General features: G+C 38.3%; 1 long non-coding RNA gene across 2 annotated transcripts; it reads left to right on the forward strand.

Moving 5' to 3' along the window:
* The first annotated feature begins 28043 nt into the window (after positions 1-28043).
* On the forward strand, positions 28044-40640 carry LOC113688969 (uncharacterized). Of its 2 annotated transcripts, XR_003448153.2 has the most exons (3): positions 28044-28424; positions 30759-30819; positions 40490-40640. It is a non-coding gene; the product is annotated as an uncharacterized lncRNA (long non-coding RNA). The 2 variants fall into 2 exon arrangements; XR_011816146.1 differs by lacking the exon at positions 30759-30819.
* Positions 40641-72089: the final 31449 nt, after the last annotated feature.

Raw genomic sequence — 72089 nt, forward strand, 5'->3', positions numbered from 1 at the left:
TCGAGCAATTGCTAACCTGATGTTCAGCACTTCCACAACGGAAACACTTCTGTTCCTTAACCCAACAATTACCCTCTGTATGGTTTGTCCTTCCACAATAACCACAGGCCGCATGAGAAGCTGTCACTTGACCTCCTTGCAAAGTTTCCTTTGGTGGTCCTCTTCCTAAATGAACTCCTTTGATTACCCCTTCTTCTGATTTCGCCATCACAAGTGGAGGAGGAAGTGGAAGCCGTGCTGCACCAGCTCCTTTCCAAACTTTAGAAGGAGGTACATCTTCTCCAGGTACCTCAGAACCACTACTTCGAGTCGCTTCCCTCTTCCGTGCTTGAAAGTTTCTCAGTTGAATTTTTGTGATTTCAACCCTTTGAGCTCTCTCGAGTGCATCGCTACATGTATGAATCTGAGCTGCTGCGAGGGCATCTTGAATTTCTAAGTTTAAACCTTGGATAAATCGTCCTTTCCTCCTTTCTTTGGTAGCAACTAATTCGGGAGCAAATTTTGATAATTTGGTGAATTGAGCTTCGTATTCCGCAACACTCAGCATCCCCTGCTGGAGTTTTATAAAGTTGTCCTCCCTTTTCTCTTGAATAATAGGTGGAAAGTACTTTTCATTAAATTCCCGAGTAAAATTCACCCAATTCCAGGGTACTTGGTCCCTTTCCCACTTAGTCCTTACTACATTCCACCATGAGCGTGCAGCTCCTTCAAACAGGAACACAGCAAATGCTACCTACCATTCCTCGGGATGTCCTAAAGCTGCAAAGATATTGATCATAGTCTCTATCCAGTTTTCGGCCACATCGGGATCAGGACCTCCCAAAAACTTAGGTGGGGCAAACTTTTGAAATCTTTCTAGAGCCCTATCCTCACCCAGCGCCTGGTTCCCAAGTTGATTCGCCTGTCCAACTCCATAGCCCTATTGAGGTATTAAACGTTCCAGTTGATCAGTCATACGATTTAGAGCTAGCGCCATTTGGTCTCCAGCTCCCACCCTAGATTCGGCGTTTTGATCGGCGGCAGTTGTTCTATTTTCCCCTTGAGCTTGGGGTTGTCTAGGTTGAAGTCCTCGTCGTTGCATCTTACCAACCAGTCTCTATGCGTGTGCATAAAAGTCATACTAAACTATAAGTAACTACAATCACATGCAATCATCAATGATCAAAACACCATCTAATTCACAAAGGACATTAACTACAAGCCAAACCCAATCATAGTACGAGCCAGTACAAAGTCAACCATAACTCAAGTCACAGTCAAATTCAATAAGTACACAACGTAAGGTCATGAAACAAGTGGCAAACAAGTCATCATGAAAAGCACACTAATTTTCACAATAGGAATTTCTACGTTCTTGATAACAATTAATCCAAAGAGTAACCGCGGGCGGATTCTCTGGGGTTCCTTCCGTGGTTTGGCAATAGAGAGCTAACCAGTGGGCATTCGGTAAGTAACCGCGGGTGGTTACTTGGCGGTTACTGTCGCGGTTTTCAGGCAGAGAGGGTTTTCTGTATTTCTTCAACTAAGTCCAAACTAAACTCTTGATGTAATCTCATTCAACCATTTACAAGTCGTTTCCCCCGCTCTATGATGTGTTTGTATTCAAGCACCAAAACAAGAATAAAGTTAATCCACACTAAGGTTGGCCGCCCTAAAGTGTAAATCAACTCAATCCTCATTCCTGCCCGACATACCAAATAGATTCTTCCCAAACTACTACAAACCTTCATCCCTATAACATATACTTAACTTCCAAATGTATCCCACAGTCCAGCATCCTAAACAATTAAGTCTAAGATACGCTACAGAGATCGATAGCCTAAGCTCTGATACCAATTGTAACAGCCCCACCTCCCCCTAAGACGAACCAAAGAGTTCGGCGGACCGCCTGCCCCGCTCTCGCTGGAACTCACTACAGACCTCAGATAAATTACATCTCAAACTCCAAAAGGATATTAATAAACCAAATAACATTCCAAACTTAACGGTTAAGTCAAAAAATAAACTTACATAAACAAAGTACTTGCATTACAACCAAACTTCCCACTTACAATCCCAAAGGACAAAATTCTAATTTACAATCACCTTAGTATATACCGTCAAAATTTACGTTCATGTTAACTAGCCAACCTTGAGTGTAACAAAAACTAAAGCTACAAAATGCTCTCGAAAGCCATTTACACAAAAGTATCGAAAGTTTAGGACCTGCAACTTGCTCCTCAGGGTCCTCCGCCGCCTGTTAAGGAAAACAGACTAAAGGAGTGAGCTAAAGCTCAGTGAGGCCCCTAACAGTCACGCAAATATCACAATTTAGAGAAAGAAGTAAGCAACGGTTAAACAATTTCAGTTACAACGAGAACCAGTTGCATAATATAATCAGTTGAACAAGGACAAAATAAGTCAATTTATGTCAAAGGATACTCTTGAAGCTACTCCAATCCATCATGACCGCCAGTTCCAAACACTTAAAATTAATAAGAGATCATTGGATGAAATGAACACACAGACGTTGTAACACATAATTTAATCACATGCGCAGTGGCACTTTCAACTAGGAAATGGTGTTCTCGAGAAAAACACTACTCGAGCCTCTCAACTGAACAGTGTCTCGAGTGTCCAGAAGATAGGTGCTCATTTGGAGGACCTGCTCGAGTGTCTCGGACTAGAAGGACAGTGCAGTAGGTCAGTAGTAGTCAGTGCAGTAGGTCAGTAGCAGTCAGTATCAGTGAAAACACAGAAATTTAGTTTTGAGTAGGTCGAGTGCGATAAAATACACACCCGCTTCACAATTGTATGACAGCTATCCAGTATTATACAAGAAAGTCACATAGCATACACGCATGCAAGGAACACTCACCACTAGCGAAGGTAATCGGAGCTAATCACCGAATCGTTCCTCGGCTCGCCCGTGAACTCTGTGGTTATAGTACATAGTTATTATACCAAGAATTTATCAAATTCAAATCACAATACTCGTATAAGAAGATAGCCATAGCCATCAAGCTCAACTTAAACACTAAGGACGAAAACGTCCACATTTAAGGGTTTAGTCAATCAAATTAAAAGTCATATGCAAGAGCACTTGATTCAAAATCCCAGACATATGTGAGATACCTAAACACATTCTAAGAACATACAAGCCACTTTGGATCAAAACAAAAAGAACTTTTAGGAAAAAAAAAATATAGCGTAACTAGTTTTCTAGTTTTTTTTTTTTTTGTCACTATTTGAAAGTCAATAGGTGCAACTAGTAATCATGTTTTGAACACTTAGTTAGGTCATAAGAAACCAGGGTTATGATACTTATCAGGTACATGCAAAGTCGGACCAAGGAAACGGGAGTAAAAGAAAGGTAATCGAGACGTAAAAACAATGGCAGTTTCGACACCCTACAGTGTTTTGAACACTACTGTGGCTACGCATCTCGGATTCAGGCAAATTTTATGCCGTTTCGAAGCTAAGACATAGACCTACATTTCTTATGAAAACATAAACACCCAGTTCTCACGTTTTTAGGGTCGAACAGTCATGGTCAGAGGCTTCTGCAAAAATCATGACCAGAAATAAGGCTTTACGCGGACACTAGGATTCTGGCCGTAACTCAGGCTACAATGATCCGATTCATCTGAAATTTTTCACGTAGAAAGATAACTCAATTGTCTACCACTTTTATGTTTTGGACAAAAGCTGTTTCGATCTACAACATGAAGCAAGTTTAGAAGGTTTTAGGCACAAAACAGGGCAGAATTAAACTGTTAAAGAAACTTACCCAAACCTTCACACCGGCAACATTCTTGACAAAATTTGAAACAGGGGTTACATTGGTCCAAACTTCACCAAATTTTGACACCAAAAACTACATTCAAAGATCTACATATGTTTAGAAGGTCACTTTAAGAGCTTCTGTGAGAGCCCGTAAAATTTTTTCTTAATTTATACCATTTAATTCTATTCCTTTTCATGCATTTTCCTTATTTTATTTTACTAGATTAATTTTCTGGACACTTTATAAGTGAATATAGTTTTTCCAACCATTTTTCTAGTATAAGTTAGTTCGGGTTAAATTTGGAGTGCGTTATGGACGTGGGACCCGCTAGTGCGATAAAATTTTGTTGGTTAAGTGATTTTTGTACTAAGTATTATTATTTTACAAGGTGCTAGGAGACAATTGGAAATTAGCTGGATAAATTACCCTTGTTAGACAAAAGGATAAGCTTAAAACCCTAAGAGGGGCCAAGTGTCACTATGCTATTAGAAGTTGGACTTTTGACCAAGATTGGTAACTTTACTAAAATCAGATTTTTGACCAAAATTCATTCATTTTCTTGTCTCCTTTGGCTGAAATTAATGAGAGAGAAACCAAGAGAGTTCTTCATCTTCCACTTCAATTTCTTGTCCAAATCTTGAGTTTCAATCAACCAAATCACAAACTACACCATACAAGTGATCATTAGGGAAGGTTAAAGGTGTTGGTGGAGTTGTTTTGGAGGAGGAAAGATTAAGCTCCTACCTTTCTTGTGGTTTTAAGGTATTTTGCCAAGAACATCCTCTTTACTTCAATTAATTGCTTATTAGTGGTTTTTAGTTGTTTTAGATGTTGTTTTGTGGAAGATTAGCACTTGAATGCATGAATTCCAGATTAGGGTTTCTTTTTTTTCCAATTCTGCCCGGTACTGTTACACCTAGTTAGAGGCCGAATTGGCCTTAGCACAAAACATGAAAGTTGTATAGGATGATGTTTTATAGTTGTCTACAAAATTTCAGCCCAATCAAAGCAACGTATCCTGTGAAAAGACTGAAATACCCCTGCTGTCCTGTTTCTGTCCGAAACTGAAATTCAGCTTTGGTAATTGGTTAATTTGACTGGGAATACTACTGATTTAGTTGTTGATGTCTTCTTAACATTTATATCTGGGTATCATAGCATTCAGATGGCTTTTGAATCACTTGAATTGGAGTTGTATGTGCTGAGATATGATTGAATAAATGAGGACTGCTAGTTGAACTGCGAACTGGAAAATCTGGGGTTGTTTTGGTAAATTTGACCAAGATACATTACAAACTGGACTAAGTGGCCTTCTTCAACATTGTATACCTTTCTCTTAGCTTCGAAACAGTGTAAATTACACCTCAATCCGACAAGGATAGCTTCGGTTGTGTTAATTCCGCTAAGCAACAGCAAATCTGCCTTTTGTTTCCCAACCCAAACTTCCTTTCCGCATATGTCCTAGTTTGATTTTGCCCTTATACGTTCCATATGATTTTACTCTAGTGATATGTAGATTCGGTTTATGACTCGTATTCGAGCCTTATTGTAGCTCTAATTAAAGGTGTTTGATAGCTTGTGATTTGTGGGTGTTGAGGTTTGGTTGGAAAGTAAAGAAAGACAAGGGAAATGCTGTCAAAATTTTCGCGGTGCTTCTGCACAGTCTCGGGAAATTTGCTATATCTTGATGTAGGAATGTCGGAATTGAATTCTGTTTGTTGCATTTTAAACTAGATTCATAGGGCTATAAACCATGTAAATTTCAGACCCTTTTTATGTCTGTACCATTTATGGTGACTTTTCAAAGTTGACTGAAATATTGTACCTGTTCTGTCTTTCACTGGATAAAGCAGCAACTTGAGGCTTGAATTTGACTGACTTGCGTTCTGAATCTTATGAGGGTGTTTTCTGGAAAGTTATAGCCCTTTGAATATATTGGAGTCCAACGGTATAACTTTTATTAATTTTGGACTTACAAAACTTGAGATATGATTTTTCATATAGGGTTGCGCGAAAGTGGAAAATCCTGTTTTCCTAGTATCGATCTTACTTTCATTTTCTACTTCAAATTTGAAGTTTGTCAGTCATTGTAGGTAGGGTTTTGAGGTTGTTCATGCCTTTAGGACTAATCGTTATCTTTTCACTCCAAAGTCACCTCTTCGCTTTACATTAATGGTTCATTTGGATAGGCACCTGACTTGTAATCGAGTTTTACTTGCGAATTCCACTTATTAGGTTTTGGAGTCCAGTCTTAAGTGTTTGCCTTGATTGTTCTAGGAGGTGCCGGCGAGTAAAGCCACACTTGGGAAGAAAACTTTTGAAATTATCCTTGTTTGATTAGGTGAGTGTACCACTCCCCTGAATTATTGTTAAACTGGTTTCCTGTACTTGCAAATTGCTAGTTGAATGTCTTTCCTGACTGTTTATCTTGTATGAGACGAGGGTGTACTTTATCACACTCGTTCTCTTGCCTATACTGAACAAACTGGAATCTATTACTTGTACTTGTTATGTACTTGAACTTGTTACTTGCACTTGTTATGATGTCGTTTGGAAGAGTATCCAACGACCTTCCTGTTAAAGCTGAGCTCAACCTCATGGGGAGTTAATTAAATCGAGCCAGCGAGGGCTTGGTCGAGATAATTGACAATCCATGGGTGCCTGTTCCTGGGGGAATCTTTGGGTATTGAAATTCTTGATTCCGGTATACTCGAGTATTACCATTCCTGTTCCTGTTTGGCGTTCGGGCCCGGTAAGGGGTATGTTTGGTGAACGGGATCTTGGCGTTAAAGTGGTGATCTACTGGACTGGTTCCTTTATTTGAACGTTGACGGAGGGTCAACAAGGCTGGATCAAGTATTGCAACGGGGATTTGGCTCCTGAGAGCCACCTGTATCCTTGAAATTGTGATGTTCGTTCATTTCTTTTACTTGATACGGATATGTGTCCTATAAATGTTTTCTCATGATTTCTACTGTTATATTTTTGGTACCTCATTGAGCTTCTAGCTCACCCCGTTTCGTTATCCTTGTTTTCCTTACAGGAAATCACCTTTTGAAGACTATGATGTTTGAAGCATGAGTTGAGCTAGTTTTAGTATTCTTTTGTATAGCTCCTCGATGGTTGGAAAACTTTAAATGTATTTTAACCAAACAATTCCCTTTTGAATTGTAAATTTGCAACCATGTGTATCTAAAAGTGTTTAACCATGTTCCTAAGTTGATTTGGTTTGGAAATGTTCTTTTCTAGGGTTATCTAAAGTTGTTATGCTTGTTTGGGTTTCGGACAGTGAATGTTATCTTCTCGAAGTTCTTTTGAGCGGTTGGTAGGGTTTACGCTCGTTCCGGATCCGTAGTCCCGGCGAGAGCTGGGCTGGCGGTCCGCCGAACCCTTTGGTTCGCCTTAGGGAGAGGTGGGGCTGTCACAGCTTCGGATCACAACCAAGTCAAATTTTAGCTATACAGTCCAGCAGCTATAAAATTAAAGTAGAACAGTCTCGAAAATCAGCAAACTTTGGAAATTTTAAGGGTATAATTTTTCACACATCATTTTGTGTGTCGATCAAAACAGGCGATCCATTCGGACTTTGTCCTCATTTTTGGGACAAATGTCCCTTTTTCATTCCAATTGGACAATTTTTATTTTTTTCAAATTATTTTTCACTCAATAAGTTGATCGGATCCATCAGGTATTGTATAGTGCCTGCTCTGGAGGATTGCATTTTCATTTTAGGCCTACCTTTGGCACAAAAAGGGTTCCCCCATAAGACACGCATACCGATTTTACAATTTTGCTTACTAACTCTGGGTATTTTCTTCTTTTATTTTTCCCCCTTCCCTGCATTTGTAAAAGAGATTTCAATGAGGTCAAAATATTCTTTCTATATTTAATAACGATTTTGTCTAATAAATCCTGAAAATTACAAGTATTACTTGATTTTTGGGCAGGCCCTACAATGTAAATTTGAAAATTCATCTGAAAGCGCTCGTGTAAAACATTTAAGAGATTTCATTGCTCAAAGGGAAAAATGGGCTATTAAGAGAGAAAAGGGTGTATACAAGTGTAAAGGAGTTCTTTAGAATTTTTCTCATATGTATTGCTTTTAAAATTTTTCAAACATTGGCAATAATGAAGCTTTTATTCAGACAATTATTTGTTTTGTATATACTCGTCTACATTTCATTCTTTATTGAGCTCATTAAGAGATTTCATGATGAATTTTAAGAAGTAAGCTCAAATTGAGATTTTTCAACCTCTTGCCTGAAAATTCACACTAGATTGGTGATCTGAGCTATACAATAAGAGTGTTCGAGATTAAAAGAGGTCACTCAAACTGATTGGTCTGTCTCGAAAAATCCAATACCTTTTTCTCCTTCACTGGACAATTCATATTTTTGCCCATTGCTATTAGCCCTCCAAAAATCAGTCACATTGATTGACAAGTTGCAAATTGGGATAATCTTTGCTTGGAAAAATGCCCACTGGTCTAATCAGATTCAATCCACATCTAAGTGAAAGCAAAAATGTATATTATTCTTATTTGTTTTGAAAATTTGGAATGATACTTCAAGCGTTCGTTTCTCTATCTGTACAGATTTCATCATTTGCTCTCCCACTTGAGCCTTAAAAGAATAATTTCGTTTCAAATAAGGGCCTTAATGATCACTACCCTACATTGGGAAAATTTTCAAAAGGGAATGGGTTTTCAATGAGCTATTTTTTACTTTGGTTGTCATGAGGCGTAAGAATAATGCTTTGGCCATCGTTTCTACAACCAAAACACTGATTACCCCTTGCATCCTCATTTGAGCTAAAATGGGTGGTTCTTTTCAAACGCACTTATGATCGCACCCCACAATAGGGAAGGAGATTGGAGAATTTGGAAAAGGGGGAAGAAAAGTATGAATGCTAAAATTAATTTGGGAAAATCTGATTCCACCATTAGTAATTTGAGCTTCAATTTTGAGAAAAGAAAAGAGAGAAAGCGAAAAGAAGAAGGAAAGAGTGTCCGGCAAATCACCTATGCTTCACAGATGTGGATGAACGGCAGTCTTCCTCAGTCAATTAATTCAGATACATGCAAGAAATTTCGCATTAATGAAAGTTTCCTTTCAGGGTCAAAGTGAGGAATGAAACGAAAGTCAAGCCGTCTTCCTTTCCAATCAAATATTTTATATCTAGTTATCCCTTTTGAACCTTCAGAATAAACTATTTCGTTTGGCAACCCCTGAGAATCGCAAACCCCACATTGGGGTAAATTGAGTTTTGAAAAAAGGGAAAAAAGAAAACCCCAAACTGGGGCAAATTTAATTTTTGAAGGAAGTCCGAAAGAAACGAAAATGAAAGAAAAGAAAACCTCGATGAATGAAACGACCGAAGGCTCGAAAAGAGAAGAAAGAAAAGAAAAGAAAAAGGAGGAAAATGAAAGAAAAAGCCTCAATGGAGAATGAACTGGGGCAAGTTTTGATTTAACCCTAAAATAGGGTTGGCGCAACAATGCGACCTCAGATTACTTAAACCATTTTTGAAATCTGCCTTCAAGCCTTAACTTTTCTAAACACCCCACCAGACCCTATTACAAAAGTCGAAAGTCCTGACTTCTGTTCTTTGCAATGGCCCTGTTAAGAAAATTTCTGATGCCAGAAAATTTTAGCTGTATTTCTGAATTGCTTGGGTATGGGGTTGACACTGCTCACCATGTGAAAACCCACCAGGTCAAGAAAGAGGAAAAAGAAGCAAAAAGCAAAGCAAGAAGAGTAAATGCAAGAAAAAATTCCACGCTGAAGTCCCTGGTGAATGATGAGAAAAATGCAAACAAAGTCCGAGATCTTTGAGTATGAAATGAGAGCAATTTTGAGAAAAATGCGATCTTCGGTGCAATACCCTCGAAAATATTTTCTTTAACTATCGTTTTCCAGCTGCATTACAAGCTCATAAAGTCCATCGTTGACTTATCTCTCATGACAACTCGAAGCAAGGGTTACGCTCCTAAGAAATCTACCTGTCACTCATGATCATAAAATTATAACCTGTTTCCGCATGTTTTGGTATCGTTTCTACCCCTCTGTTACAAGCTTACAAAGCTTATTTGTTGACTAAATTTTCTTAAGAAATAAGGGTGACAAACTATTTTGCTTTCACTAAGATGTGATATCGAATGGGCACAAAAATAAGACAAATCTTGACCTCCCATTTCCTTCAGCCATTTCCAAATCAGAAATAACGCCCATTTGATTGGTCCTGAAAGATGAGCCAACAAGAAATGGTGACCCGTTACCCTGAGCACCGATGCTAAAAGTGAGGAAGAAATCTTCTTGAATTTGGTGTTACTCTAAGGGATTCATCATGAAATTTCTGCATGAGTTCAAACTCGACGTTTAAATTTCTTCACATTGTATATATGATTATTTTCTAAATTTTAGAAAGTGCAGTTTCTCGTTGTTCAAATAAATGGGGAATCATCTGAACAAATTTTTACAATCAAAGGAGCCCACAGTGGGGGAAATTTTTATTTGTGAGATTTCGCGAAGTAAGCCCACACTGGGGCAAATTTTTGTAACACATTTGGGGATTTCGCCCAAGAGTCAAGTAATATACTTATGATTTTAATAACACTGCATTTTCATAAGGAAGTTAAGTGCATGTTGTATTTTGGTAAGCCCCCTGTGCAGGTATTCATGGCTGAAATCAATGAAAAAACACCTAGCCATGTGGAAGGCCGATGCCGGGAAAAAGAGAAGAAAGAAGAAAGAAAAGGGAGCAACACTAGGGCAAATTATTTTTGAAAAGATTCTTTCAATCAAAAAAATCAAAAATCAAACATCACAAACGTCACGTTGGGCCTGGACTTTGTGCCGCCAACATCACGTTGGGCCTGGATTTCGTGCCGCCAACATCACAAAAATCACGTTGGGCCTGGATTTCATGCCGCCAACATCACAAAGATCACGTTGGGCCTAGATTTCATGCCGCCAACATCACAAAAATCACGTTGGGCCTGGATTTTGTGCCGCCAACATCACAAGAATCACGTTGGGCTTGGATTTCGTGCCACCAACTTCACAAACATAACATTGGGTTTGGATTTTGTACCATCAAATAAGGCAGGCTCGGGTTTAATCCCACTGACCAATTCATCACTGGGGCAAATCTTTGGATAGTTTTCCAAGCAAGTCTTATACAGTTTCTTCATACATACCAGCATTTCATTTACACTGCCACTAGCCGTTGGGTCAGTCCCACTAGCGAGCATTTCATTTGCACCGCCACTAGCTGTTGGGTCAGTCCCACTAATGAGCATTTCTTTTGCACTGCCACTAGCCGTTGGGTCAGTCCCACTAGTGAGCATTTCTTTTGCACCGCCATTTCATGTTCGGGTCAGTCCCATGATTTAATTTTTGTTCAGGTCAGTCCCATGATTTAAAAGTTTGTTCGGGTCAGTCCCATGATTTAAGATTTTGTTCGGGTCAGTCCCATGATTTTAAAGTTTGTTCGGGTCAGTCCCATGATTTTAAAATTTGTTCGGGCCACTCCCATGATTTTAAAAGTTTGTTCGGGTCAGTCCCATGATTTAAAAGTTTGTTCAGGTCAGTCCCATGATTTAAATTTTGTTCGGGTCAGTCCCATGATTTAAAAGTTTAAGATTTTGTTCGGGTCAGTCCCATGATTTAAAAGTTTGTTCGGGCCAGTCCCATGATTTAAAAATTTGTTCGGGCCAATCCCATGATTTTAAAAGTTTGTTCGGGTCAGTCCCATGATTTAAATTTTGTTCGGGTCAGTCCCATGATTTAATTTTTGTTCGGGTCAGTCCCATGATTTAAAAGTTTGTTCGGGTCAGTCCCATGATTTAAGATTTAGTTCGAGTTAGTCCCATGATTTAAATTTTCTGTTCAGGTCAGTCCTGATTTAAATTTCTTGTTCGGGTCAGTCCCAATCTAAATTCCCTGTTGGGGTCAGTCCCCTTTTAAATTTCTGGTTATGGTCAGTTCCGTTTTAAATTTCTTGTTGTGGTCAGTCCCCTTTTAAATTTCTTGTTCGGGTCAGTCCCATGATTTTAAATTTTCGTTCGGGTCAGTCCCACGATTAAATTCCTCATTCGAGTCAGTCTCATGATTAAATTCTCATTCGGGTCAGTCCCATGGTTTAAATTTTTGTATGGGTCAGTCCCATGGTTTAAATTTTTGTACGGGTCAGTCCCGTTTTAAAATTCTCGTCTGGGTCAGTCCCATTTTAAAGTTTTGTTAAAGAGGTCAGTCCTCATTTCAAAAACGTCAGTCGTTCGAGTCGTTCGCAGCCGAATAACACAGGTAAGTATTTGGTGTCTACTTCTTTGTCTCAAGTTTTTCCAAAACTCAGACAAAGAGGGGCAAACTGTAGACACCAAATTTTTTATTTTTTAACTTTATTGGTTTAATTAATTTAATTTTGCTTTATTTGTTTCAATTCTAGGGTTTTTATTTTATTTTGTTTAGTTCATTTTATTTTATTATTTATTTATTTTTGTCTTCATACTAAATTTCAAAAAAAGGGAAAAATGAAAAATACAAAAATATAAAATAATGTGTGAAATAGGTGGAAGTTTGCATGCTAGACAAATGGAGAATATGCAATAGGGACAAGTGTCCCTTTTTGTGTTGGACAACACATTATCTAGATGGTGAGGTGTCTAGACACTTGTAGGATAGGGATTTTTGAAAGAAAACAAAAAAATCCTAGAAAAAGGAAATAGGAAATAAGCAAGGGGGTAGGGCTGAAAAATGGAAAAGAGGGCGGAGAGCTTGAGAGGAAAAAAAAGAAAAGGAGGCTTCGGTGGAGAAAAACGGGGAAGGCCGAGAGAGGTTTCGGCTAAAAAAAAGCAACGACAAAAAAGAAAGAAAAGGGGGAAGAGTGATTGAGAGATTGGAAGAGTTCATCGGGAGAATAGGGAAGAAAGTGGGGAACCTGGAAAAATTGGAGAGGAGAACTACGGAGGGGAAACGAATAAAAGAACAGAAAAAAAGAAAACAGGGGCGGCGAACGGAGGGTTGGAAGAAAACAGAGGAAGAAAAGGGAAATCTGAAAATTGGGAGAGGGCTTCAGACAGCTTAGAGAAATTTAGGAAAAGCAAGAAATCAAACAAAGAAAAGCAATGGAAACCTCGGGCAGATTGAGAGTGAAGCAAGCAAGGAAAAGAAGGAACCTACGGGCAAGAAAAACAGGGGACAAAAGGAAAAAACAAAGGAGAAAGGCAACGGAAAAATCAGAGAAAACAAAGGAGAAAAGAACCGCGGACCAAAAAGAGAAGGGTGACGGTTAAGGCTGATGATCTAGGCAGCGAAAGAGCTGGAAAAAGCTGAGAAGGAAACCGAGAGAGCTCTCGGATGGAGGGGCTGAAAACGCAGATAGCAAAAGACTAAGAAAGAAATGGCAGCAGCAGCGCCTCCACCGCCTCCGTCCCCTGCTTCCAGAAATCGATGTCGCTCACCGAGCCATCACCACCTCATAGAATCTACCATCATCGCCTGCAGAATTTCACCGAACAAGAGCATTGTAAGTTTTTCCTCTCTTCAAATTTCAGTTCTTGTCAAGATTTTGAAATGGTCTGGCATGACATTTTTTTAGTGTAATTTTCCTGTTAATTGGTCCCAATTTCTGAATACACATGATGTATGTGTTTGAGTTGGACTGAAATCTTTGTTTTCTGAACAATTTTTGGGCTGATTATAGCCTCAGTTGAGCAAAAATTTGGTGAAATTTTAATACCCGTTTGTTGTTCGATAAAATGCCCAACCGAATATTGTGTTTGAAAGACGATTTGTTGAACTTCAGTTTCCATTCAAGCACAAATGTCGGAGCTTTCAAAGAATGTTTTCGTGTCCCTGTTAATGCAATTTTCTTGTTGATTGTTTATGGTATATAGGCTCTATGCATCATTTGGACTGATTTATCTTGCGTTTCTGACAAATTTTGGGCTAGTCGCAACCTTCAATTTGAACAAAGAATTGCTGAAATTCTCGATGCCCATGTAGTGTTTGGTAAAATGCCCGAATGGAAATTTTGAACCAAAAAAGAAGATTTTATCCTTTTTCTGTCTACGTTCAAGAGGGACTCTGGCTAGTTCAAAGCTGGCCAGAACCTGGACATTCGCTAATCGAGGGGAGGGAAAAAGAAACCATGATTTTTTAAGTTGATTTCCTCCATTTTCGTTGTTGCATCTTGCGATGATTTAGTGCGTTTTTGCCGTGCTACTGGAATTTTGAAGCACCAGAAGTTGCAGAAACATTTTTCACTTTCAGTTGCATCGAAGAAGAAATCTCCTGCAATTCATGAATGAAGTTCTAAAAATTGCAGTTTAACCCCTTAATTTTTGCCGAAATTCACTGTGGCCCAAAATCTGTAAAAATCAAACTAATTTCACCCTTTTAAGCTTGATCCTCTGTTTGCATATTTTATGTGGCTTTTTGGATAGATTAATTCTGGAATTTTGTTCATAATTGTGGCTTAATATTTTTTTGTTGATTTGTCTATGTTGTTGGGTTTAGTGTTATGGTTTAGGTTTTTAGGTAATTATATTTGATTGGGTTTGTAATTGTGGATTTAGTTTATTTTCTTTTGGGTTTTTTGGTTTGGGTCATAGAGTCAAGGCCCATCAGTGTTGTTGGCAAAATTTGGGTTAAAAATAATAGATTGGCCCGCTCCTTTTGCTTGGACTTAAGATGGGCTAAACAATCTGTTTTGCTTGGGTTTCGGTTGGGCTAAGAGTGTTTCGGCCCAAACAAATAAAGAAAAGGGCCCAATGGCCTGTTAAGTCAAGAAGCCTGATAACGAAATTTCATTCCAATCCCTTAACTTTCAGATATTTTCACTATGGCCCTACAAACTTTCAATTTCATTCAATTGGGTCCTTACTTTAATTGTAAATGAGTCCTTGAACTTTATTTTTCTTTAATTTTGGCCCCAAAACTTTGTCAATCTTTGCAATCAAGTCCTTTCTTCTCTTGACTTCTTAAATGTGGGTTGTTGACATGATTTAATTGATTCAATTTCATGTTTATTTTTATCTTTTGTGATTATTTGTTAACTAAAGTGATGCCTTGACCCTTTCTTTATTTTTTTGAAGGGTAAATAAGTAAGTTCATTTCATTAGGGCCCCAACTCAAGGGAGGTACACCATATCCCTTATTTCTCACTTTATTTGACCCTATGTGTCTATGTGATTTATGTGCTTAATTGCATGTCTTTTGAATGTTTTCATTTTATTTATTTATTTATTCATCCACTTTATTTGTTTTAAGTTTTGTATAGTTATTTTCAATTTCGATCATTTGAAAGGCACTTGAATGCCAAAGTTGTAATAGCTAGGTTATTATTTTATTTATTTTATTTCGTTTCCCCTCTTAGATTGTAGTAGGTTTCCCCCGAATGTAATAGTTAGGGCTTTATTTGCTTTATTTGCCTTATGTGTGTTTTGCATGTCTATGTGCTATGTGTTACCGCTTTCTTAGTCCCTAACATTTCTTGCATTTTCTGTGAGACCCCGAATTTTTACTTGTCTTTATAATCCTTATGTGAACTCACTTACCTTTGATTCTTGGTTGGTTTATTGGTTGAATTTGAGTCAAGGGGGTGAATATTGTTAAGAAAAGTTTCATAATGTCAAGTTGCTAGAAAATCTAGAAATTTTCGCAAGAGACTCTGCGCAGCTTTGGAAAATTGGCTATAACTTCGTATGGGAAAGTCATAATTGAGTTCCGTTTGTTGCGTTTGAAACTAGACTCATAGATCTTTCTACGGTGTAAAATTTAGAGTTTGATTTAATCTCTATAAATTCTAGAAAATTGGCAAAGTTGACTGAAAATTCTGCCCTGCACAAGTAAACATAGGAAATCTTGTAGTAGCTTATGGCTCAATGTGGACCAACTTATGAGCTGAATTTCTTTGAGGTGTCTTCTAAAGATTATTAGTATTTGAAGTCTAGTTTTTAACGTGCCAAGTTGTATGAATTTTTTATATTTATAATTCAAGTTATGATTTTTCTAAAGGAATGGCATAAGTTAGGGGTTTTTGTGCATACTAGGATTTTTGGTGTGTTTTTGGTGCATTTTGGTAGTGTGATTAATCAGTATAGACTGTGTACTAAATTTGGTAGTTAAGAGTGAGTTTTATATAAGAGAAACTGTGTGATTAGAAGGGATAATAATAAGTTAGTGAATCATAAGTTAAAACACGAGTACGCGCGAGTTAAGGAAAAAATGGGTTGAACCGATGTGTACCGTTTGCTACCGATTGAGTGAAACACTTGAACCCTACTTTATTACCTTAATAGCCTTGCTTTTATTTCAGTTAATTAACCCTAAAATATCTCTTAAATTAGCCACAATTTTTGACCAAAAGAAATAAGAGAAAAGTTTAGAAAAAGCCAAGTGTCATGAAACCTATGGAAGTTGGACTTTTACCAACTTGTTTTAACTTTTCTAAAACAAAAATTTGACCAAGAAGTCTTCAATTTTTTCTTGTTTTGGCCGACCAAGATGTTCCATTTCTCCTTGTCTTGACCGAAAATGGTGAGAGGAAAAACAAGGAAAAGCACTTCATACTGCAACTTCAACCCTTGCTTGAAGATGAATCTACTAAAATGCAAGTTAAAAGTGAAGAGATGGTTTCTAAACATGATTACCTTTAAACTCTATGAAAAGAGCAACCATAAGCTTCCTTGTCTCCCCAACTTTCTCCACCAAAAGTCGTCTTCCTTCCTTAGAGTCACTTTTTATGGTTTGGATTACAAGCTTAAGATGAAATCAAGGTAATCATGTTTAGAAACCATCTCTTCACTTTTAACTTGCATTTTAGTAGATTTAATGCTTGTTTGTGATAGATTCTATGGAAAATTTCATGGGTTGTGAAGTTGGTGAAACTTTTCCAGCTTTGATTCATATTTTTCCAGCCATGAGATGGTTATATCCAGCTTTGTTATAGACTTGAGAAACAGCTGACATGAAGATTTCTAGCTTTAATATGCCTTTTAGCTTCCAACTAAGAATTTTCCAGCTTTAGTAGAGAATTCTGCCCTGCTTCTGACTAGCTTCATTCGTCCATGTTAGAGGCCGAATTAGGCTTAGATCAAAACATGAAAGTTGTAGGAAATGGTGTTATATAGCTTCCTTTAAAAGTTCAGCTCAATCGTAGCACTGTAACATGTGAAATGACTGAAATACCTCTGACTGCCAAATGTTCTTTTTCGCGGTCAGTTTTGAGATTTCACATTTTTGGCTTGGTTTTTCACTTTGATCCGTATCAAATCATCCTTTGGCCAAAACATGAAAATTTTAGCCCTATATTTCAACTTTCCAACGCATCTGAAAACGCCTCAATCAGAATTTTATAGTTTGAGTTATTGCCATTTAAACCCAATGCTGATAACCAAACTGACAATGAAATTCTGGTTCTGTAATCTGCAAATTCGACTTGGATCAACAGTGAACTGGGTTGTGTTGTCTTCATGAAAGTTGTAACTCTTTGGCTTAGCTTCGAAACAGTATAAAGTGCACCCTAATCCGATAAGCGTAACTTCGGTTGTAACCGAAACGCTAAGAGACATCAAACCTGTTATTTTGTCATTTGTCGTATACATTAGTTCTGATCTGTAAGGATCGAAAACAACCTAAGAGGGGGGTGAATTAGGTGGTTTAAAAACTAGCCAAGATATGAGTCACTTTTTCTAGAACTTGCCCTCTTTTTCAAAAGGACCTCACAAAGGAACAATTAATGAATAAGCAGAAGTGATTGTGAGTAGAAGAAATAAGCAGTTTATATTGCAAGACAGAAGTAAAGAGATAGAATAGCAAACCAAGTTTCAAACTCGACTTGAGTTTGAATATCACTTTATATAGCAAGTTTCTTCAAGTTGATCAACTTACAACCAATCTCTTGTGTACAAAGGAAGGATCACTTCCTCCTTGCCTCAAGTCTCACTTGATCAAGCAAGAAAGTTTTATAATCACTCGGATAACCCTCACAAAGCTACACTGTTGAAAAAATTGAAACACACTTGAAAAACTTATTGAAAATTACACAGCTAAGAGTACAAATCTTCTTTTTGGAGTATTCTCACACTTGAATCACTCAAGATCTGATGTAGTCTTAATGTGAAAAAGTAATTCTGAAGTGGTTGACTTTTTATATTTATGAGGGACCAAAAAGTACTCCAATAAATGCTATCAACGGATAGAAGGCAGCTGAAGAGTCAACTAGCCGTTGGTGGTGTCGGATGTCCGATAGGCAGGTTCTCCGCGTCCGATCGCAGGTAATGAGTTCAAGAAGTTTTCTTGAAATGTTTAGGACGTCCGGTGCTTCAATACTTTGCGTCCGTAGTGTAGCTGTGACAGCCCCACCTTCCCCTAAGGCGTACCAAAGGGGTTAGCGGACTGCCTGCCCAGCTCTCGTCAGGACTACGAAGACGGTAATACACAAACTCAAGTCGTTTCGGAGTCTATTGGCGCGCTTAACCAAACCACAAATCCATGAAATGGAAAACGAAAATGAAACGGAAAATGAATAGTGACCACCACGTCACAATCCGACCAAGACCCAATCGAAGACAAGTAACTCCATATAATCCTTGAAATGGATTTATACAAACCAAATATAACACATGAACATGAGTACACACGTTTACAAAACCACATTCGTATATTTACACATCAAAAGGCAATATTTGAATCCAAACACAATTAGGGTTTCCAACCATGGAGGAGCTATACAAAATCTTTAAACTAGCTTAACTCATTCTTCAAAAGCAAAAGTCCAAAAGATGGCCCCCTGTAAGGCAAACAAAATTTAACGGAGTGAGCTTTCGCCCAATGAGGTACTATCACGTAAATATACCAGGATCACATAAACACAAGAATATTCAATCCAAATAAGTTCATCAAGTGAGTAAAATCAACACCACACAACTATAGAGAATAAAAGGATACGGACGGCTCTCAAGAGCCCTTTTCCTCTTTTGCCATGCTTGATTTCATCTCATTGACTCTCCGTCAATGTATACAGTGTAATCATAACCGTAGACTCCTCTTTACTGCAATATTCTGTCCACCACACATTCCCCTTACAGGGCCCGAACACCAAGCAGTACAGAATTGGTAATACTCAAGTATACCGGAATCAAGGGTCTCATACCCAAAGATTCCCAAATACAGTCCCCATGGCTTGTCAAATGTCCTCGACCAAGTCCTTACCGGCTCGAATCAATTGACTTCCAATGAGGTAGAGCTCAGAGTTAACAGTAAAGGTCCAGAGTTAACAGTAAAGGTCGTTGGATACATGTCCAAACGACACCAAATCAAGTACAATCAATAGTATTTCAAGTGATATAGTAAACAGTCAAGTAGGCCGGAGAGTACGAGAGTGGTAAAGTACACCCTCGACTCACGTAGCCCAAACAATAATCACAACTAGTCCAATCACAGAATTCAAGTACAAGAAAGCCACAGAATAACAAACATGTGAGTAATACACTCACCAAGTCAAACAAAGCAATTTCACAAGTTTTCGCCCGACGTGAGCTTCGGATCACCGGCACGCCCTATAATAATCAAAAAAGTACAATTAAGACTCGAACACGAGTCGAATACCTTTTTAAATGAACTATTAAGGCAAAACCCAAATATAGCTTGGAAATGAAAAACACATAACTTCTAGGGCTAACAGTAGAAACAAACCCCAAAACCTTTCATTTCTATCCAACCTCAACCCAAACTCACAAAATCCAGTACCCTAGACATTTGGACAGCATTTCCCCTAAAATTTCAGCTTTTCCATCATACAAACCAACAATTAAAATGCATCCAGCACAACCACAAGCACCCAAACAATTCATAGGTCATTCAATACACATCATTAGGGTCACAATACCCCTTAATCATAGCCAATTAAAGGTTCAACAACCAACCATAGAAAACCCCCAATTAGAAACCCTAAATCTGAAATTTTCCGCACAAGCGGAAATTTTCCGCAAATAACCGCAATTAACGCACAAGAGAGCTATTTGACACCATTTAGAACCTTCAATTCAAGCCCAACCATATTCATCATAGGAAAAAAGAAAAATTCTTACAAAAATCAGAAAATTAGCTAACTTCACTCTAATCCATCAAATCTTCCATAAAATCCACTAGTTAGCTACCATAAGGCACCAATTGGCCATTATTAGGAACAAAGAGTGAGTTCCAAGCAAAATACCTTAACTCTTCAAGAAAGGTAGTAGCTTAGGGGTTTCTTCTCCAAATCAACTCCACCAAGACCTTTAAACTCCCTTAGCAAGGCTTTTTTGTGGACTAAATCAAGGTTTAATCGGTTGATTTTCAAGATTTGTGCAAGAATAAAAGATGAAAGGTTGAAGCTTTCTTTTCTTTTCTTCCTAGAGAGGTTCGGCCAAGGAGAGCATGAAGTGAGGATGATTTGGGTCAAAATTGGTCTTTTAGTAAAGTTAAAGAAAGTTAGGCAAAAGTTAGGCAAGTCAACTCCAATAAGAAATGGACACTTGGCACTTTGTTGTTGCTTGAAGTTATTTTCTTGTCTCCCCATGGTTAATCCATCTAGGTAACCTCTAATTACCACATAACACCTAGGAATTAAATCCCTTTATGCAAAATTGAACCTAATTGGCCGAATTTCTCTCACTTAATGCACTAGCGGGTCCCACGTCCAATATACACTCCTAATTTCTCATGAACTAACTTATACTAGAAAAATGATTTAAAAACTATATTTACTGATAAAATATTGTTAAAAGTAATATAATAAAGAAAATAAAAGAAATCGGGTGCACAGGAATAAAATAATGCCTAAAATTTTTTTTTCTGGGTTCTCACAGTCGCACCGTTGTTGAACGTCCGGTACTCAGGTATTGTTCGTCCGAACGAAGTCAGTGAGTTTAGAGAGCTTGGCTCATTTTCTTCGGATGTCCGAGAGTGAGTTCCTTATGCGTTCGAAGTTACTCGAAGGTTGTCGGATGGCTGATGCAGACTTTTTGAGCGTCCCACACATGCTTCAACATTTGTTAGCCAGTTTTGCTCCAAATCTGAAAACATCTATTTTAGGGAATATTAGTGTCATCTGTGACGACCCCACCTCCCCCTAAGGCGAACCAGAGGGTTCGGCGGGCCGCCTGCCCGGCTCTCGCCGGGACTCAGTCGTTCACTACATTCCTCAAACAGATTACAAGATAAAACTCAAATATACATCAAATTCCTCAAATAAATACAAGATACAATCTCAAATATAAATCCAATATTCCAACATTTACATATCAAAAGCGAAGCGTCCACGCTTCCGCTGCGCCACTCTGATCCTTGATACCAACCATTCACACGGAGAACTTTAATACAAACGTTTCCTTCGACTCGAGCCCTGTGGAGGGGAATAAAACATTTTGGGGTGAGCTAGAAGCTCAGCGAGTAACCAAGAAATTCAGTTATCAAATCAGTTTCACAATCGTTCATTTCAATAATGTCATGCTTCAACAATCAATGCACTTTCACTTCTCTCATGAGCCAGTGAAATCATGGTATTTAGACGTCCAACGCTCCAAACAATCATTTAACATTGAACATTAACATTGAACATTGAACATTGAGCCCATTGGTGCTCTACAGGAACATTAAACGGTGGAGGAAACGTCGGAGTCTAGCACACGAATTCCAAGTACTCATTTGAGCCAAAACATGTCAAGAACTTATATGCCGGCACACAGGATATGCAATCAAAGAAACGATGCAAGAAACATTTTAAAGTAATGTTGCAAGTAGTTTAAGGTCACTCACCTCCACGGCTCATAATCCTTGTTCAATATAGCCAATTCCATCATTCAAGTCCAAGCCTTTCACTTGAAACTTAAGGTAACCAACGCTATTAAAAATCGGACAGCATGTCCCCATAAATTCATCCTTTCCATCCTACAATCAAACCCAATCACATAGCAATTAACCACAATTGCTCAAAACCAGAAAACAGTTTTGACGTCCTTTTGCGGTAATGGTGCCAAAAGCACTACGATGGTCGGATGAAGATGCAAGACCCACCGTTTCGAAACTAAAAGACAGGGCTACAACAATGTAGAAGTCCACTCAGTCCAAATCCTAGCACAACTAGGTCAAATATGCAAAATAACAAACCAAAACCGTAATTGCAGGTTTACAAATTACACTATGCTGTAATCAGTACAACTCAGTCTAAACAGGTCCAAATGCAGAAATTCCAAAGGCGTATGGTAGCTAGGACATCAAGCTACATTTCATCAGAAGACCTCAACAACCAAATCCAAAGCAATTCCAGTCAAAACAGCCGATTACAGGCGCAGTTCTAACATCCTGATGAACCCAGAACAACAATAGTAATTTCGACTTTTCTCATTCCACACTACTCCGATTGATCTGAAATTTTGTAGGCACCTTTAAAATGTCATTCCCTACAACTTTCATGTTTTAAGACAAGGCCAATTCGTCCACTATCTATGAGCTAAAAATTCGGACAGAATGAAGAACATTGAAACCTAGTTTTCCACTTTTCCTTCCAAAACAGAAATTGGTTGCAATTAATCACTTTTCCCACCTCCTAGAGTCATTAAACATCATTTCCAATCATCATACATGACCCCATGATCATATCCATATGAAAACAGAAAAATCCCCAAAAATTATAAAACTTCACCAATTCAACCAAAATCAAGATTTAATCCATAAAAGTGCATCTTATACCACCACCAATCATGAATTGAACATCAATTAAGATCAAAGGAAAGGTTCCTTAGTCACTTACCATGCAAACCCAAGGAAAGACCCAACTTAGCACATTTGCTTCTCAAACCACTTCACCACACACCTTAATACCACCAAGAGAAAGGTTTTTATGGAGCAAATCACGGTTTTAACGGTTGGTTTGTGAGATTGGGCAAGAAATAGAAGGAAGAAATTGAGAGCTTTTCTTTCTTTCTTGAACAAGAACATTCAGCCAAGCTTGCAGAAATTTAGGTGCTTTTTGGGTCAAAATTGAGTATTAGTAAAGGTAAGAAATAATGGTCAACGTCAAGGTTGAATAGGAAGGTGACACTTGTCACCCTTTAGGTTTAAAACTTATCTTTTTGTCTCTCCAATACAAATATCTTAACACTTTGTAAAATAATATCACTTAATACAAAATTCCAACAAGTTGTCAAAAATATAATGCATTTACCGCACTTGCGGGTCCCACGTTCAAAATACGCTCTTAATTTCTCAAAAACTAACCGATACTAGAAAAATCATTTTAAAACTATCTTTGCTCATAAACTTTATCTGGGGAATTTTTCTAATAAAGAAAATGAAGAAAAGGCGGGCGATTAAATAAAATAAACCCTAGAAAATTAGAAAATTTCCGGGTTCTCAAACTCATTTTTTTTTCGGGGCGTCACATTATCCATTTGTTTTGTCATCATCAAAAGATACAGACTAAGATGAACAATCTCCCCATTTTTTATGATGACAAAACAATGGATGGAGCAAAAGAAATTTTAAGTATAGCTCCTCCTTACACATACTCCCCCTTACATAATGCATCTCCCTTTAGCTCAAAAGAAGTTGACTCCCCCTCACGTAGAGAGTTCATATTCAATCCATTTCTCCCCCTTTTTGTCATCATTAAATCAACCATGCTCAACATTCATGCAACAAATTCATTACAGACCAACAGACATTCATCCAGAATATTGTCCAACAAATTCATATCCAGAATATTGTCTAACAAACAGTGTCAGACATTCATCCAAAAACATAGGAATAACAAGTCACGAGTTCAAAGCACACACAAAATATCCAAATATTCTTACAGACCAGCAGTGAAAGGGAAAGTAGAAGTCTTAATACAAAACACATAAAGTTTGAAACGCAAAGGATGCCAAGAACTAATTATGAACTACCATGAGGTGCATGTGCTTAGGAGTGCCTAAAATGTGATCTTGGAGGATCCAGGCCTTCTTCTAGCCAGACAAAACTGAGCAGGGTCTTCTTCCTCAGTGTCCTCATCCTTATCATCGTCATCCTCTTCTTCAGTTTCTTTTTCAATTACCGGAGCTTTTCCCTTGTCTTGTGGTTGAGAACTGGAGGCACGGTACTCTGGGGTGGCCTCAGTGGTTGGTTCAGTTCTAGGCTCCTTTCGGCGTGCATTTTCATTTTCAGGAGGAATGGGAGGTACGAGCAGATTCCTTTTGGCAACAAAGGTGGCTTGTTGATCAGAAGTCATGGTCATCATCAAGCCATCTTCAAGAAGCAAGATATGTTGTTTGAGGTCCTCAAGCAGAGTGATGACCTCAAGGTTGGATAAAGGAAATTTAGATGCTGATTTTCTGGGATGAATGGTGAAGGGTGTCACATACATTGACTGGTCATGAGGAGTCCTAGGGGTGACAAGGGTTTCATGAAGATTTTTTCTTCTAGACTCAGAGACAGTTTCTTTGTAGCACCAGTGATCCTCAAAAAATTTCTGATTTTTCCTCTCAAAGTAAGCCTTTGAAAACACAGTTGATGCACTCTCTTTTGGGGATTTGCCAGAAAAAGGAATTTCAAAATGATTGAAAATAGGAGTGAGAAATTTTTCATAGGACAGTTTCCTACGGCTGTCAGAACTTATTTTGAGCAGAAACTTACACATGACAAAACCAAAATCAATTCGAATTTTTTCCAGAAAATAGTAGAACAAGTAAAGTTCCATTTTATTTGCATCAATTCGGTGGCCATCAGTGGGCACCAACAAGTTTGAAATTATGGTGAAAATAATCAGATTCTGAGGGCTCAGATCCTCCAATCTAGCCTCAACAGGAGTATTAAAATGAGATTGAAAGTAGGTCATTAATTTTGCAACATGAAAGTGATGGTATGCAGAGGAAAATTCCTCGTATGAAAAGAAGTTTGCAATTTTGCCATTAAAACCACTTTCAATTTTTGTTTCCAAAACAGAGTTAACAATGTCAGGATTCAATTCAATGTTAACAGAGTTGACACGAGAGATGAGATCAGTATGTGATCTGCCTTTCCTAAAATTAGCAAAAAACTGATAGAGCATGTCAGGATAGTATGTGCTTGGAATTGTTAACAGATGGGTCCATTTTTGGAATTCAAACAGGTTGAGAACAGGTTCAAGATCAAGCTTACGGAATTCGTAGGGGATAATGGTCCTCTGGGCTCTTCTACGAAATCCATTCGAACTTGTCTCTACCTTCATCATCGATGAACTTGGATAGAGAAGTGGGTTGACTAGCAGTTTGAGTCTCAGGCTGCTCAGGCCGCTTTCTTTTTCCATTGCGCTGAGCAAATTGTGCAGCACTTTGGACACCAGACCTTGTCCTTGGTGATTTCCTGGTAGATGGTTCCTCATTTTGCTGTTCCTCAGCAGTTTTTTCTGCATTCTGCTGATCCCCAGAAGGATCAACAGTTTATTTTTCCTTGGTTTGAGCAATGCTCTTCCTTTTTGCAGTCCTTTTTTCCTTCTTGGGTGATTTGGTTACAGTTACATCTGCATTGGTGGGCTACGCTGGTTCCTCTTCGTTGTCACTCACTGGATGCTCCTCAGATTGCTGTTCCTCCATTTGCTCAATAGATGGTTCAGCAGATGGCTCTCTGGTCTACACATTCTATTTTTTTCTTGCAGATTGTTTCATTTTTCCACCACGATTTCCAATTTTCTTCTTGGATGATTTGATGGAGGGTTCAATAACTTGAACATCTTCATCCTCTTCGTCACGCAGTTTGAAAGAGCGTCCGGCACTCACGGATACCCCTCTAATCCTCACCATGATTGAAATGCAGTGGTGTTTGTGTTGTGTGATGTAGTGCCGATTGTAAATACCCGAAAATTATATTTATATTGATATTCTCAAAAATTATATATATATATATTTGTATTCTAATCTAATTGCCTTGAATCTTTGGTTAATCTAACGGTTGAATCGTGATTTTACTCCTATTGCCTCATTCAATTTATTGCATGTTGGTTTTCTTGGGGTGATATACCAACTCGTCCAACTAGCGAGGTAGGTGCGATAAATTTTGTGAACTAGAGGGAGATTTGTACAAAAGGGGTTATTGTGCTGCAAAGTGTTTTCGAAACGTATTTGTTTCGAAATTCTCTACCTTGAATGAATTATATTTCTTAGTAATTGGAAAATGATTTATATATGATTTTATACCTTCTTGTTTCGGTCCAATAATTTTGAAAACATTTGCAAGGGTTTAATTGAAGTAGTCAAACTTATTTGGTTGTGCAAACTCTATTTGAGTGGAAATGAAGGGTTAATCTTGGCTAATTACTTTTAGAATTATTGGATTTTTGACTTTGAGCAGACTAGTTTTTATGAATAAATTGGTGCCCTTGCACCGACAGAAAAAAAAAAACTTAGAGATTACATGGCTTGAAAGGAGATTGTATGGTTAGAGTGGTAATTTGTAATTTGATGGTCATTTATATGGTTAAGTGAATCAATGAAATGAAGAATTTGGAAGTTATACATGAGGAAACAGGGATTTTTCGAAGGGAGGTAGAGCTCCCAAAAGAAATCAATTGAAACAAAAAGATGTGGAAATAGCTGAACAAGTACATGGGAATGAAAAGGGAAGATGAAAAGATATTAATGGGGTGGTAATAGCAATTTGAAAGGGGTGCACTCGAACAAGACCCTCTTGGCAAGAAAGTTCAATATGGTAAAGGAAGTTTCATGATACAAAAAGGAAATGTAAAGAGATGGGTGGAGTCAAATTGGCAATTAAGAAGGACAAATAGAAAGAAGAGGTATATATCTTCTACTTGTGACTTGTGAATGCTGTAACTAAGACTAGAACGTGTTAGCGGAAAACTGGTGTATATTATAGAAGTGGCAAGCTTAAACACCAAGTGAGGAACTATTCAAACAAATTAGTTAGGCTATGGTGATTCTACTATATTAGCTGCAGTGAACAACTAGTTGTGTCCTTGAATGTGTATCATGAATGCTTTACGTAATAGGATATATCTACTTGATGAACATGGGACTTGATACTTGATGTTTTTCCCTAGTGATAGTCAATGTTTGTCTTCGATTGGAGTTACATCTTGATATCCGATTATATGTGTTGTGCATTACTATTCTTGAGTTTAAGTGAGGATTCTTTCTTTGTGGTCCGTAATGAAGGAAATTCTATTAGAAAGGGGTAGTACACGTATAGGGATTTAATTGTAGACATGATCAGAGATTTACATAACAGACTAGTTGCCAGTGCATAGTGTATGAAGCCAACATTTAGTAAACGTAGCAAACAAGTTTCGTAGCTATGGTTCCTTTTCATCGAGTTCTAATTTTATATCCTCGTAAATATTCTAAGCCATCTTAGCCCTTCCTTAGAGCAATAGTTTAGCCATTACGTTCATACGACTATCCCTCAAGTAAACTTTAGTAGAAGCATCTAGGGTAGTAGGAAGCTACTTTGGAGTTGAGGAAAAACCCTGTAGAATCAAGCTTTGTATGAGCAAAGGTTGGAATTTCGAGGACGAAATTCTTTTAAGGAGGGAAGATTGTGAGAACCCGAAAATTATATTTATATTGATATTCTCAAAAATTATATATATATATATTTGTATTCTAATCTAATTGCCTTGAATCTTTGGTTAATCTAACAGTTGAATCGTGATTTTACTCCTATTGCCTCATTCAATTTATTGCATGTTGGTTTTCTTGGGGTGATATACCAACTCGTCCAACTAGCGAGGTAGGTGCGATAAATTTTGTGAACTAGAGGGAGATTTGTACAAAAGGGGTTATTGTGCTGCAAGGTGTTTTCGAAACGTATTTGTTTTGAAATTCTCTACCTTGAATGAATTATATTTCTTAGTAATTGGAAAATGATTTATATATGATTTTATACCTTCTTGTTTCGGTCCAATAATTTTGAAAACATTTGCAAGGGTTTAATTGAAGTAGTCAAACTTATTTGGTTGTGCAAACTCTATTTGAGTGGAAATGAAGGGTTAATCTTGGCTAATTACTTTTAGAATTATTGGATTTTTTACTTTGATCAAGACTAGTTTTAGTCTTCACCTTGGAAGCAAAATGGACCGAGACATTTCATTCCTTTTCTTACCTCTTGGCCGACCATGGAGTGGAAATATCAGCCATAATCTTCTTCTCTTGGCCGAAAATTTTGACTAAGCAAGAGAGTAGGAAAAAACAAATTTAAGGGAAAGCTGCCGGATTGTTTTCCTTGTCTTACTCCAATTGCCCAACCGAGAGAGACATATTTCTCCATTGCCTCCATTTTTGACCAAGTAGCATGCAAGTTGACTAAGCCAAATTTACTTCCTCTTGTTTCTTTTCTTTAGCTCAACCACCGAGAGAAAGAAAAACAAAGACAAACAAGACTGCTCACTTGTTTTGTCCCACCTTAGCCGAGAGAGAGTAGAGAGAGTTGAGAGGAAAAGGTTGTGGCTTGCACCCACCTTCCAGCCGAGAGAAAATTTGGGGAAAACAAAGAAATTTCCCTTGTTTTGTTTCCACTTCAGCCAAGAGGAACCAGCGAGAGAAAACTGAAAGGAAGCTTGAGTCTTGTTTCCATTTCCAACTTGTTTGATCGAGTAGAAGGACCAAAACAGGGGAGTTAACTTCTAGCTTGTTTTAAAGGTAACATGACTTGGAACTTTAATTTCTTTCACATACTTTAGAGGGCTTTTGATGTATATTTCCTTGAGGTTGGATTGAAGTAGAAATTGGTTGTAAAGACTGGATTTATTGCTGGAAATTTCTGGAAAACCAATGATAGGAAACATATGTTATACATTTACCTTAAGTTTATAAGAGGTTTGGCTGAAGAAATAAAGATTAAAATACTGACCAAGTGCTGGAAATGCTCAATAGAAGCTGTTATGTGATATTGTTGAGCTAAGCTGGGATTTTCTGATTGTTTCTTATGTGCATGACTGATATACACTCTCTAGTTCACGTATATGGACATGAATGTTAGACTTTAGCTAAGAATGAACCTTGCTGAAGAAAATTTAGATTAAAGGCTGATTGGGTGCTGGAAAATTTCTGAGATGACCGAGGCTAAGGAGCTAGAATTTTAACGCTTGTAACTGGAATTTCCTTGAAGACTCGTGTTAGCAGAAGTATGAAATATATCTACTTCAGGTTATATAGGATTACTAGCTGTGAAAGTCGTATATAAGTTGTTCTAGTTGCTATGCTGCACTCTTGGCTTTATTTTTAGATAACAATGGTGAGTTTCTGAAATAGAAGTCGTGTCAGATGCTTCAAAGAGAGAGCTGCTGTGAAAACCAATATACTACGGATTTGGGTGCCAATATCTATGTCTCTTGGTTCCTTAGGTAGTGCTCTTCAAGGACACAGTATATGATTAATTTCCATTTTAGATATATGACCAGGTTCCGTATAAGAATAATGGTAGTGAAGTTCAAATTTTCTCCTTTTATAAAACATGTCAATGTTTTGCGGAAGTGGGTATTTAAACTTTAGATTGCTATTCATTGGTGCAGTTAAGCTGCATGATGGTTGGCTTAGTCTGGTTGCTATTCATTGGTGTAGTGGAACAAAACCCAAACTACAAACAACTTAGAATCCATGACTATTGAATAGAAAATGATTTAATCTTAGTCTACACATCTTACAAAACTTTCAACTTGGCATATACGTATATCTTTGGTTTTTGTTGAAATTTGATGCTTAAATTATGTTACAATTGCTGGTATGAATGTCATACTTAATGTATGGGTGGTTGGAATAAAAGTCTTGTGGTTTTAAAAGAGAAAAAAGAGTTTTTCACAAGTGAAATTGAGTTTCCAGATTTTCGGATTTCACTGACCAGTTTCAGTAAAATGCTTATATCTTGGTGTAGAAAAATCCGATTGAGGTGTCGTCAGTGGCATTTGAAACTAGACTCATGGGTCTTTGTTCTGTAAAACTTTCATATTTTTTCGCCATGTGTACTGCTGTCCGTGACTCCTCAAAGTAGGCTGCCCTGCTTGAATGTCCTGTTTCTTCAGGAAAATGAATTTTTGACTTGGATCGAATATTTGGCCTATTTGTGATTTTAATCTCTAAAAAGTGTCTTCTGGGATGTGGTAGTACTAAAAATATATTTTACAACGGTATAACTTTCATAATTTTTTGACTTGTGGAACTCGAGTTACGAATTTTTAAAGTTTACTGTTACTATTCATCTCGGTAGATTCCTAAAGCAGAGAAACAGGCTTCTTGACTTTGAAACCTCGGACGGCCTACTTCCAACCTCTTACCTTGATTTTTCCACTTCCTTGACTTCAAATGTACCCCTATTGAACTTCTCTCGCTAATGTATCTCTTATTTCCTCAAAGTTTTACTCTTTTAACAAGTTATCTTAATTAAAACGGTCAAGACTTGTACTTAGCTTTTAGCCACTCTTTTCGAATTTCCAAGTGAAGCTTACTTGCTAGAATTGCCTTGTATTTGGATGACTTTTAGCCTATTGAACGACTATTGTGATGAGATTATTTATATGTGTTTTGGGGCTGATTGAAAAAAAGAATGAAGCCATAAATGGCTGGAAAATAGGTAAATACCAAGGGCGTGCTGCCCAAATTTGCACTCGAGGGCTAGGTAGATATACTTGTGACTCGAGTAAGGCTTGAGAGCGAATACCACGTGAACCATCTAGAATATTTGCGTCTTCTTTTATCGAGGTATATGAGTTAGAATTCGGCCGAAACTTGTACCCTTGGAAAAATAAAAATTACGACTAATAGAAATACGTTTTCTCCATTTCTTCGACTCAAATGGTATTTCAAAGTATAATTGCTTCAAAGTTACAAAGGTTTAAGAGCGAGCATGAATTGTTCGGCATTTGATAAGTATCGTGAATACCACTTAAACGATTTGCATTTACTTGATTTTCTTGAAGCGAAACTCCTATGTTTCGAACTTTAGAGAGTTTTACATGCATAAATGATATTTTATCGCAGATTTGGACTCCAACCAAGGAGTTGGACCTGAATGTGACTTTTGAGAGGCACTAGACCTTTGGTGAGTGCTTCCAAATACCTAATTGAACTGGACACTAGTTTTAATATTTGACCAATATGGTCGAATGATATGTGATTGGTATGATCGAGCAAGGGTGTACTTTATCGCACTTGCCCTAATGTGATATGTACTTGTTTATTGTTGCAATTGATTTGAGATACTTGTACGTGACTTGTAAGTACTGAGCGGCAGTATGTACCACACTCGATCTGAGTGGGAGGTACCTCTCATTGCCGTCTCCGTACTTTTATCTTGATTCAATCGATTGGAGTGTTATCTCATCGACTTTTTGGGGACCCAAACCCCATTGGCTAGTTAATCGAGTCGAGCCGGCAAGGGCCTGGTCGATTAGATAATGAACCATGGGTATCTAGTGTTGTCGAGTGGAGTGTTATCTCCTCGACTAATCGGTATACTCGAGTATTACCACCAGTGTTTATCTTGGAGTTCGGGCCCGGTAAGGGGTTTGGTTGGTGGACGGAGATTGGAGTTAAGTGGTGATCTACTGGATTGGTTACTTTACTTGAAAGTTGACGGAGTGTCAACTAATATTTGATCAAGCTCTGGTGAAGCAATGGGAACATGGCTCCTGAGAGCCATCCGTATCCTTATACTTGGAAATGATTATTGCCTATTGGATTATTGTTTCTTTTAAAAACCAAAAGCACTTTACATTCGCTATGACAGCCCCACTTTCCCCTTAGGCGAACCAGAGGGTTCAGCGGACCGCCTGCCCAGCTCTCGCCGGGACTCAGTCGTTGACTCACACAAATCAGAAATAGAACCACAAGAAAGAGCAAAACTAGGATCCAAAACTTAAAACAAAACTTATATACATAGATATCTCAGAAGGAAGTACAACCGTCAATAAACAGAGGTTCTCAATTCACCATACAACCAGCCCATGCTAAGCACGAGAGCGAGAACCGTTACAAAAGAAAACCAAGAGCTAGACCCAGCTAGTCTATACAGGCTCTCATCCTTGCTCGCCTTCCCCTGTTAAGGAAAACAAACTAAAGGGGTGAGCTATAAGCTCAGTGAGGTTCCGAACACATAAGCAACAAGAAGTTCAATGCATTCATTACACGTTACTAATAATTCAAATACAAAAGAAAGCGATAAACACCTTCATTAAAAGGATACGTGCTCACAAGGAGCCATTCGTTCATTCATTCGTTCATTCATTCTCCTTTCGTTCCCTTATACCTTCAATCATTTGAAAATGCATTTGTATATAAATAAAACCCTCATTCATTCATTCGTTCATTCATTCATTCACCAGGCTCCACCAACCTCCACCAACCTACAAGGTAATACTCGAGTATACCAAAACGTTCACCCAGGTCCCTAATCGCCCGACCGAGTCCGCTTCTGGCTCGAGACAACCGGTAACAAGGGGCAGTGGCCAGTTCAGCCAAAAGGCTTACATTCATGCACAAATAACATTTCAATCATTGAATCATTAAAATTTTCACAATCATCTAGGCCGAGTGCGATAAAGTACACACTTGCCTAGAAGACTCGTTTTAACAATCATTGAAAGCATTTAACATATTATCAATCATTCATACCAGCCACATAGTCATGAAACATAACAAACAAGGAACACTCACCTATACACGCAAAATAACGTCCACTTCTCAATCACCAATGAAACCTAAAAGTAAACAAAGAACACATTACAATCCATCTAGCATGGTTTAGATGAAATCAAGGATTACCCGACTACTCGCGAGTAAACGTATAAAATGACTTTTAAAGTGTCAAAAGAGCATATGGATCCTTGGACGGAAATTACTAGGGTTCATAAACCAACCGCGAAACCAAACTCAAAAAGGTTATGAAATTTCCGGCAGAAAACACTTTAACCAACGACAAATCAAAATCCAATAAGGTAAGCTAAGAAGTATTGTTTCCGGAATTGTTTATGTAGCTCAAAATCAATAGACTCTATGCCTTGATGAAAATCATGAAAAGTGGCAAAACTATCTCCCTTTCACTCTTAAAACTTCACTTAAAAGTTATTCACTTGTGGCCGAGAGAACCCTAGGTCAACCTCTATATTTTGGTAAACAGTAAGTAAACGTTTGGAATTTCAACCCAAAGAGGTATTAGGTTTTCGAATAGTAAAATGATCATTTTATTTGCCAAGCGGAAATATACAGGTTCAAATAGAAATTTAGCCCTCGGCCACCTTTTGAAAGAGCCGGTAACATTTTCAGTAAATACGTCCAATTCGTCACAAAATACATTCGCCAAATTACTTTAACTTGCTCACATTACAAGAAGATAAACGGACGGCATGTCCTTTGTGTTTACCTATTTTCCAGTCATTAATGGCTTCATTATTTTCCTCAAAACAGTCCCAACATCTCATATAGAATTATCTCATGTCCAAAAGCCATTCACTAGGCTTAAAGTCATGTAAATACAAAAATAAATACAAAAATCAAGCTAGAAACATTTCCGGATAAAAACAGTTTTTGACACCATTTTGCGGTTTTGGCACCATTGGCGCTACGATTATCGGATGAAGGTGCAAGACACACCGTTTCGAAGCTAACAAATAGGGATAAAATGTTGAAGAAGGCCACTCAGTCCAGTTTGTAGTGAAACTAGGTCAAAATTGACATATATGAAACCAGAAACTCACAAACAGGTTGGCTAACCGCACAATTGTTAAACAGCAATAATTCAGGCTACCGAAGTCCGATTGAAGTGTATCTTATGGTGTTTCGAAGCTAAGACCCAACCCTAAATTTCTTATGAAGACCTCCATGGCCAAATCCTGCATTTTCATGATCAAAAATGGAAAACTACACAAAAACAGAATTCTGGGCGCGAAACAGGTTTCATGGACAGTCAATGGTATTTCGGTCATTTCACATACTACAGTGGTCGGATCAAGCTGAAATTTTACAGGATACTATTTTATACCATTGGCTACAACTTTCATGTTTTGGCCAAAATCTAATTCAGTAAGGATCATGGTGAAAAGTCACGGTCAGATTGGGTGAAAAGACAACCCTTTTCGCTGAACTCCTACCTAGACCAGTCTGGGTATTTCCGAATTATCTCAGCATATACAACTCGAATTCCAGTGATTCCAAAGCCATTTGAAAGCTAAGATACAAGGATATGATTCTTAAAAAGACATCAACAACCAAATCGGTAGTATTCCCAGTCAAACTACCCAATTACCAAAGCTGATTATTATTCTCGGATAGAAACAGGGTAGCAGGGGTATTTCGGTATTTTCACAGGCTACCTAGCTCAGATTGAGCTGAAACTTTACAGGTAACTAGAAAACATCATTCTCTACAACGTTGATGTTTTGTGCTAAGGCCAATTCGGCCTCTAACCTGGTCAAACAGAAACGGGCAGAATTGAGGAAATGAAACCTTAACTGGAAATTTTTGCATTCAAGTCAGAAATTTTCCACTAAAACATCTCTTTAGCTATCACAAGTCATTAATTTAACATAATCAAGAACAAAGGAAGGATGGCTAGACATGATACCTTCAAATATCAAGAAAGGTGATGACTTAGGAATTTTTCTTCCAAAACAACTCCACTAGAAGCTTTAATCCTCCTTAATAAGTAACTTTGATGGAGTAATCTTCACTTTTAATGGTTAGAAATCAAGATTGGAGCAAGGGATTGAAGTACAAGATGAAGGATTTCCTCTCTTTTCTCTCCTCAAAATTTCAGCCAACAAGGTGAAAAATGAAGAAACATTTGGTCAAAATGGATGTTTAGTAAAGTTAAGAAAAGTTAGTCAAAGTCCCCATCCAATGGTTTCATGACACTTGTCCCTCTCATTAATGTCATGCCTAACTTTTTTTTGTCTTTCTCACACCTATCCACTTGGTACCTCTAAATATCTCATAACACCCGATAAATTAAACCCAGTATCCAAAACTTAACCTAACTGGCCGAAATTTTCTGAATTTTTCGCACTAGCGAGTCCCACGTCCGATATACGCTCTTAATTTCTGAAAAACTAACCGATACTAGAAAAATCATTTAAAAACTATATTTACTCATAAAATTGATCTAGAAAAATTTTCTAATAAAGAAAATGCAGAAAACGTGCAATTAAGAAAAGTACGGGTCCTCACACTCTCTCCCCCTTAAAGAAATTTCGTCCTCGAAATTTTTACCTTCATTTGCCTCAGACGAGTCCGGAACTGTTTGGGTGCCTAACGCAGAAGTTTTTGCTGGCCCACTAGTTCGGTTCCCTCTTTCATTTGCTTGTTTTGTTTTAGCTCCCTCCAGTTGCGGAATACTACCTCCGCGTGACTGTCTCCTCGGACAGTTGCTAACTTGGTGCTCACCACTCCCACAAATCAAGCACTTCCGCCCTTTCCGCCAATAATCGTTCTCGGTATGATTGGCCTTTCCGCAATAGCCACAAGTCAGGTGAGAAGCCATCTTTTGGCTTTCTTGAGAAATTTCCTCAGGTCCGATTTGGCTTCCTTTAGTAGACCTTTTATCTACCGCCCCTATTGTCCATGGTGGGTAGGACAAAAATTTTGTTTTCTGCGTTTTGGAAGGGACTATCGATTCACTTGGTTCCTCACTCATACTACCAGCTACACCTCTTTTCCGTGTTTGGGAGGCTTTTACTTGTGCCTTTGCATTCTCGATTCGTTGAGCCTTCTCAAGGGCCTCCGTAAATGTATTCACTTGCGCTGCTGCCAACGCCTCTTGGATGTCCAAATTTAGTCCTTGTATAAACCGTCTCACTCTTCTCGGTTCCGTGGCTACTAATTCTGAAGCAAACTTGGATAGTTTGGTGAATTTCGTTTCGTATTCAGCCACACTTAAGGTCCCCTGGCGTAGTCCAATAAATTCGTCCTCCCTCCTTTCTTGAACTAAGGGTGGGAGGTATTTCTCGTTAAATTCTCTTACAAAATTCGCCCATGTCCAGACAGTCTGTTCTCTTTCCCACTTTGTTCTAATTACATTCCACCATGCCCGGGCCGGTCCCTCAAATTGAAACACTGCGAAGTTCACTTGCCTTTGCTCAGTGTAGTTTAGGGCTGTGAATATATTCACCATGGCCTCTAGCCATTGTTCAGCGATGTCCAGATCAGGCCCTCCAGCGAATTTTGGAGGTGCAAACTTCTGAAACCGCTCCAGAGCCTTATCCTCACCCGTCTCAGGGTTCCGGGGTTGATTTACGGGTATTTGACCTTGTTGATCTACTAATCTTGCCAAGATATCCGTCATTTGTTGCATTGCCGTCGCCATTTGGTCTCCAGTTGCAACTCTCGGTCCTTGTTCTTGTTCGGCGGACGTTTCCCTTTCTGCTCTAGGTTCTGGGGTCCGTTTAGTTCCACGGCCTCGACCACGTCCCTGACTACGTCTCCCGTCCATATTTTTTTCCTTCCCTATCTTTTTTTTTCCAAAAGTGGTTTAATGAATAAATGCAGTAAGATGACTCAAAAGTAACCAAAATTAAGGCACCAAATACACAAGTAAACATATATGCACATAGCACTCCACATATCAAGAAAATAGATGATCAACTACACAAGTACGTATCAAATCAGGCAAATATTCATATGCTCAAATACACCAATTAACGTCATGTAATAAGAATATATGGGTGAATCAAACGAGGAGATGATGTGTCGTCCCAGTCTTAGCTAAGGTAACCCCGTCCGGTCCCTCACGTCACTTACTATTCACACCAGATATCCCTTAACCTCTTGTACTCATTCCAGTCAAACAAAGCCTGTTCATGTTCCCACAATACAAGTCTCAAATACTTAGCACTACCTCAACTCTGGAGTACTTGGGTACGAGAATCCGAAATAAGATAATTCACCTCTCGAGCTGGCCAGTCCCAAGAGTAAACCATCTACAATCGAAATTCCTCCCAGACGTACCTATCTATGGTCCTCAGATTCCACAAGAAAATTTAAGGCCTATAACGTTCACAACTCATAGCTTATGCTCGAACGAGCACTTAATCCTTCATACCCATTCACCACTCAGTCCAGGCTCACTCCGCGCAGAGACCACGCGAAGCAGGCTCTGATACCAACTGTGACAGCCCCACTTTCCCCTTAGGCAAACCAGAGGGTTCAGCGGACCGCCTGCCCAGCTCTCGCCGGGACTCAGTCGTTGACTCACACAAATCAGAAATAGAACCACAAGAAAGAGCAAAACTAGGATCCAAAACTTAAAACAAAACTTATATACATAGATATCTCAGAAGGAAGTACAACCGTCAATAAACAGAGGTTCTCAATTCACCATACAACCAGCCCATGCTAAGCACGAGAGCGAGAACCGTTACAAAAGAAAACCAAGAGCTAGACCCAGCTAGTCTATACAGGCTCTCATCCTTGCTCGCCTTCCCCTGTTAAGGAAAACAAACTAAAGGGGTGAGCTATAAGCTCAGTGAGGTTCCGAACACATAAGCAACAAGAAGTTCAATGCATTCATTACACGTTACTAATAATTCAAATACAAAAGAAAGCGATAAACACCTTCATTAAAAGGATACGTGCTCACAAGGAGCCATTCGTTCATTCATTCGTTCATTCATTCTCCTTTCGTTCCCTTATACCTTCAATCATTTGAAAATGCATTTGTATATAAATAAAACCCTCATTCATTCATTCGTTCATTCATTCATTCACCAGGCTCCACCAACCTCCACCAACCTACAAAGTAATACTCGAGTATACCAAAACGTTCACCCAGGTCCCTAATCGCCCGACCGAGTCCGCTTCTGGCTCGAGACGACCGGTAACAAGGGGCAGTGGCCAGTTCAGCCAAAAGGCTTACATTCATGCACAAATAACATTTCAATCATTGAATCATTAAAATTTTCACAATCATCTAGGCCGAGTGCGATAAAGTACACACTTGCCTAGAAGACTCGTTTTAACAATCATTGAAAGCATTTAACATATTATCAATCATTCATACCAGCCATATAGTCATGAAACATAACAAACAAGGAACACTCACCTATACACGCAAAATAACGTCCACTTCTCAATCACCAATGAAACCTAAAAGTAAACAAAGAACACATTACAATCCATCTAGCATGGTTTAGATGAAATCAAGGATTACCCGACTACTCGCGAGTAAACGTATAAAATGACTTTTAAAGTGTCAAAAGAGCATATGGATCCTTGGACGGAAATTACTAGGGTTCATAAACCAACCGCGAAACCAAACTCAAAAAGGTTATGAAATTTCCGGCAGAAAACACTTTAACCAACGACAAATCAAAATCCAATAAGGTAAGCTAAGAAGTATTGTTTCCGGAATTGTTTATGTAGCTCAAAATCAATAGACTCTATGCCTTGATGAAAATCATGAAAAGTGGCAAAACTATCTCCCTTTCACTCTTAAAACTTCACTTAAAAGTTATTCACTTGTGGCCGAGAGAACCCTAGGTCAACCTCTATATTTTGGTAAACAGTAAGTAAACGTTTGGAATTTCAACCCAAAGAGGTATTAGGTTTTCGAATAGTAAAATGATCATTTTATTTGCCAAGCGGAAATATACAGGTTCAAATAGAAATTTAGCCCTCGGCCACCTTTTGAAAGAGCCGGTAACATTTTCAGTAAATACGTCCAATTCGTCACAAAATACATTCGCCAAATTACTTTAACTTGCTCACATTACAAGAAGATAAACGGACGGCATGTCCTTTGTGTTTACCTATTTTCCAGCCATTAATGGCTTCATTATTTTCCTCAAAACAGTCCCAACATCTCATATAGAATAATCTCATGTCCAAAAGCCATTCACTAGGCTTAAAGTCATGTAAATACAAAAATAAATACAAAAATCAAGCTAGAAACATTTCCGGATAAAAACAGTTTTTGACACCATTTTGCGGTTTTGGCACCATTGGCGCTACGATTATCGGATGAAGGTGCAAGACACACCGTTTTGAAGCTAACAAATAGGGATAAAATGTTGAAGAAGGCCACTCAGTCCAGTTTGTAGTGAAACTAGGTCAAAATTGACATATATGAAACCAGAAACTCACAAACAGGTTGGCTAACCGCACAATTGTTAAACAGCAATAATTCAGGCTACCGAAGTCCGATTGAAGTGTATCTTATGGTGTTTCGAAGCTAAGACCCAACCCTAAATTTCTTATGAAGACCTCCATGGCCAAATCCTGCATTTTCATGATCAAAAATGGAAAACTACACAAAAACAGAATTCTGGGCGCGAAACAGGTTTCATGGACAGTCAATGGTATTTCGGTCATTTCACATACTACAGTGGTCGGATCAAGCTGAAATTTTACAGGATACTATTTTATACCATTGGCTACAACTTTCATGTTTTGGCCAAAATCTAATTCAGTAAGGATCATGGTGAAAGGTCACGGTCAGATTGGGTGAAAAGACAACCCTGTTCGCTGAATTCCTACCTAGACCAGTCTGGGTATTTCCGAATTATCTCAGCATATACAACTCGAATTCCAGTGATTCCAAAGCCATTTGAAAGCTAAGATACAAGGATATGATTCTTAAAAAGACATCAACAACCAAATCGGTAGTATTCCCAGTCAAACTACCCAATTACCAAAGCTGATTATTATTCTCGGATAGAAACAGGGTAGCAGGGGTATTTCGGTATTTTCACAGGATACCGAGCTCAGATTGAGCTGAAACTTTACAGGTAACTAGAAAACATCATTCTCTACAACTTTGATGTTTTGTGCTAAGGCCAATTCGGCCTCTAACCTGGTCAAACAGAAACGGGCAGAATTGAGGAAATGAAACCTTAACTGGAAATTTTTGCATTCAAGTCAGAAATTTTCCACTAAAACATCTCTTTATCTATCACAAGTCATTAATTTAACATAATCAAGAAAAAAGGAAGGATGGCTAGACATGATACCTTCAAATATCAAGAAAGGTGATGACTTAGGAATTTTTCTTCCAAAACAACTCCACTAGAAGCTTTAATCCTCCTTAATAAGTAACTTTGATGGAGTAATCTTCACTTTTAATGGTTAGAAATCAAGATTGGAGCAAGGGATTGAAGTACAAGATGAAGGATTTCCTCTCTTTTCTCTCCTCAAAATTTCAGCCAACAAGGTGAAAAATGAAGAAACATTTGGTCAAAATGGATGTTTAGTAAAGTTAAGAAAAGTTAGTCAAAGTCCCCATCCAATGGTTTCATGACACTTGTCCCTCTCATTAATGTCATGCCTAACTTTTTTTTGTCTTTCTCACACCTATCCACTTGGTACCTCTAAATATCTCATAACACCCGATAAATTAAACCCAGTATCCAAAACTTAACCTAACTGGCCGAAATTTTCTGAATTTTTCGCACTAGCGGGTCCCACGTCCGATATACGCTCTTAATTTCTGAAAAACTAACCGATACTAGAAAAATCATTTAAAAACTATATTTACTCATAAAATTGATCTAGAAAAATTTTCTAATAAAGAAAATGCAGAAAACGTGCAATTAAGAAAAGTACGGGTCCTCACACTCGCTCATTTGGAAATTTGCTACTTGAAGTGTTAGTGTTCACTTTTATGAACTTGTTATGCTCGCTATCTTTTGCTACGTTGATATGTGTACTTTTAAATAATGGTCAACTTGCTATTTGGAACCTCACTGGGCTTTTAGCTCATTCCACTCCATTTGTTTTCCTTACAGGGGGTACGAGCGAGGCGTGAGACATGTACCGACTAGCGTAGTCTAGTTGTTTTGAATTTTGAATTTGTACTTGTGCTAGTACCCGACCAGGGTTGATTGTACTCGAATTGTAAACACTTTGAAGTATTTTGTTATGTAGAAGCTTTGTATCTGGATTTGAGTTTCGATGTATATTATAAGTTTGAATTGCGATGTTATTTCTTGTCTATGGATGTATGCGTAAGATACGAGTGAGTGAGTCCTGGCGAGAGCTGGGCAGGCGGTCCGCCGAACCCTTTGGTACGCCTTAGGGGGAGGTGGGGCTGTCACACAGATGAGTACCAAACGGTGAAAGAGTTCAGTATGAACTACAATGGATGCACAAATTGTCCACAGAGAGTGATTTTTAGTGATTTAGGGTTTAGGGTAGAAATTGGGATTTATAGTGTAGTTGCCGGTTGGGGGAAGATATGAAGTACAATAAACACACAATAGGTGTGAGAAGGTGTCCGTCAGAGAAATTTCTTGGAACTTGTTCCAAAGAGAGACAAATTTGAATTTTGAACTGAGAGAGAATGTGAAGAGTTCCGTCCGAGATGAATGGTAAGAATGAACTGAATGACGCTGAGAATTTCTTTATAAGACTCAATTTTTGAGTGTCGGACGGCCGAACGAAGTGAAGCGTCCGACACAGTCGTCCGAACCAAAATTTTTCTGGAAAAGGAATGAAGAACACTGTCGGACGTCCATTCTAACTCATTGGACGTCCGATAGAGAAAGACCAGAAAAAAATCTTAGAAACTTTTTTCTGAAACGCCCAGTTTTATTCTCAGATACACAAATTGATCCAGTGGGAGGGCTTTTGTGAGGATATCAGCAATTTGATCTTTAGAACAAACATATTGAACACAAATTGTACCCTTGTGGACAAGATCACAAATGAAATGATGTTTTATGTCTATGTGCTTAGTCCTAGAATGCTGAATGGGGTTTTTTGTCAAATTGATGGCACTAGTGTTATCACAATACATAGGTACACAATCATACACCAAACCAAAATCATTCAATGTGTTTTTCATCCACAATAGTTGAGCACAACAAGCACCAGCAGCAACATATTCAGCCTCAGCTGTAGACAAAGAAATAGCATTCTGTTTTTTACTAAACCAAGACACTGAGCAATTTCTAAGAAAGTTACATATACCTGTTGTACTTTTTCTATCTACCCTACAGCCACCAAAGTCAGCATCAGAGAATCCACATAGTGGAAGTTCATGACACTTAGGATACCAAAGGCCAAAATTCAAGGTTCCTTTTAGATATCTAAGAATCCTTTTTACCGCATTCAAATGTGATTCCTTTGGACAAGATTGAAAGCGAGCACATAGGCACACAACAAACATAATATCAGGTCTACTAGCAGTTAAGTAAAGCAAACTACCAATCATACCTCTATACTTCTTTTCATCAACTTTTGTACCTTCTTCATCCTTGTCAAGCTTGGTAGATGTGCACATAGGTGTTCCAACTTGCTTTGAATCCTCTATTCCAAATCTTTTTCGCAGCTCCTTGGTGTATTTGGTTTGATTGATGAATGTTCCATCTCGGGTTTGAACCACTTGGAGTCCAAGGAAGAAATTTAATTCTCCCTTCATGCTCATTTCAAACTCTTTTTGCATGATATTGAAAAAATCTTTGCACAATCTCTCATTAGTAGCACCAAATATGATATCGTCCACATATATTTGCACAATTAAAAGATCACGTGAGTTTTGTTTAGTGAAAAGAGTAGTATCCACAATGTTTCTTTTAAAACCATTTTCAATCAAAAAATCACTCAAACGTTCATACCATGCTCTTGGAACTTGTTTCAATCCATACAAGGCTTTTGAATGTTTAAAAACATGATTTGGATAAAATTCATTTTCAAAACCAGGAGGTTGATCAACATAAACTTCTTGATCAATAAATCCATTTAAGAAATCACTTTTAACATCCATTTGAAATAATTTAAAGTTCTTGAAGCATGCGAAGGCCAAAAACATTCTAATTGATTCTAGCCTAGCTACGAGTGCAAATGATTCATCAAAATCTATTCCTTCTTCTTGAGTGTATCCCTTAACTACCAGTCTGGCCTTATTTCTCACTACCTCACCTTTGTCATTCATTTTGTTTCTAAAAACCCACTTGGTGCCAATGATGGGATGATCTTGTGGTCTAGCAACTAATGTCGAAACCTTGTTTCTTTCAAATTGATTTAACTCCTTTTCCATAACTAAAATCCAGTTCTCATCTTTCAATGCATCAACAACTTTTTTGGGCTCAAAATGTGAGACCAATGTAAAATTATCTATTAGTTGTCTAGAGAAGGAACGTGTTCTGACCTTTTCGGATGGATCACCAATGATGAGTACCTTAGGATGATTTTGGACAAATTTTCGGCTCTTGGAAGATCATCAGGAGTGGTAGTGTCTCTGTCGTTGTTTTCTCTAGTTGGACTGTCTTGAGTTTCATCTTCCTTTGAATCATTTTCTGGTGAAGCAGTGCCTTGGTCACTGATTGTTAGCTTTTTCAGTTCTTCTTGAACGCCTGCATCATCAACTTCACCACAACTCATGGAAATGTCACCATTAGATTCATCAAAAGTAATGTGTATAGCTTCTTCTATAACCAGAATCCTACGATTATAGACTCTAAAACCTCTCTTATTCTCACAATATCCCAAGAAGATTCCCTCATCAGATTTTTTATCAAACTTTCCAAGGTGTTTCTTGATATTTAGAATGAAGCATCTACAACCAAAGACTTTAAAATATCCAACAACAGGCTTTTTATCAAACATCAGCTCATAGGAAGTTTTGTTCAAAATTGGTCTTAAAAGAACTCTGTTCATGGTATAACAGGCTGTGTTTACAGCTTCAGCCCAAAAATACTTTGGTAAATTATATTCACTAAGCATGGTTCTAACAGCCTCTTGGAGAGTTCTATTTTTTCTCTCAACAACCCCATTTTGTTGGGGGACTCTTGCAATAGAAAATTCATGTGTAATACCATTGTTATCACAAAATTCTGGAAAACCGTAGAAACGAAATTCTGAGCCATTGTCACTCCTTATTTTGATGATTTTCAAACCAATCAGATTCTAAACTTTTGCAAATAGTGAAATAAAGTTTTTTAAAGCACCATCTTTGTGTGTAAGAAACATCACTGAAGTGTATCTAGAATAATCATCAACAATAACAAGACAAAATCTTTTGCCACCTAGGCTTGTGGTTTGAGTAGGACCAAATAGATCAAGATGTAAAAGTTCTAGAGACTTTGAAGTAGAAACACATTTCTTGGGTTTAAAAGATACCTTGACTTATTTTCCAAATTGGCAAGCATCACAGATTCGGTCTTTTTCAAATTTGATTTTTGGAAGCCCTCTAACAAGTTCCTTTTTGGAAATTTCTTTTAGCAAATCCATATTGAAATGACAGAGCCTTCTATGCCACAGCCAGGGGTCCTCATTTGCTGCTTTGAGACAACTAATGCTAGAGGAATCAACTTTTTCAAGGATAACTACATAAATGTCATTTACTCTTTTTCCTTTGAAAACAGTGTTGAACTTTGAATCAAGAATAAGGCATTCATGCTTTTTAAATAACACAAACAGATTCCTATCACACAATTGACTAACACTTAGCAAGTTGTAGCTCAAATTTTCAACTAAAAGAACATTGTAAACAAAGGTTTGACCATTCTTACCAACATCACCAATTCTGTGAGAACCCGTATTGCCCTAATATTTTCCTAGGGTTTTTCCCCTTTAATGGCATGTTTTCTGCATTTTCTGGCTAGAAATATTTTCTAGATAAATTTTATGAGCAATTATAGTTTTTAGATAATTTTTCTAGTATTGGAGAGTTTTTAGAAAATTAAGAATATATATTGGACGTGGGACCCACTAGTGCGAAAAGTTCGGAAAAATTCGGCCAATAAGGTTAAGTTTCGGATACTGTGTAAAATTTATCGGGTGTTAAGAGATAAGTAGAGCGTGAGATTGATTGATGTGAGAGGAAAAAGAAAGATAAGATTGCATTAATGTAGGTGACAAGTGTCACCACTACATTGGTTTTGACTTAAGAGTTACTATTCACTATTTTGACTTTTGACCAAAAATTGGTTAAATATCTCAAAAATGCACCAAAAAATTACCATTTCTTACCTCTTGTTGGCCGAACCTCTTGTGCAAGGAAGGAAGAAGAAACTCTTCAAGTTCTAGCTACTACTTGGTGCAAATCACCCAAAAACATTTGCTTACATCCATTTCTACTCCATAAAAATCTTTCTAGTTGGTGATAGAGGTTGTTTGGTGAAGTTTTCTTGAAGAGCTAGGGTGGTCTACAACTCCTCTTCTCTTATTTCTTAGGTAAGTGATGATTAAACATTTTACTACACTTATTGATGCTTATATGGTGCTTAATGGGACCTAAAGTGATGGATTATGTGACTTGTTTCTTGATTTGAAGTGTTTTGGTGAAGTTTTCAATTTTATGATGAATTTTCTGGTTTCATATGATCTTGATGGTGTGGTTGTTTTTGATGGTTGGTAATAAGGGGCTTTAGCTCTAGTAGGTGCATATGATCGGAAATTGCAATCAATTTTGAATTTGGAAGAATTTCTGGAAAATTAGGGTTCTTGGTTGAACATTCTGTCCGAAATTTTAGGTCATATATAGAGGACGAATTGTACTTTACTCAAAACACGAAAGTTGTAGGTATTGATGAGTTTGAAGTGCCTGCAAAATTTCAGGGCATTTGGAGTAGTGTAGAGTGAGTTATGCCATTTTTACTGTTGCTGTTCTGGGTGAACAGAATGTGCGAACTGCGATAGTAATTGTCTATTTTGACTGGCATTGGTTTGGATTTTGAAGTTGGTGTCTTCTGATGAAATGTATCTGGATGTCTTAGCTAGCTTATGCCTTTGGAATTTCTGCATTTGGACTTGTATAGACTGAGTTGTGTTCATTACAGTTTTGTGTGTTTTGCAAACCTGTTTTGGTAATTCTGGTTTAGTATTTGGCACATTTGACCTAGTTGTGCTAGGATTTGGACTGAGAGGCCTTCTACATTGTTGTAGCCCTGTCTTTTAGCTTCGAGATGGTGGGTCTTACGCCCTCATCCGATAAGCGTAACGCATTTTGTGCCATTACCGCATACGGAGGCCAAACCTGTTTTTGTTGATTGATCAAATGAGTTATATTTTCTGATTTTCTGGTTTGCTATTATGCTTATATATGTATATGAAACCCTATTGGGGTTGTGATTGGCATGGCTTTATGATTCGTTATCGAGTCTCATTGTACTTGTTTGCATGTTTTAAGGCTTACTCTTATTCCGGTCATTTCCTAGCTAACTTTTGTACTTGTATTGCTTTGAGCCTAGTGAACGACTTTTGGGAAATGAGATGACTTTTGTGTGAGGTTTTGGGACTGATTTGAGGAAATCATTAAGCCTTAATGGCTGGAAAAGTAAGAAATTTAGGGGAAATGCTGTCCGATTTTCTAGGCCGTTTGGTTCTTTAAGTTGGATTTGTCTTTTGATGGAAATGAAGGGCTTTTGGGTTGTTGACCCTAGGTCTTCATGTTATCTTTTGTTTCCAAGAAAATCATGTTTTTGCACCCTTGCATTAGTATTTTTGGGCAAGGCGTACGACGTGTAGTCGAGCCTCACTTGTGCATTCCGTTTACTCGATTTTGGATATGAAACCTTCAATTGGTTTATTTTGATTATTTTAGGGTTTCTTGGCGATTAAGGCCAATCTGAAGTAAAAACTTTTGAAGTTGAGCCGGTGAGTGTACCACTCCCCTCCATTGCTATTTAACTTGATTTCTGCTCTGCAATCTGTTTATTTGTTCGAGACGAGGGTGTACTTTATCACACTCGTTCTCTAGTCTGTTCATATGCCAATTTACTATGCAAAATTTGAATCTGTTATCTGTGTCTGCATCTGTTCGGATTTCTATGACCTATGAGCTCAATCCTGTGGCTAAGTTATTCGAGTCGGGCCGGCAAGGGCCTGGACGATTAGATAACGAACCACGGTAGTCTGTTCGGGGATTTTGGGTATTGAGACCCTTGATTCCGGGTATACTCGAGTATTACCATTTTGTTCGTTTGAGGTGAGCGGGCCCGGTAAAGGGGTGTTTGGTGGACGGAATTCGGTGATAAGAGGGGTCTACGGACGCATTGGTTCTATATACGTTGACGGAGAGTCAACCGGTTTGGATCAAGTATTGCGCTGGAAATTTGGCTCCTGAGAGCCACCCGTATCCTTCTGATTTGAATCATTGGTTCCTTTGCTTTACATCTGACATGTGTATCTGATTTGTTAAATGTGAAATGCCATGATTTTAATGCTATCTGTTTGGTACCTCATTGAGCGCAAGCTCACCCCTTTCCGTTCCTTTTGTTTTCCTTACAGGAAAATAAACCCTTTTGGTCTGGATTTGACAAATGGCTGCCAAATTGAGCTAGTTGAACATATCTTTTGTATAGCTCATGTATTAAAACCCTAAGTGTACTTTTGGGGCGTTTTCTCTTTTGATTTGGCAAACCGTGTGTATATATTAACTTTTGAAAACTTTTGTATGTCATTTTGATTTGTAAACGCTAAAGTTCAGATGTGACTGTTTGTTGGCTATTTCGGTTGGGTTCTGACGGGTCGGTCACTATTCATGGCCGACTTCGGATTTCATTTTTTTAAATTTTGGGTTATTTTACCATTTTGACTCGTTTACGCTCGTTCGTAAGTTTCGGATCGCTATAGATAGTTCTAGTCTGCATCGTGAGTCCTGGCGAGAGCTGGGCAGGCAGTCCGCTCACCCCTTTGGTTAGCCTTAGGGGAAAGTGGGGCTGTTACAAATTCCAACAGTTTTGGCTTTGTTGTCATCTCCAAAAGTCACTTTTTCGCTTGCTTTTGGCTTGAGTTTGATGAACTGCGATGTATCACCAGTCATATGTCTTTAGCATCCACTATCTATGAACCACTTTGATTCCTTAACAGTGTTCACCAGGTTCACCTACACAGAGATCCACAAGATAATTTTTGGTACCCTTTACTTTTTGGGTCCTTGAGAGTTAGCATTATGTCTGACCATCCACATGCATCTCATGCCATTTCTCATATTTTTTCTTACATAGCAATTGCTTTTTATGTGGTCAAATTGACAACAGAAGCTACATTCAGTTAAAGAGTTATTCACATGAACAGGTTTAATAAATCTGACTTGCCTTTTCCTGTGGATAGCAAACTCATTTGCATTTTGATTCAGTCTTATCTGATAAGTGCCAAAATGAGGTTTTGTGTCATTCCTTTGAAACCAGTTTTGTTTCTTATGTTGAAGCATATGACTAAGATCATCCATTCTTCTTTTCAAGTTGCTTTGTTCATTTCTGAGCATGTTACATGTGACAGCCCCACCTCACCCTAAGGCGAACCAAAGGGTTCGACGGACCCCCTAGCCAACTCTCGCCAGGACTACGGAGTCGAATCACACAAACTCAATATAGCGCACTGTGACAGCCCCACCTCTCCCTAGGACGAACCCTAGGGTATCAGCGGACTGCCTGCCCAACTCTCGGCGGGGCTCAGTCGTCAAAGTACTAATAACTCAAATGAAGCGGATGAAATATCTTCCATGCAAGGGAGTGTAACTCTAAATAAAACATAATCACTTCACCAACAATCCAAAAGCTTAGTATACATATAGCCAAATGTCAACTTACCACTCCACACATAAACTTACATAACATGAGTCGAACTTATAAGAGTCAAAAATAAGGTCTACTTAAGCAAAAGGTTACAATCTCAAATACAAGTCCAAAACAATGTAAAGCTAAGAAAGCTCTTGATCAAATCCATCCCCGATCTGTTAAGGAAAACAAAGGGAGTGGGGTGAGCTAACGCCCAGTGAGGTTCCAAGTAAAACAAGTAAACACATAACCAAATAAGGTAACAAAATAATTAAATAAACACCGTACAGTAAGATAGTAGTTTAATCACAGTTCAATTCAAGGATACGGGTGGCTTTCAAAAGCCAATAACCACTGGAGCTTGATCATAATTGGATCCGTTGACCATCCGTCAACGTTTGTATTAATAGAATGTAAGTCCGTAGAACACCGTTTTCACCAATCTCCGTCCACCAATCAACCCCCTACCGGGCCCGCACGCCACAAACAGTAGTTTGGTAATACTCGAGTATACCAGGAATCCAAGATTCCAAAGAAACAGGATCAAGTCAAGAATTTTACCACTGGTGGTGCTGGGCAACACAACAAGCAAGCACAACGGCTATACTTCACCAGGGACCTCCAAACATCAGTCCCCAAGGTTTATCGGCCTTCTCGACCAAACCCTTGCTGGCTCGATACAACCGACTCACCTAAGAGGTTGGGTACCCAAACAGTAGTAGTAGTTGATGGGATATCACCCAAACAACTCAAACACAGTCATATATAGAGATATCACATCTCATAATAACAATATACAGAGCCTCATTGGAAAACAAGAGAGATCGAGTGCGATAAAGTACACACTCGCCTCCATTTTATCAAAACCGTGTTTGGCTCCAACAGTTATTAGTCAAGTATTTCAGATATTCAGATATTTCACATAACAGGTAGCAGGTAGTGGAACACTCACCTGTCAAGCAATGTAGTAGTCAAACGTCAAGTATCTCAGTTACGACCACCTTCATTTCCCAATCCTAGGGCAACGAGTGAAACCGTTAACAAATTAGGTTCATTTCCCACTCAATTGTAGGGTTATTAAGAGACTAAGTGAGTGGTTAAAGCCATTCAATTCATCATGAAAATGAGGTCCAAAATGCAGTAAAAGTTCATTGGAAAACAAGTTTAATAAGTGCATGAAAGTTGGGCAAAAGAAAAGTCTCATTCAAGCTTAGAATGTTCTTCGCGGGTAAAACAGTCGCGCCTGTGCAGTCTCGGGAAAACGGCTATATCTCATTGTAGGAAGGTCAGAATTAGGTGCCGTCAGCGGCGTTGGAAACTAGACTCAAAGGGTTTTCCAACGGTACCAAATGTACAGGCTGTTTAGTCTCCTATCAGTACCAGTAGCTCAGACAAGTTGACTGTTTTTCCACCTCTGGATCAGCCCTAACCTCAAGCAAAACTACATTAGTTCTTGGTGCTATCTTCATTTGTTTTGGTCCAAATTCACCCAAATCAGTCCTCAATTGTTAATATACAGGGGGTCACATTACCTAGGACCATTGGAGTTCAAAGTATAATACATCAACATGAATAAGAATGACCATAGCAGCTGAGCCATCAAGAATACCAAACCAGTCCACTATGGCCCAAACCACCACTTTACTTGCTCAAATTCAATCCAACTCACACATGAGCTTAACCTATGTCTATCCATGTTTATAAGGCTTGATTAGGGTACAATAAAATCACAAAAATCAAGGAGAAACCCTTCCTTCAAGAACTGGTCAGCCATGGCAAAGAAAACAGTCCACACTTTCTCATATTCACTCAACCTTCACCCTCTCATGGTTTCACTTAAAACAACATATCAAGTGGTAGATCTAACTCAAAAGAGGTTTAAAACATGTTAATACCTTATAAACAAACATGAACAAAGGTTAAGCATTTCATCAAACACATGGTAGGCATTCTAACAAGCTTAACTACTACTTGTTTAATTCAAGAGATTAACCCCAAATCTCAACCAAAACAACTTGTATTTTACCATTAAAACTTAAAGTAGAAGATATAACATCATAAAACTCCAATTTAAAGATCATTTACCTCACTTACAAGTTGCTTAAGTCACCAAACAATCCACTAAGATGGAAGCTTCAAGCTTGGAACAACCACTAGGATTGAAGGGAAGTTTCTCAACTAACTCAAGATCTTTCTCTTTTGATTTTTGCTCTTGATTTACTAGGGTTAGAAAGCAAGGAAAAATGGAGTTTCTCTCTTCCTCTCTAAGCTTCAAGAGGACTGGTCATAAGGAGAAAAAAATGGCTAAGGCTAGTTTAAATTATCTTCTAATCTTTGGTCAAACAAAATACTTGGCTAGGGTTTTGCCACATAGCCCACTTCTTAGCCATAACTTCTCTTAATCCTTTGACTAATGATAGTTCAACCCATCCAAATGTACCAATACCTATTTAACACCCCTAATCTCTCATATAAAGTCCCTACCACAAATAAAAGCCATTTGGCAAAAATGTAAGTGGTGAAATATTTAAAACCAACTCAAGAAATTGTTTTAATTCAAATAAAAGGAAATGAAATGTAATGCATGGGAAATGCTATAACACATAGGGAATATGATGCAAGGGCATGTTATAGGTGGTCAAAGTCTTAGAATAAGGCATGTAAATAAAAAAAATTGTGTTTTAATGTGAGGGTCAATACAAGGGAATTATTGTAACACATGTAAAATACAATACTAGGGCATCTAATGAATGGTTTAAATCTTAGGACAAGGCATGTAGTTTAGAAAAATTATCTTTTAAAGTGAGGGTTCTCACACGCACAATCAAATCCCCAAGAAAACAATCAATCGAAGACCACTAAGTTGAGAAACATGAGTTCTACACCGTAAGGTACCATGGTAACGAAAATGAAGACGAAAATGCAAATGGAAAGTGGACACATCACAATCCGACCAAGATACGGCCAGATTTGGTGAACAGTTCCCGCCAGAATTTTCTTTCCTTGTTCAAATGCCGCGTTTGTCCGATCGTCCAATGGTTACAAGTAGCATCTCAACAAACGCAAAGGTACCATCTCAAATGAATACACTTAATGTACATGATAAAACACTTATATACATACATTGAAAGCTTTACAATTAAAAGCGTGACACTTAATTAAAAGACAATTAGGGTTTTGATTACACAAGAGCTAACAAAAGAACGTTTACACTAGCTCAACCCTTTTCTCAAAATCACGGTTCAAAGTGTAGTTCCCTGTAAGGAAAACAAAGATAACGGAAAAGGGGTGAGCTTACGCTCAATGAGGTACCAAAATAATAGCAATTAAGAATCATGGAACTTCATATTCAATTAGTCACATATGCAAATCAAATAATGAAATGAACAAACACCATAGATAGAAAGGATACGGGTGGCTCTCAGGAGCCCAAAATTTTCGGTTGCAGTACTTGATCCAAACCCGTTAACTCTCTGTCAATGTATGAAGAACAACCATGTCCGTAGACCCCCACTTTACACCAAATTTCGTCCACCAAACTTACCCCTTATCGGGCCCGAACACCTCAACAGAAATAGAAGTGGTAATACTCGAGTATACCGGAATCAAGGGTCTCAATACCCAATGATTTCTAGAAACAGACTACCGTGGTTCATTATCTAATCGACCTGGCCCTTGTCGGCTCGACTCGAGTAACTAGCCACAGGTTTTGAGCTCAGAGATCGCAGACTTATACAGAGAACAGATACAGATAACAAATACAGAGAGCAAATACAGTCTTATACAGTATGCAGGAAACAAAGTAAACAGACGAAAGAAACGAGAGTGATAAAGTACACATCCTAAAATGATCAAAGTAAACAATTATGGTTCCTATGGGAACGACATTCACAAATAAAACTCAACTATGAGTCGTAAGCCTAACCAAACGAACTACGAATGCAAGGGTGCAAAAGCGTGATTTTGGAACGAAAAGGTAACGAAAGGATCTAGGGCTTGAACGACCCAAAAGCCCTTCTCATATATATCCCAAACCAAACCAAACTCGAAGAAATCCAACACTCCCAAAATTTGGACAGCATATCCCCTACATTTCCTTACTTTTCCATCGTACAATCAAAACCAATTCATCTCAAATCAACCACATACAAGTCATAGACTATAAAAATACCTTTCGGTACAATAACCACAACTGAAGCTACACTTATCGGATTGAAACGAATCTTATGGCATTTCGAAGCCAAAACATATACCTACATTTCTTATGAAGACCTCCAAAGCCAAATCATGCATTTTCATGGTCAAAAATGGAAATCTCCACGAAAATAGAAATCTATCTGTGAAACAGGGCTCATGGGCAGTCAAGGGTATTTTTGGTCGTTTCATGGGATACAGTGCTCCGATTGAACTGAAATTTTGCAGGCAACTATTTAACATCATTTTCTACAACTTTAATGTTTTAACCTAAGCCTGATTTGGCCTCTAACATGCACTAATAAAGCTGGTCAGAACAGGGCAGATTGAAACCCTAAAACTGAAATTTTCCGCACAAGCTGAAATTTTCCACAAATAACCGCAATTAATGCACAAGGGATCCATTTAACACAATTTAGAACCATCAATTCAAGGCCAACCATAATCATCATATGAAAACAGAAAAATCCCCAAAAAAATCAGAAATTTAGCTAACTTTACTTTAATCCATGAAATCTTCCATAAAACAACCTATTTAGCCACCATAAATCACGAATTTACCATGATTAGGAACAAAGAGTGAGTTTCCAAGCAAAATACCTTAACTCCTCAAGAAAGGTAGTAGCTCAGGGGTTTCTCCTCCAAAACAACTCCACCAAGACCCTCAAACTCCCTTAGCAAGTCACTTTTATGGACAAATTCAAGATTTAATCGATTGGATTTCAAGATATAAGCAAGAATTGGAAGCCAAAAGTTGAAGTTTGCTCTCTACTTTTCTCTTGAAGAGCTCGGCCAAGAAGAGTAGAAATGAAGATGATTTTGGGTCAAATTTGATCTTTTAGTAAAGGTAAGAAAGTTAGGCAAGTCCAACATCCAATCCGGTCGCGACACTTGGCACTTTTAATGGTTCAAGCTTATCTTCTTTCTTCCAATGGTTAATCTATCTAGCTAACCTCTAATTATCTCCTAGCACCTTGTATTTAATCCCTTTGTGTAAAACTTAATCTAATTGGCTGAATTTCTCTCACTTAACGCACAGCGGGTCCCACGTCCAATATACAATTCAAACTTAACATGAACTAACTTATATCAGGAAAATGATTTAAAAACTCTATTCACTTATAAAATCTCTAGAAAAATCAATATCATAGGGTATAGGAAAGAAAATGCATGAAAGAAAATAAAATAAAAGAATATAAAATAAGAAAAATTTACGGGTCCTCATACTCTCTCTCCCTTAAAGAAATTTCTTCCTCGAAATTTCCTTCTCGACGGAATCTATCAAAATCTGCATTAGACGGCGGATCATACCTTCTACGTCCTTAGACGAATCAGAGACCTGAAGTTGCTCTAGGGAATTCACCCGAGCAGGTACTTTCGATCCAGTCCCTTTCCCCTTCGTCTGTCCAGGGTTAGTCTTGATTGGTTGCTGGGTTCTGTTCCCTTCGCGTAGTACAACTGGGCAGTTAGCAACCTGATGATTGGCACCCCCACAACGCAGGCATTTTCTCCTTCTTTTCCAACAATTCACCTCTGTATGATTGATTTTTCCACAATAGCCACAAGATAGGTGTGGAATTGAAATTTGATCTCCTGGTGAGGCCCCTCTCGAAGTACCTTCTTTAGGTGACCCCAAAATTCTCACACCACTAGTTCCTCTATCTACCTTAGCGAGTGGCCTACCTGGATCACCTTGTTCTTGCCTTTGAATTTCACTAAGTGCACCCCTTTTCTTTGCATGGGAGGCCTTCACCTGTGCACCTGAAATTTCTATCCTTTGGCTTTTCTCTGGAACTTCCGTAAAAGTATTAATTTGTGCCCTTGCTAAAGTCTCTGCTAAAATCCCTTAGCATTGCCTTTTCAATTATATGTTCTCGTGCAATAGCTCAATTTTCTCCGAGTATTTATGTTTCCATCGCTCTTCCCAGTACTCGGCTAATCTCTTTTGAACCTCTACTTCGTTTCGAAGAATCTCGATCTCCTTATACCTACCAACCAAGTGTGCCATCTCGCGGATTCGGTGGAACTCAAATGATAGCCTGCCAGGCAAGTTAATGAATCATAATAAGTCACTAGGTATAAGTGGCAATCTAACCATATAACTGTTAAGTTCCTTTACTCCCAATTCAACCGCGGAAGATTAAACTTAGATATGCTCAAATGAAATAGGCGGGAAAGTAGAACATAGTTAGGATAATATCTTATGATACTATACCACGTATCACGTATATACATATTGAAACCTTAAAGCATACTTCGTATATCAAGAGTTTCACACCTTATGCCACATCTTTGTTTCCAAAATCTCTCTACCTACGTCCAAAATTCTCAATCTCGGTACGCTAATAATCAAGCCAAGTTCATATGGGACTATTAGTGGATAGGCATCAAGGAACTATAGGCAAGGATAGTTCGTCGAGAACCAAGCTACGGGTATCCGATATCCAAAGTGAGGTAGAGACCTAGATCATTGCAGTTAGGCTGTGACAGCCCCACCTCACCCTAAGGCGAACCAAAGGGTTCGGCGGACCGCCTGCCTAGCTCTCGCCGGGACTCAGTCATACCTCCATCAAAACTGCAAGAATCAAAACGAAATGGAAGGGCCGCCGCCATGCAGGATCCAACCAAGTACAAGGAAACTTTGTTCGCCATGAAAGTAGGTACATTCTCGAATACATATGTTACATAAACATGAGGAAACACTTCAAAATCTACATATTAGTAAGTTTACAGATCCAATAAAAAAAATTGTATTAAGATACATTTAGGGTTTTCCATACATCGAGGAGCTACACAAAAGAAGATTAAAACTAGCTCAACTCATGCTTCAAAATATCGGAGTCTCCAAAAGGTGGTTTCCTGCAAGGAAAACAAGGATAACGGAACGGGGTGAGCTAGAAGCTCAATGAGGTACCAAAATAATAACAGTCAAGAACCAAGGAACTTCATGCTCAATTAATCACATAGGTGTATCAAATAAGGAGATGAGCAAAATAACTTAGATAGAAAGGATACATGTGGCTCTCAGGAGCCAAATTCCCGTTGCAGTACTTGATCCGACTATGTTGACCCTCCGTCAACTTCCAAATAAGGAAACCAGTTCAGTAGAACACCACTTTAACGCCAAATCCCGTTCACCAAACATACCCCCTTACCGGGCCCGAACGCCAAACAAGAATGAAAGTGGTAATACTCGAGTATACCGGAATCAAGAGTCTCAATACTCAAAGATTCCCTAGAAACAGGCGCTCATGGAGTGTCAAATACCTCGACCAAGCCCTTGCTGGCTCGATTTAATTAACTCTCCATGAGGTTGAGCTCAGGTTTAACAAGAAGGTCGTTGGACACACTTCCAAACGACATTATAACAAGTGCAGGTAACAGGCTCAAGTTCATAACAAGTACAAGTAATAGATTTCAGTTTGTACAACACAGGCAAGAGAACGAGTGTGATAAAGTACACCCTCGTCTCAATCAAACTAAACAGGATTCATAGTCATTCATGTCATAGATTTCAAGTACAGATAACTCAAATGGCGACAATGCAAGGGAGTGGTACACTCACCAGTTCAAATAAGGATAACTTCAAAAGTTTCCTTCCCAAGTGTGGCTGTACTCGCTGGCACCTCCTAGAACAATCAAGGCAAACACTTAAGACTCGACTCCAAGACCTAGTATGGAATTCGCAAGTGAGACTCGGTTACGAGCCATATGCCTAATCAAAAGAACCGTTAATGCAAAGCGAAGAGGTGACCTCGGAGTGAAAAGGTAACAATTAGTCTTAAAGGCATGAACAACCTCAAAGCCCTACCTACAATGACTGACCAAATCCAAATTGGAAGTAGCTAATGAAAGTAAGATCAATACTAGGTAAATATGATTTTCCAGTTTGCACAACCCTATAAGAAAAATCATATCTCAAGTTTTGTAAGTCAAAAATTGAAAAATTTATACCGTTGGAAAATAAATTCAAAGGGTTATAACTTTCTATAGAACACCCGCATAAGATTCAGAATGCAAGTCAGTCAAATTCAAGCCTCAAGTTGCTGCTTTATCCAGTGAAAGACAGAACAGGTACAATATTTCAGTCAACTTTGAAAAATCACCATAAATGGTACAGACATAAACAGGGTCTAAAATTTATATGGTTTATAGCCCTATGAATCTAGTTTAAAACACAACAAACGGAACTCAATTCCAACATTCCTACATCAAGATATAGCAAATTTCCCGAGACTGTGCAGAAGCTCCGTGAAAATTTTGGCAGCATTTCCCTTGTCTTTCTTTACTTTCCAACCAAACCTCAACACCCACAAATCACAAGCTATCAAACACCTTTAATTAGAGCCACAATAAGGCTCGAATACGAGTCATAAACCGAATCCACATATCACTAGAGTAAAATCTTATGGAACGTATAAGTGCAAAATCAAACTAGGACATATGCGGAAACGAAGTTTGGGTTGGGAAATAAAAGGCAGGTTTGCTGTTGCTTAGCGGAATTAACGTAACTGAAGCTATCCTTGTCGGATTGAGGTGTAATTTACACCGTTTCGAAGCTAAGGAAAAGGGATACAATGTTTAAGAAGGCTACTCAGTCCAGTTCTTACCCTAACTAGATCAAATTTACCAAAATAACTCCAGATTTTTCAGTTCGAAACTCACCTCGAAATTCAACTGGCAGTCCTGATTCATTCACCCTTATCTCAGCACACACAACTCCAAATCAGGTAATTCCAAAGCCATTTGAAAGTTAAGATACAAGGGTATAATTCTTAAGAAGACACCAACAACCAATTCGGTAATATTCCTAGTCACGCTAACCAATTACCAAAGCTGATTATCAGTTTCGGACAGAAACAGGGCAGCAGGGGTATTTTAGTCTTTTTTATCAGCTACGTTGGTCCGATTAGGTTGAAATTTTGTAGGAAACTATAAAACATCATTATGTACAACTTTCATGTTTTAACGTTAAGCTAATTCGGCCTCTAACCTGCTCAAATAAATTCAGACAGAACAGGCCTGTTTGAAACCCTAACCTAGAAATTTTGCCCCAAACCAGAATTTTTGCACAATCAACCATATCCAACATATATCAACTCCATTTTACACAATAACTAACCAACAATCCATGACTAACCAACACTAAACATATGAAATCAGAAAAATCAAGCATAAAATAAAAACCCATCAATCTTCACCACAAGTCATGAAATCATCCAAAAACATCACTTATTCAACTACCACAAGGCACCAATTTAGCATTATCATGAACAAGAAAGAATTTCTTGGCTACTCACCTTACCAACCCAAGAAAGGAAGCAACTTAGCACCTTAATCTTCCAAACCACTTGATAACCAACCTTGCAACCACTAGACTAGGGGTTTTTATGGAGAGAATCCAAGTTTAATCGGTTAGATTTGAGGATTAAGCAAGATTGGAAGCCAAAGAGTTGAGATTTTTCTTTTCTTTTCTTGTGGAGAGAGTCGGCCAAGAGAGGGAGAGAAATGATAAATTTTTGGTGAATTTTGGGATTATTTGGTAAAGTTGGCGAATTAGTCAAAGTCCAAGAAGAAATAGGGAGGTGACACCTGTCACCTTAATTAATGCATGGCTATCCTTTTGTCCCTCTCACACCAATTCATCTAGTAACCTCTAATTATCTCTTAACACCTGCTAAATTAATCCCGGTATATGAAACTTAACCTAACTGGCCGAATTTTACCGAACTTACCGCACTAGTGGGTCCCACACCCGGTATATACTCTTAAAAGCTCATGAATTAACTTATACTAGAAAAATACTTTTAAAAACCCTATTTACTCATAAACTTATTTAGAAAATTTTTTCCTAAGAAAGAAATTGCATAAAAGGAGTGTAATTAAATAAAATAAGGCCTAGAAAATAAGAAAATTCAAGGGTTCTCACACAGGCCATCTCAAATCAAATAAACACTTATCAAGTCCTTACAACCATAGCAAAAGAAAACAGGTCTTAGGTGTGAATTCCGCAATGTACCCTACAATCCAGTCACCCTCTAGAAAACCCTAGCTAGACTAATATGAGATTAATCCATGATAACACTTCCAGATCCAACCCCCTCGATCCGGCTAATTACTAGGTCCAATATAAAGATCTTTCGTGCCTTGTTCTTGGCCATCAAGACTTACCTCAAATTCAATCAAGATACAGACCCTTATTTTAGCACTCTCCACTCTTTGGTACTCAGGTCCAAGAATCTAAAATAAGATAATTCACAACTCGAGCCGGCCGGTCCCAAGATTCAATCATCCATATTAAAGATTCTTACCCGACATACATATATATCTTCCTCAGGAACCATGATAGAGATTTTTACACTTATAACGTGCACGGTTCATAGCTTATGCTCAAAGAGCACTTATACCTTTAGACACATTCACGAAATCAGGACCATAACACCACATGGCCCAAGCTCACTCCACGTAGAGACCATGCGAAGTGGCTCTGATACCACCTGTGACGGCCCCACCTCACCCTAAGGCGAACCAAAGGGTTCGGCAGACTGCCTGCCCAACTCTCGCCAGGATTACGGAGTCGAATCACACAAACCCAATATAGCGCACAATCAAATCCCCAAGAGAACAATCAATCGAAGACCACTAAGTTGAGAAACATGAGTTCTACACCGTAAGGTACCATGGTAATGAAAATGAAGACGAAAATGCAAATAGAAAGTGGACACATCACAATCCGACCAAGATACGGCCAGATTTGGTGAACAGTTCCCGCCAGAATTTTCTTTCCTTGTTCAAATGCCGCGCTCGTCCGATCGTCCAATGGTTACAAGTAGCATCTCAACAAACGCAAAGGTACCATCTCAAATGAATACACTTAATGTACATGATAAAACACTTATATAAATACATTGAAAGCTTTACAATTAAAAGCGTGACACTTAATTAAAAGACAATTAGGGTTTTGATTACACAAGAGCTAACAAAAGAACGTTTACACTAGCTCAACCCTTTTCTCAAAATCACGGTTCAAAGTGTGGTTCCCTGTAAGAAAAATGTGACAGCCCCACCTCACCCTAAGGCGAACCAAAGGGTTCGACGGACCGCCTGCCCAGCTCTCGTCAGGACTCAGTTATACCTCCATCAAAACCGAAATAAAACTGCAAGAATCAAAACGAAATGGAAGGGCCGCCGCCATGCAGGATCCAACCAAGTACATGGAAACTTTGTTCGCCATGAAAGTAGGTACATTCCCGAATACATATGTTACATAAATATGAGGAAACATTTCAAATCTGCATATTAGTAAGTTTACAGATCCAATAAAAAACATTGTATTAAGATACATTTAGGGTTTTTCATACATCGAGGAGCTACACAAAAGAAGATTAAAACTAGCTCAACTCATGCTTCAAAATATTAGAGTCTCCAAAAGGTGGTTTCCTGCAAGGAAAACAACGATAACGGAACGGGGTGAGCTAGAAGCTCAATGAGGTACCAAAATAATAACAGTCAAGAACCAAGGAACTTCATGCTCAATTAATCACATAAGTGTATCAAATAAGGAGATGAGCAAAATAACTTAGATAGAAAGGATACATGTGGCTCTCAGGAGCTAAATCCCCGTTGCAGTACTTGATCCGACTACGTTGACCCTCCGTCAACTTCCAAATAAGGAAACCAGTCCAGTAGAACACCACTTTAACGCCAAATCTCGTTCACCAAACATACCCCCTTACCGGGCCCGAACGCCAAATAGAAACAAGAATGGTAACACTCGAGTATACCGGAATCAAGAGTCTCAATACCCAAAGATTCTCCCAGGAACAGGCACCCATGGATTGTCAATTATCTCGACCAAGCCCTCGCTGGCTCGATTTAATTAACTCCCCATGAGGTTGAGCTCAGGTTTAACAGGAAGGTCGTTGGATACTCTTCCAAACGACATCATAACAAGTGCAAGTAACAAGTTCAAGTACATGACAAGTACAAGTAATAGATTCTAGTTTGTTCAGTACAGGCAAGAGAACGAGTGTGATAAAGTACACACTCGTCTCATACAAGATAAACAGTCAGGAAGACATTCAACGAGCAATTTGCAAGTATAGGAAACCAGTTTAGCAATAATTCAGGGGAGTGGTACACTCACCAGTTCAAATAAGGATAACTTCAAAAGTTTCCTTTCCAAGTGTGGCTTTAATCGACGACACCTCCTAGAACAATCAAGGCAAACACTTAAGACTCGACTCCAAGACCTAGTATGGAATTCGCAAGTGAGACTCGGTTACGAGCCATATGTCTAGTCAAAAGAGCCATTAATGCAAAGCAAAGAGGTGACCTCGGATTGAAAAGGTAACAATTAGTCTTAGAGGCATGAACAACCTCAAACCCCTACCTACAATGACTGACCAACTCCAAATTTGAAGTAGAAAATGAAAGTAAAGTCGATACTAGGAAAACAGATTTTCCAGTTTCGCACAACCCTATATGAAAAATCGTATCTCAAGTTTTGTAAGTCCAAAATTAGTAAAAATTATACCGTTGGAAAATATATTCAAAGGGCTATAACTTTCCAGAAAACACCATTGTAAGATTCAAAACACAAGGCAGTCAAATTCGAGCCTTAAGTTGCTGCTTCAACTAGTGAAAGACAGAACAAGTACAATATTTCAGTCAACTTTGAAGAATCACCATAAATTACACAGACAGAAACAGGGTCTGAAATTTACACAGTTCATAGCCCTATGAATCTAGTTTTAAATACAACAAACAGAACTCAATTCTGACATTTCTACATCAAGATATAGCAAATCTCCCGAGACTGCGCAGAAGCTCCCGCCAAAATTTTGACAGCACATCCCCTAATCTTCTTTACCTTTCCAACCAAACCTCAACACCCAATCACAAACTATTAAACACCTTTAATTAGAGCCACAATACCCTTCAAAACAACCAAATGGTAGTTCAACAAAGAAACCCTAGAAAAGCCCCAATTATAAACCCTAGAACCAAAAGACAGTTTTGACGTCATTAAGCGGAATGGACACAACTGGAGCTACACTTATCGGATTGGGGTCCAATTTGCACCTTTTCGAAGCTAAGATAGATATATATAACTTTCATGAAGACCACTCAGTCCATTTCTCACCCTAACTAGGTCATATTTACCAAAACAAATCCAGATTTTCCCAATTCGAAGTTTACTGTGGCAGTCCTGATTCATTCAGTCATATCTCAGCATATACAACTCCTTTTCAAGTGATTCCAATGCCATTTAAAAGCTAAGATACAAGGCTATAAATGTTAAGAAGACATGAACAACTAAATCAGTAGTATTCCCAGTCAACCTAACCAATTACCAAAGCTGATTATCAGTTTCAGACAGAAACAGGGTAGCAGGGGTATTTCAGTCTTTTCACAGGCTACGTTACTCCGATTGGGCTGAAATTTTGTAGACAACTATAAAACATCATTCTCTACAACTTTCATGTTTTAACCTTAAGCTAATTCTGTGACAGCCCCACCTTCCCCTAAGGCGAACCAGAGGGTTCGGCGGGCCGCCTGCCCAGCTCTCGCCGGGACTCAGTCGTTCACTACAATCCTCAAATAAATTACAAGAATAAACCTCAAATATACATCACATGGTCCACAAACATACATCCAAGTCTCCAATAATTACATGTCATAAGCGAAGCGGAAACGATTCTCAACTATACATAAAATGATTCCAAATCCAAACTGTACAAGATATATGCCATCCAGTCACGTGAATAAGCACAACAAGTCCTTCCTTCGCCTTGAGCCCTGTGGAGGGGAATAAAGTATTTTTGGGGTGAGCTAGAAGCTCAGCGAGTAACCAGAAAATCAGTAATCAAATCGGTTTAACAATATTTCTTTTCAGTGATGTCATAAATCACATGATAAGTCCAGAAATGATTACAGCATTTACAAAACATTAAATATGGAGTATCAATAATTCAAGAAACATGTACAATGGAAAGCGATAGTAACAGTCATGAAAAGGATACGTTCATTTTTTATAAATAATCCCTCGTTCATCTTTTTATTCGTTCATCTTCTTTTTTTTTCCGGACGTTGGCCGGTCTCCACCCATCCGGACGTAGCCGGACTCCACCCACCCGGACGTAGCCGGACTACAAGGTAATACTCGAGTATACCAAATTCACCCAGGGTCACCATATCGCCCGACCGAGTCCGCTTCTGGCTCGAGTCGATCGGTAACGAAGGGCAGTGGCCAGTTCAGCCAAACGGCTTACATTCATGCGCAACTAGCATTTAATCATTAATCATTGAAAATTTTATATTTATTTAGGTTGAGTGCGATAAAATACACACTCGCCTAGAAAACTCGTTTTAACAATCATTGAAAGCACTTAACACATTATCAATCAATAATAACAAGCCAATAAATCAAGGAATACAGCCAACAAGGAACACTCATATGCAAGCACGCATGATATGCAAGAAAACAGTTCAAAAGTAACTTTGGAAACAGTTTAAAGGTAAATAATGTAAGAAAACGTTTCGAAAGTAACTTTGGAAACAATTCAAAAGTAAATAATGCAGGAAACGATTCATAAATAACTTTAGAAATAGTTTGAGGTCACTCACCTCAATGGCTCAGAAATCATCCATCATATAACATTGCCTTGCTCAAATCCAAGTCTTAGATCACAAACTCAATGCAAACAAGTCCTTTCAAAGCTCGGACAGCACTTCCACTAAATTTGCTAACTTTTCCAGCCATCATGGCTTCATTATTTCCTCATTCCAACCCAAAGGTACACACACAACAACAAGTTCATCCAATAGCCATTCAGCAAGCTCCAAGTAGTACTAGTACAAGTCAAGCTAGGGAAAAGTCCGGAAATGAAAGTTAAGCTCAAAACCAGAAAAACAGTTTTGACGTCATTTTACGGTAATGGTACCAAAGGTACTACGATTGTCGGATGAAGGTGAAAGACCCACCGTTTCGAAGCTAAGAGATAGGGGTACAATATTACAGAAGGTCACTCAACCCAGTTTCGAGTGTAACCAGGTCAAAAATGCAAGAAACTATACCAGAATCACAAAAACAGATTCACAGAACGTATTCCAGAGGAAACATCATAACTCAGGCTCTCCAAGTCCAAACCCAGAAATTCCAAAACCAGATAAAATCTAAGAAACAGGGATACATTTCATAAGAAGACCTCAACATCCAATTCGGAAGCAATTCCAGCCAAAACAACCAATTACAGTCGCAAATCCCAATTTCGGGTAAACCAGAACAGCAATAGTAATTTCGAATTTCCTCACTCTACGCTACTCCGATTGACCTGAAATTTTGTAATCACCTTTAAAATTTCATTACCTAAAACTTTCATGTTTTAAGAAAAGGCCAATTCGGCCTCTATCTAGGACCTAAAATTTCGGACAGAATGAAGAACCAAGAACCCTAATTTTCCAGATTTCTTCCAAAACAGAATTTACTTGCAATCTTCCACTTTTTCCACCTTCTAGAATCATTAAACATCATTTCCAATCATCATACATAACCACATAATCATACTCATATTAAAACAGAAAAATCCCCAAAAACAATAAAAGTTCATCCATCCAACCACAACTCAAAATATAATCCATCAAACCATCTCTTTAGCCATCACAAGTCTCTAATTTAGCATAATCCAGAACAAAGAAAGGATGGCTAGACATGATACCTTCAAATATCAAGAAAGGTGATGACTTAGGGATTTTTCTTCCAAAACAACTCCACCAAGAGCTTCAATCTTCCTTAGCTAGCAAGTTTTATGGAGTGATTTGCAATTTAATCGGTTGGAACTCAAGATTTGGACAAGAAATTGAAGTGCAAGATGATGGATTTTCTCTCTCTTTTTCTCTCAAAATTTCGTCCAAGACAAGCTAAAATGGAGAGAAATTGGGTCCAAATTGGTTTTAGTAAAGTTAGAAAAGTCTTGGTCAAAAGTCAAGGTCCAATGGTTTTGTGACAAATGGTCCTTTAGGGTTTTAATCTTATCTTTTTGTCTCTCCAATACAAATATCTTAATGCATTGTAAAATAATATCACTTAATACACAATCCCAACAAGTTGTCAAAAATATAATGCATTTACCGCACTTGCGGGTCCCACGTCCAAAATACGCTTTTAATTTCTCAAAAACTAACCGGTACTAGAAAAATCATTTTAAAACTATCTTTGCTCATAACTTTATCTGGGGAATTTTTCTAATCAAGAAAATCTAGAAAAGGCGGGCGTTTAAAAAAAATAAACCCTAGAAAAATAGAAAATTTCTGGGTTCTCAAACTCATTTTTTTTCGGGGCGTCACAAATTTGGCCTCTAACCTGCTCAAATAAATTCGGACAGAATAGGCCTGTTTGAAACCCTAACCTGAAAATTTTGCCCCAAACCAGAATTTTTGCACAATCAACCATATCCAACATATATCAACTCCATTTTACACACAATCAACCATATCCAACATATATCAACTCCATTTTACACAATAACTAACCAACAATCCATGACTAACCAACACTAAACATATGAAATCAGAAAAATCAAGCATAAAATAAAAATCCATCAATCTTCACCACAAGTCATGAAATCATCCAAAAAATCACTTATTCAACTATCACAAGGCACCAATTTAGCATTATCATGAACAAGAAAGAATTTCTTGGCTACTCACCTTACCAACCCAAGAAAGGAAGCAACTTAGCACCTTAATCTTCCAAACCACTTGATAACCAACCTTGCAACCACTAGACTAGGGGTTTTTATGGAGAGAATCCAAGTTTAATCGGTTAGATTTGAGGATTAAGCAAGATTGGAAGCCAAAGAGTTGAGAGTTTTCTTTTCTTTTCTTGTGGAGAGAGTCAGACAAGAGAGGGAAAAATAAGAGGATTTTTGGCCAATTTTTGGTATTTATTTGGTAAAGGTGATAATGTGACACCCTGAATATTAGGAAATTGTTTGTAAAGAAGATACTAAAGTGTATTTCTTTGGGTTTGATTTAAAACTTTATTTTGTTTTAAAAGACTAGAAACCCTAATATTTTAATCAAAATCCCTAGTTTACTTGTGACCAACCGGATTTCTTAAATCCCTCGTATTTTAATTGAAACCCTAATTTTAGTCACTGGAATTGTAAAATTCCTCACGTTTTTCTTAAAAATGCCCTTTATTTGGAAATTATTTATTTATTATTTCCCTACTACCCAGTCATTCCACAATAAGTGCAAATGAACCTAGAAAGTAGGGTTTCACTTTTCGGTTTCAAGATTGGAGCAAATTAGGGTTTTCGCGATTTTTCGTAGGATGATTTTCGGTACGGAGTGAGGATCAAATTTGGTGATTAAAATGACTTTTAGGTGAGAAATAATATGTGATTAGGAGTAACGATATAAGGTTAGTGAATAGGAAGTAAAAACCCTAGTACGTGTGTTTTAAAGAAAAACGGCGCGAACCGACGGGTATCGATCACTACCGATTGAACCCACCACTTGACCACCACTTTCTTACTACCACATACCCTTGATATTTTTACAAAATATCCCCCCTCATCCTCAGCCATGTGACCAAAATATGTGGCCCAAAATGCAAGGAAAAGAAAGAGAAATTTGGAAGGTTTTGGTGGTGACAAGTGTCACACACCTATGGCTCTTTGACCAAACCAATTGTCTTGCCTTTTTATCTTCCATTTAACTTCATTCTTCCTCATTTTCTTCTGGTTTGGCTGAGACAAGAGAGAGAGAAAGAGAGAGCAAGAGTTTCACCATTTCATCTTGATTTGCACCATCCAAGTGAGGAACCAAAATTCTAAACCGATTAAAGTGTGAGTTGTGACCTTGGGATGCTAGGGGAAACAAAAATTCCAAGAGGACGTGAAGTATTACTCTTGAAAGCTTCTTTTGTTGAGGTATAAGGTCTAACCCATAGCTTTGGTTCTTTTATTTTTGATTAAGATGTTATATAATTCATGTTTTGGTTAGATTAGTTGTGATACAAGTTGTTGGGATGATTTTTAAGGTGATATATGTAAGTTAGGGTTTGATGATTTCTGCCTATACTTGCTATATGGATGATATATGTTGTATCTAAGCTTATATAGGAGGTTGTGGTGGTGGATTGAGGCAAGAAATGAAGAAAGTTTCATTGAATCCCAAAATTCCCAGATTTCTGGAAAATTTCAACCTTGTTCTGTCCGGTTTTATTGCACCATGTTAGCGGCCGAATTAGGCTTGACATAAAACATTAAAGTTGTAGATAATGGTATTTTATAGGTGCCTACAAAATTTCAGCTCAATCGGAGCAACGTAGCCTGTGAAAAGACCAAAATACTCTCACTGTTTTAGGATGTTTCCAGTGTTCCGTTTTAGTCAGTTCATCCAGTTTATCATGTTTATTCACTAGGATCCGTGCTTATTTATGTGAGATCCCGTAATTTTCACAAGTCCTCCCTAGGCATTATTCTATTTCTTTACGATCTAATGGTCCTAGAAACGTGTTCTTATATGAGTGCGTGTTGTGTATGCTCACTATACTCGCGGGAATTTTATATCTTTGTTGGACGAGCGGGGGAGCGCAACGTTTGAACTTGGAAAAGAAAAAAAAAGTTTTGGAAAAAAGGCAGGGGCCAAATCCGGCCACAAATCCGGCCAGTTCTTGGGCGGATTGATGGCCGGATTGTTTGAACATTTTGAAAAAAATTCGACTTAGCCACTGCCTTGAATCTGGCCAAGAATCCGGCCGGAAATCCGGCCAGATTCCGGCCGGATTCTGACGTGGCAGCTACGGTTGCCAAGTTTGACCGACTGTTTCCTGCCTTTTTATCTCACTTTTGCACCCAAATATCTTCATTTCTTCCCTGGCTCAACCGAGCTTCATAAGAGAGAAAAGCTCTCAAGTTTTTCCTAGTTTCAATCTTCACCAAATCTTGCGATTTCACCGATGGTTTTGGACAATATTTCACACAAGGGTTCTCTATGGTGGTTTAAAGCTTTTGATGGATTGGTTTTTGAAGGGAAGCTCTAGGTGGATAGCTCTCTTGAATTTGAGGTAAGATTGGATATGCGAGTTTCCTTTGGTTCTAATATTGGTTAATTAATGGTTTGTGGTGGTCATGTATGTGATTTTGTGGAGTATTTCATGGGTTTATGGAAATTATGGTGATTTTCTGATTTATTGGGTATTTTTATGAGTTTATATGAAAGTCTTGGATTGGATTTGGATTAGTGGTTTAAATGGTGTTAGTAGAAGCTCTTGTACGTTATTTATGGTTGTTGCGGAAAATTTCCGTATGTGAAGTGAATTTCCGGTTTCTAGGGTTTCAAATTAGGGATTTTTCCAAGGTTGGCTTTAAGCTTTTAATTGGCTTTGATTGAAGGAAATTATGGCTTAATTGAATGTATGGTATTGTTTATGAACCATATGGGTGACTGTGGTTAATTGTTATGAGAATTGGTATTTGAATGGTAGGTTGGAAATGTGTAAAATTTAGGGGTTATGCCGTCCAATTTTTGAGAGTATGTGTTTGTTTTGAATTTGAATTGATCTTGATTCATTTTATGGAAATTCTTGTGATTTGGAAATTGGGAGGATTAAGTTCCATATTAGTGACATTTCTAAACTTTGTTTAAGTTAATTCATCCTTGTTTTGGCCTGTACATGATTGGTATAGGCTAGTCTCATGTTAAGTGGGGATTTCTAGCCCTTAATTGTGATTAGTGATAGTCATATGCAAAGGTCGGTTCAAGAAGAGTAATTGCAGTTTTTCCCTGTTTCTGGACTGAACTTGGACTGTCATTTTCTCTGTACTGTAGACCGAATCAACTTTTGCTCAAAACATGAAACTTGTAGATATATGAGTTGACTACCTGCCTACAAAATTTCAGATTGATTGGAGTACTGTGGCTTGTTAATTGACCAAAATACCCATGACTGCCCCATAACCCCTGTTTTATGACAGTTTTCGTTCTTTCTCTAGGATTCGGATTTTGACCCTGAATAAGTATGTTTTGGCCTTGGAGATCTTCATAAAAAATGTTGACATATGTCTTAGCTTCGTAATGCCATAAGATTTGTTTCGATCGGATAAGTGTAGCTTTAATTGTGATTAAAATTCCAAAAGGCAATAGAAGCTTGTTAATTTTAGAATTTCCTTTGCTTGACTTGATATTTGTAATTTAGGGTTTCAACTTGATCAAGGTAATGAGGTATGCCGGATAAGGTTCGTGAGCCATGGTTGGTGAGTGATCCCTCAACTACTTTTCCACAATTACTTTGGAAATAAGTCTTGCATCGATTTCATGATTTGCATATCATTGTGTTTGTGTGTGTGCCATGACATTTGACTCGGGTGAGTTCTTGGAAAAATCTTGTGCTTAGAACCAATGTCCCCGCTACTGTTTACGCATTTCTTGGAGTACGATGGCTCCTTCTACCTGTTTATCCGTTACTTGATCTAAGGGAGCGTTGGATATCTAAGTACAAGAATTTCACTGGCTCCAAGAGAGCAATATACGCACATTTGATCACTAATTCTTGCATCATGTAAATGCACAATTGTAAAGTTTATTGGATTACTGATTTTACTGTTCACTCGCTGAGCTTCTAGTTCACCTCAAATGTTTTCTTCTCCCCACAGGGATCGAGGCAAAGGAAGAGTTTGTATTACGTTATTTGTGTAGCTGGATGGAGTATCTTATGTATGATTTGACTTTGGATTTCTTCTTGTGTAATAGTTGATGTTAGGGGTGTATGAAGGTTTGAGATTGGTCGGATGTATATGTATATATGTTCGTATGAATGTTAGAACTTGAATGGATGAACGTGTACGTTCCACGTTTGGGAATTAGTTCCACTGCGATTGTGATAGGAAATTCTTGGAGAATTTGTTATATATTTGAGTTTTATATTGCAATTTGTTTGAGGACTGTAGTGATCGACTGAGTCCCGGCGAGAGCTGGGCAGGCGGTCCGCCGAACCCTCTGGTTCGCCTTAGGGGGAGGTGGGGTCGTTACAATTTAGCCATTTGTTAAAACATTAAAGTTTTAGTACTCTGGCTTAGCTTTTAAATGCCTCAAAGAACACCTTAAACAGACCTTGGTAGCCTGAGATACGACCATTCTAGTGCAGTGCGGTTAATTAGCCGTATAGTTGGAAGTTGGCTCTGTAAATTGGGAATTTGACCAGGTTATACTGGAAATTTGACCAAGTGATCTTCATCAAAGTTGTAGGCCTTCATCTTAGCTTCGAAATGGTATAAATTTCACACCAATCTGATAAGCGTAGCCTCAGATGTGTTCTTTCCGCAAAAACCTGTCAAATCTGTCTTTTGTAAACTTCATTTCTGCATTTGTTATTAGTTGATTTAAGTCCTTGTATTGTCTTAAGCCTATTGAATAGCTATTGAACTTGGATTGTTGTGTGTATACCTTTGGGCTGATGAGAAAAATAATGAAGCTGTAAATGGCTGGAAATAGGAAAACACAAAGGGCATGCTACCCAAATTTACGTTCGAGGACTAGAGAAAAATACTTGCAACTTGAGTAAGGACTTGGCTGAATTTATACCCTTGAAAAATAAAATAATGGCTGCTCGGAGTACGTTTTCTTTGTCACTTCGACTTAAATGGAGATTTCAAAGTTTTTCGAGCAAGCATAAGTTTTACAAATATTTTACTCATAGCCTTTGGTTTAAATATACTCTTTTCACTTCCAAAACTATACTTATACTTTGTACTAGTAGTTATTCAGATTTTCTTTGGTTCACTTAAACTCTGGATGGGTTTAACTGTAATATTTTCTCTTGGCTATTATTAGGGTTTCTTGGCGATTGAGAGTGTTATCCGGGAGGATACTTTGGGCATTATTTTGCTTAAATAGGTGAGTGTTCCTTGTTTGCTATATTTTTCTTGACTTCATGACTTGTGTTCTTGTTTGATAATGTGTTAAGTGCTTTCAAGGATTTCCAAAACGAGTTTTCTAGGCGAGCGTGTACTTTACCGCGCTCGACCTAAATGAAACATGAAATTTTCAATGATTAAATGTTGAAATACTAGTTGCGCATGAATGTAAGTCTTTTTGGCTGAACTGGGCCCTTGCCCTTGTTGCCGATCAACTCGAGCCACAAGCGGACTCGGTCGGGCGATTTGGTGACCTGGGTGAATGTTTGGTATACTCGAGTATTACCTTGTAGGTTGGTGGAGCCTGGCCAATTTCCAGGAAAGGGGTGAATGAAACGAAAGAACAAATGAGGGTTTTACTTTCACAAACGCATTTTCAAATGAATGGAGGAATAAGGAGAAATGTCAGGAGAATGAACAAACGAACGAATTTATGGCTCCTTATGAGCCCGTATCCTTTTAATGTATGTGTTAATATCGCTTTCCATGGTAAATGTTTCTTTAATTATTGATGCCCTATGTTTAATGTATTGGATTGATTATTTGATTATGTGTTCGGAACCTCACTGAGCTTTTAGCTCATCCCTTTAGTTTTGTTTTCCTTAACAGGGGAAGGCACGCAAGGATGAGAGCTTGGTATAGACTAGCTTGGTCTAGCTCTTTGTTTTTGTAATGGTTCTCGCCCTAGTGCTTGGCACGGGCTGGTTGTATGGTGAAGTGAGAACCTTTGTACATTTGATGGTTGTACTTCCTTCTGAGATAGCAATGTACATATAAGTTTCACTTAAGTTTTGGATCCTTGTTTTGCTCTTTCTTGTGGTTGTATTTCGGATTTGATTAAGGAACGACTGAGTCCCGGCGAGAGCTGGGCAGGCGGTCCGCCGAACCCTTTGGTTCGCCTTAGGGGGTGGTGCGGCTGTCACAGGTGGTATCAGAGCCTGCTTCGCGTGGTCTCTGTGCGGAGTGAGAATGGGCTAAGTGGTGAATAAGTATGAAGGACTAAGTGCTCGTTCGAGCATAAGCTATGAACCCTGAAGTGTTATAGGTCTTCAATCTTTCTCATGGTAGCTAAGGACCATAGATAGGTATGTCGGGGAGAAATTTCGATTGTAGATAGTTTACTCTTGGGACTGGCCAGCTCGAGATGTGAACTATCTTATTTCGGATTCTCGTGCCCGAGTACTCCAGAATTGAGGCGATGCAAGCTACTAGGTACTTGAAACTTGTATTTTGGAAACATGAACAGGTTTTGTCTGGCTAGAATGAGCACAAGAGGTCAATGGGTATCAAGTTTGGATAGTAAGTGACGTGAGAGACCGGACGGGGTTATTCTAACTGGGTGTGGGACGATATATCCCTTTTCTTTTGATTCGCCCGTATATTGTTGCTACATGCCGTCAGTTGTGTATCTGTGTATATGAATATCTGCCTGACTTGAGACGTATTTGTATATTTGATTATTTGTTTCCTTGATATGTTTATGTGGTGTGTTATGTGTGTATATGTTTATTTAGGTATTTGACGCTCTAAATTTTAGTTACTTTAGTCACCTTATTGCGTTTAACTAAGTTTTGGCTATAATGAGACCTGAGAGCTAGAAACGAATAAATAAGGAAAATATCCTACGTTATTCGAAGTGCATGTATGAATTTCGAGGACGAAATTCTTTTAAGGAGGGGAGATTGTGTCACCCCGAATATTAGGAAGTTGTTTGTAAAGAAGATACTAAAGTGTATTTCTTTGGGTTTGATTTAAAACCTTAT

The sequence above is a fragment of the Coffea arabica genome, chromosome 1e (assembly GCF_036785885.1).
Source record: "Coffea arabica cultivar ET-39 chromosome 1e, Coffea Arabica ET-39 HiFi, whole genome shotgun sequence".
NCBI classification, from domain to species: domain Eukaryota; kingdom Viridiplantae; phylum Streptophyta; class Magnoliopsida; order Gentianales; family Rubiaceae; genus Coffea; species Coffea arabica.